This window comes from Teleopsis dalmanni, chromosome 1 (genome assembly GCF_002237135.1).
Source record: "Teleopsis dalmanni isolate 2A chromosome 1, ASM223713v2, whole genome shotgun sequence".
Lineage (NCBI taxonomy): Eukaryota > Metazoa > Arthropoda > Insecta > Diptera > Diopsidae > Teleopsis > Teleopsis dalmanni.
Window position 1 is genome coordinate 230,143,880 of NC_051846.1, and position 62,676 is coordinate 230,206,555.

The following is a 62,676-nucleotide window of genomic DNA, read 5'->3' on the forward strand; positions in this document are numbered from 1 at the left end:
TTTTAAAATTCGAGAAACATTCAATGAGTTTGTAAAATTTGATAAATTATTCAATAATAACTCAGTCAATACTTGCTATAGAGTTTTTTAACTTCTGGAATTTGCTTCATATGTTTCTTTTTAACTTTATAGGAAGGTAATGATAGAAGTAATTATGACATATTTGGTTGTCTGTCGGATGTTGGATAATTTATGATACGATTGAAAAATTTAACAAAATTTTCCATTCGATACGATTGATGACCAGAGGCTTCAACTCTCCTCCGCTTTTCCGGATGTGTAACATTTTCATGACAATTTGCCTTCTCCAGAAGCGAGCGGATTCTTCACTGTTCGTCATAAATATTACCATTTATTCGCATCTCACATTGCCTATTTAGATATGTAATACAGCTATATATTACTTAATCTATTATATTATAATATGTTTTACTAAATCCTCTATTATGTTATAATAGAAGACAATTATTTACTTATTGTTTTAGTTTTTTATTTACTGTTACAAAAAAAAAATTATTTTTAAAAACGTGAGTATCTAATAAATCAATTGCCGTAAGACTTACGGTAAATACCTATACGTATGAGAGGGTTTCAATACTAGTTGTAGATAATATAGCTTAATAATATTATTATTTATTCAAGCTTTACTCGATGTCAAGTGATTTTTCCATCGTCTTTTTTGCAAAGCGATTTCACTGATCTCACTTATACGATTGTAATTTCTATTGCTGTTCTGCGAGTTCATCTTATTTAAGGTGTAAGGCGTTCATGTAGTTTTAAATCGTCTTCAACGTCTACTATCTTGCGGATTGCATTGCATGGCCATATTTGCGACGTCGCCTAACGGCTTTTGAAGTATGTGGTCAATCCAAAGGAATTTTCGTCTTCAAATCTCGATGCTTAATAATAAGCATTTAATAAAAATATATTATTAAATAATTTAAATAAATAAATATTAATTAAGTATAATTCAGAATTCTATAACAATCTAAAATCTGTTGAACCTATCTATCTAAATCCATTAAATTCATGAAAATTATTGCCTTTGGTTAAATTAAAATTCTAAGTTAAAAAAATCCAATTCAAAAGTGTGATTGTTTCTTCGTTCTCACAAACTAAACGAACAGTAAATAAACAAATAGATGAAGTTTTTATCTAAATGTTATTTATTCAGTTAAACGATGTTTTGCTTCGCATTTATCACGTCCTGCCAGATGGGCAGATTTTTCTAACTGTTTTGATGTGGAAAAACACACTCTCGAATTGTTTAAATACAAACTGCAAAATCATTCCTCTATTTCGAATGGTATTTTTTCACAATTCAAGTCACATGTGATGGAATATTAATCAACCACATGTGGAGCATGAATTGTGGCACTGTCAAGTGACAGCCATTCGCAGAGAAAGTCATCGGATTCAAAGCCATGTTTGTGGGTGGCGAATGGTCAAAATACTTCCGTCAACAAGCCCCCTTGTGTCAATGTGAGGCCACTTTAATGCCTCACAATTCCGTAATTTTATGCTTTTCTGTGATGTTGTCAATTTCTGTCAGAAATTCACCAATGTCTTTATTATACAACACTGGAAATAATTGCTTTGTAATAAATAATGGGAGTTTTGTATTTTATTTATTATAATATTATAAATATATTTATTGTAAGTATTGTATTTCATTATTGAGTATTTTCTATTTAAAAACAAAATTTTTTTTTTAATTTTGCAATCTAATCTAAGTAAGAAATATTTTTAAAGTTAGTGTAACTCAAAAAAAAATACCATTATTTAAATAATATAACAAATCTGCTCTCAAACTATGAAAAAACTTATTTTTTATTTATTGCAACTTAAGTTAAAGTAAATAAGTTATGTGGAATTCAACTTACCAACTAAAATATAAAACTTATTAAATAAGTTTAATTAATTTAATTAAAGTTATTCTTCTTTTCTCATGACATTATATGGTGTTGTGAAACTAACACCATCTCCTTCTAGTTCACTAGATTCTCAAAGAATCTTTAATAGTTTTGGATATCCATTGTTCTCAATATTCTTTCTTAAGCATCGATCTCTTATCTCTTCAGTCTATTAAAGTTTCTTTTATCTATTGTGCAACCAACTTTTAATAAGTCTTCGATGGTTTAGGATTGAAATTTTTTTAATTTCTTCAAAACATAGATTTATTACCATTCACATCAACTCTACAATTAACATTTTCACCTTCAATTGACTCCCTAGTTCATTATTACACCACTTTCTGTAGTTTTCATCATCTTTCGCTTTCATAAATAATATTCTTGAATTCTTACTTTTAAATATAGCAAACTTGATTGAATATATCTGCTTCTAACTTCGATGCTTCAACTTCGACCATATGTTGCAACTCACCTTATCAAAGTCTTTTATTATTGAACAGCTGTTTTATAAATAATTAAACTGAAAGCATTGTAATATTTAAAAGTCTTCCGTTCTACTTGGAAATCGAATTAATATATTTAATTTAATCTACACTCTCATACATATAAGCCAATGTACACTCCCCACTTTCTTTTGGATTATGAGGTGAGTCGAATCGTTCAATTTTTCGCAGTCCTCACGAGCATTCATTCGCCATCGAGCATTGCCTTGAAGCGTTGTATTTTCCTTTTGGTATAATTAATATAATGTTCTTCTCATATATGTTAGAGTTTCTGACATTACAGAGGAGTTCGGGATATCATCCTTAAGATGATATTTTCGAGTATCAGAATTTCAATGTAGTTGCCTCAGTGCAGATGAAAGAACCATAAAGCAATGATTAGTTGATGACTTGCTTACAGAGAAGCATTCCATTTTTCTGGCTTAATTAGTCATCTTCCGAAGATGACTTAAACTGATTAAGAGTTAGTGTTATAATAGTTTTAATACCACATACTTATCAGACTGAAGCTTTTCTTAGCATCACTCTAGGTACTGCCGAATATCTTGACAGTTTATGCTCTAGATTCAGATTATGCTTACGATTGATAAGAATCGGTTTTGATTGGATTTTTACTTAAACGTTTGAAATTAAATTTTCATTTCTGAAAATAGTTAATAGTTCTCAAAATTCAGCCGTATTGAGTAAGAAATTTTAGTTGCATCTACAACTGACTACAATATTCATGTGCATACAAGGACAATAAAATAGGTGAATTTTCGACACATTCAAGTCCTTGAAGTTGAAATGCAAAATGTTGGTTGGACATTTTAGTAACTAAACTTACATGCCAAATGTAAAATGTTTCATATAGACACTCAAATCTCCAACAGTTTTATATCTGAAGGAGGTTTGTTACCTCTACCATGTTATCAATTTTTTTTCTAAGTAATTAGGCTTCCTCTGCTATAAATTATATCATTCTAGTTTCTTTCAAAGTTTTGAAAAATTTTAAAACTTATGTAACTTAAAACTATCAAAAAATAGTAAATCCCTTTAGTTTAAAAACTTAACAAGTATTCGATGAGGAAAAAATATGCAACTTTTTAAATATTTTAATAAACAAAATTTCGCACCAATTACTGGCCAAACTTTGTTCAAAAATTTTATGCAACTTTGTAACAATCCTTAAAGTTTTTGGGAAAAAAAGAGAAAATAAAATGCCAAGCTTGGAAACTCAAAACTGTTCGCTCCATATAAAAAAATTGTATCTGCAATAAAATATATCCTCTTGAAAGTATTAAAAATAAATTTTAACACTTCATATTTTATGGTTTTAAACTGTTTCTTACTTCAAAGGCATCGATTTAATCGAACTTCCTTGAATTTGAATGCTGCAAGGAAGTTGATGCAGAGTAGAGACGAAGCGTATTAACGAAAATACCACATATCCTTGCAGGCTATTATTACAGGCCCAACTTAATCTACTCTGCAGCTTATATTGCTACAGAGTGAAGTGTTAGTTTAGCAATCGTAAGCACTTCCAGCAACGAACTAATTGCATTAACAACTTTACTTATCTTGTGCCGTGCGGTTCTATGGCAATTGCCATTACTACAAATTAAATTCTTGCTGCACTCACGTTCAACACACAGAGCAAATCCATCGAAAAATTACAAAGTGCAGTGCAGGATGTGCGAATGGTTGTTCGCTTCTTCCAAACTTGCAACCATTTCCTGATTATTTGCATAGGTCTTTGGCAATGCAGTTTCCTGGTAATTCATAATTTGTTAGTAAGCTGCATTATGACGTTGCTGGAATGATATGGGTTGCACACTTCAATTTCATACGGTTCAATATTTGAGTGGATTTCCAAATATTCTGTTGAAGTATTAAGCCTAGAACTTTTAAGCATATATGCGGAACATCTTTATAAATGTAAAGGTCATATATTCATAACGAACTAAAATGTAATGAAAAGATATATTAATTTAAAAAGCATAACTATTGTAACATTTCAATTAAAATAATAAAGTCCTATAGAGTTTTAATGTGCAACTGCATCCTGAACATTTTATATATATGAAAATATGCCATAAGGAAACTAATGTAGTTATGATATGTTTAATTAAAAGTTTTGCTGAGGTCTGTCATTATAAAATCATTGTTTAATAAGTACACATACGACCAGATTATCTAATCTAACACACCACAGTTAGGTGTGCTATATGTGAGTTAGGATAAAGATAGAGAAGCAGTGATTGATTGTTTATGTTATTACTATCCAGATCTATATAGATAGTCAGTTTGCTCCTTAGAAATTTTGATGAATAAAAATGAATAATTAAGCATTTAAATTTGGTTTCCAAAGTCAATTATGGCGAAAGCAACCATGTTTCGTAGTAGAAATTACTGTTTCAATAGAGAGGTTTTTTGAATAATTGTGATTTACAACAACAAAATTTTATTATTCATTAATTAGTTGAATTAGTAATTAGTTGGCTATTCATATAGATTTTTTAGTACTGTCAAACAATTGCTATTTTCTAACAATCAAAAATAACTATAATTAATCAATGCGATTAGTCTTTGTCTGATTTAACATATGATTGCGTTCTAATTTAACACAACAAATATATTTGTTAATAAAACTTTCACAGTAAATTAACAAAACTCTAAGATAGATCATACAAGTCAAATACCGCTTTGATTCAGTTAACACTAACTCTGAACTTCAATTTTGGCAGGGCAGGTGGTCAGTCTCAAAAAATTATTTAGAAAAAATTAAATGCAAGAAATGTTTCCAAGACCATTGATGATAGATATTTTGCAATACTTTAATTTTATTCATATAATGAAAAATAAATGAATAAATTTATTAATAAATAATGAATAAATAAATAAATAATAAAATTATAAATAAATAATAAAATATTATTGTTGTAATTCACAACTATTCAAAATATATCTTAATTAAATATTTATTTTTATTTTAATTACAATAAAGTTTGTTATACCATTAACTATTTCGTTTCTATTTTAATTTTAATAATATTTTTTCACATTTTTTTAAATAACTAAGACTCTTATTTCTTTTATAATTATTTCTAACTTGTAAGAAGTGTAAATCAACAACACCTTCCTATCAAATTTTAAGCTGTAGTATTAAAAAAGGTATTCAACATTTTCTTCAATAATTAATTGACTTATCTACTTCGACATACGTTGTTGTAAGACATGATTGCGATGTGAAATTATTCATTATACAAATTTGGTCGAGATCCACGTATATGGGCTTAGATGTCTTAACACACATATGTCATAATATTGCCAAATATCAATCAAGATGATGAATTCATTGCATGAATCTACTTAGAAAGTATGGTACTGCTAAGAGTCCTTAGGGAAATATCAAATGAACATTGCATGCATGCTGTGATAGGAAACACCAAATGCGAATGCATTTATCTGTAAATTCGACAAACTAAGATTGAAATTTACGTACATATTTCATAGAAGCTTTACCATTCAGTCAAATTTAAGACAGATTCACAGTAATCAAGATTCAAATGAAGTAATTTTGGATTGGACTAAAGGACGATTAAAAACTTAGTAGTCAGCATAGATAATAGTTGGAATAAGAAAGTCTATGTCTTTTGTTATATTGCGCATTTAAAATTAAGTTAATTTTTTTTTTAAGTTTTATTTGTTAATGTTGAATATCTAATTAAGACATAGAAAGAGTTATATCATATATAAAATACATGCCAATATTTTAATAGTCAAATCAATAGAAGTATCTTAAACGCTTAATTATCAGACACTTATGATATGATAATAGCGGTTCAGTGATGATAAGATACAAAATGGAAATAAAAACACAAAATTTGAACTCTAATAAAAAGTAATAAAAATATGGTTGAGTGTACAGTCAGATAACAATATTAAGTTAATATTTTTTATACTGAGCATAGAATAAGAATTAAAAAGTCGAAGACTATATCGACAACTTTTTTGAATCGTATGAAGTTATTTTAACTGCTGACAAGACAAAAATACTCGATGGTATTACTATTATTATCTTGAGAGATTTTGTACTGCAACATTTAAACCTATTGCGCCTCCTTTTTGAATTTAAAGTATGCGGTAAGTGTGGTATTGAACCTACACTGTCGACTCTTATGTTTTCATCCGTTATGATGTGCCCATGTAATTAGTTCTTTCACTTTTACATCAAGGCTATCCAATCTGATGCACTTGCTTTGAAGTCTTACTCTTCTCTTGGCAAAACCCACAAGTTACCGTAGAGTAAGTTCGTAGTTTTGTGTGGTGATCGTTTAACCTCTTTGTCTCTGCACCAGTTCCTGAAATGATTCTTAAAGTATGTTTACTTAGTTGCCGATTTTTTTGATCACAATGGGCCAATAGGCCTAAGTGGATCCACTGGGGATCATCGGTATAACTTAGTTGCCGATTTGAGCATCGCCTATGGTGGAACTTTCTACGAGTGGTTTTAGTTGATATACATTTACTGGGTTATTCCAGTTTTAACCTTGTAGTATAAACTAGAAAAATATATTTTTAGTTAATATACATGAACATAAATATTGGTAGGCCACCTACGACATGTTAAAGTTCATGTAATATTATTTTCAGCACACTTTTTTTTGAACTTATGGATTTTGCACAGATTTTCTAGATTCTAGATTTTGCACAGAGCTTAACTTACACGGCTCGATTACCAGTACGAAATAAATTTTGAAGAATTGTGGTGATATAGCATTGTCCTCAACGACTTTTCATCCAAAATATATTGTTGTAGAATTTTTTTTGTTTGTATAATGATTATAATAGTCACTACTCTCAGTTAGGTATTCCTTTTCTTTTTCTACAATATTTAATGCGGCTCACTATCGATAATTTGATCATTGATAGTCTAACGATCATTTCATTGTTGATAGTCCTATGATAATTTCATCGTCGATAGTCTAACGATAATGAAATTAGCAAAAGTCTAACGATTTCATTAGCGATAGTTCGACGATAATTTCATCATCGATAGCCTAACGATAATTTCATCATAGATAGTCTAACGATAATTTCGCGAAATTTTTGTCCACTTTTGATGGCCGAGATTATCAAGTTCATATTTATACATTTTTAAGTCTGCATTTTTATTCATCCAGCTCTTGTTTTCTTATCCTATGTACTATTCCTGTTTAATATCCGATTAATAATACCTTTTTATAGAATTACGCTATAAACTGGATTCCATGAGCTGATCATTAATTTAGTCTAAATTATTGTATGATGTAATTATATTAGACCTACGAAGAACAATTCAAGAATAATTTTTAATTAAACTTGAGTTTTTATAGCGACTACAAGTATTATTTTTGTTTTAATCAATCTTTATTGAACATTTGTGAATATATTACTTATATATAACAAATTTCTTATTTTAAATTTGCAATTCTATTTTTTCGTCTATTAAAAATGTTCATAAATTTTTATTTACTTGAAAAGATACTTGTCTGGTAATAAATTTTTCTTTATATGAAAAGATGCGAATGCTTGTCTGTCTTCATATCTTTAATAAACCATTTAAGTTAGAAAAAGAAATCAGTAAGGCAGAAATAATTTTTGATCAAAATCCTTGAAATGACAGCCTTAATTTGTATTATATACATTAAGACTGAAAAGTTTTCGGAAATTCTCATTTAAAATTCGCGCGCTGTATATTTTTCGATATTTTAAGTTTATGTAGTTTGGCAGCACTGTCCTTAATTACTATGCCAAAAATGAGCTCGATCTGTCAGACAGTTCGTTTACGGCAGCTGTTGAAACCAGTTCACCTCAGTAGTGCGTTGCGAAATGTCTTCGACGGTCGTACGACCGTCCTGGAAGGCTTTGTACCACTCATAAACTTGAGTTTTCGATAAAACTGATTCCCCATAAGCCTTTTGTAGCATTCGCAACGATTCTGCACACGAAATTTCGTTCGAAACACAAAATTTGATGCAAACTCTTTGTTCAATATTTTTTTCCATTGTTTTTTTCGCAACGCCCTACTGAGGTGAACTGGTTTCAACAGCTGCCGTAAACGAACTGTCTGACAGATCGCGCTCATTTTTGGCATAGTAATTAAGGACAGTGCTGCCAAACTACATAAACTTAAAATATCGGAAAATATACAGCGCGCGAATTTTAAATGAGAATTTCCGAAAACTTTTCGGTCTTAATGTATGCGAGCAAATTTAATATGTAAATTACCAAAGGTTCCCATGGCACACCAAAGCTGAGGCAGAAGCTGAAAATGACACCAGGTAACGCGATGCTCACTAAAGTCAAAGACAATTTACACTTGAAAGAAGAAATTATAAAGGAAATAACTGAGGAGTCTTTCGTGTGTAGTAGACGGAATGGCATACTCGGCTTACACATGTCCTTTGTTAACAGCGTAAGGATATCTTCTATGAGAAAATTGTAAGGTGATAAGAACAAAATATTTGGCAGTAGTGATGATATCTTCCGAAAATGTACTGTTTAAAGAAAATATTAAAACATTTTTAATTATTTCTGTATATAAAGTTTTTATATATTTTTAAATTTTCTTGAGAATTATTTTTCTAACAAACTATGAATATTTTCTTCTTTACTTTACTTAACATTTATGAAAACAACTCTACTGTGATGTGAAAGTGAATAGGATTTACACAGATTCGAATACTGAAAATGTATTCATTGCAAGTAGAAATCAAGTCACCAGGAACTGATTCCAAATCTTGTGCTATGTAATGTCATGATTCTAATTAAATGTCTTCCGTTGTGATATGTAAATTGAGATTGAATATTTGTTCGTTGTAACCCATAAAACACACTGGGAAACTATGACTTTTATTAATCACAGAAGCAATATGTCAACATTGCTGATGTTTCGTAATGAAAACACGTAAAAAATTGGTGTCGTTTCTTTCTGATGCCACAACAAGTAAATATCCTGCAAGCTACACAAATGTGATGGACTGATTTTCTTATGAACATTTTTTGAGAGTCCATGTACGTGAATTTCGATTCCACATACGGAGAAGATAAGAAGTTGTACGAATTGAAATTAGAAGATAAACAAAACTAAATCTGTGACATCTTTAATTAGAAATATATTTTTAGTTTGTGAGTACATTGTTTTTAAACAATAATATTAATTATATTAAGCAGATAAAAATTAAGAATAAAATAATAATTATTATTTTATTAAAACAATAAAAAATATATTGCACCCTATAATAAATCCAACATATCTTGCTATTATATATAATACGTTATACTCATTCATTTGGTAGAAAAAATAAATCTAATGGTGCGGTGGTATACTATGACTAATGTATAATAGATAGAATATTTCAAGAAATATTGAAAGAAGTATTTTGATAAAAATGTATTTAATAAGGATGCAAAAACGTCAACTTCAGGCCAATAAAATTACATACCGAACATTAAAAATATTACATTCCACTGATGATATCATTCTGTTGGTAAAAAATTTAGAAATTTCTAGAAATTCCACTATTAATATGATTCAAAATATTAATATTATCTTTTACGTATTAGTCGAGGCGCTGGTGAGTATGCACAGAGCAGAATCTAAAAGAAAAAGACACCTTTTGCTTTATTATTAGGAGAAAAAAAACAAGAACGTATCTTTCTAGCAGTAAAAATTTGATGCGACTAACTATCATTATCAATAATTCTATGGCACTGATCGTTAATACTTTCTGCTACCTATTGATGATGCACAGGGCAAGATCCAAAAAGTACGAATCGCTTCTACACACTTGAGTAAGATATAAGTTAGAGCGCAATAGATTAAGCTGGTCTTAAGCTGGTATTCTTAAGTGCCTCAAAAAATCTCCTTCATCTACTATTGTTCTTTGCTGCTGCCCATCAGTTGTTGGTGACTATTCCTCAATAATTTGTTACATTATCCGTACACTTTGCTAGTAGTCTTCCTCAGGTACTTGTTCCTCAAGGTTGTGTCATTGTTAGCACTTAAAAATATTAATTTGGTAATGTATGTTTTAACTTGTAGAGTTGCACTTATAAAATTAATAAAATAAGTACTATAATACGTATTTAATTATTAATGAAGCATTTTATGGGCAGAAAGTATGTTAAAGACTATGATATATAGTACTCTAATTTAGGCACAATTATGAAAAAATTAAAATCTAAATATAAATAAATTATTATATTTTAATATAATATTAATAATAATATAATATTAAAAATAATTTATTTTAATATATAATAATAATATATAATATAATATATTAGAAAATAATTTTTTTGCAGTAAATAAATAGATAAATTGAATTTTATTCTCTTATTTCTCATCCTTCTGGTCCACCACTGTGTGTAATTTCGCTTAAAAAAGTCAATTTTGACTCAAATTCAAAATTTCTCTATTATATCCCTGTATTTGCAATTAACTTCTATAATAATTTTTCTCGCACTAATGAAACATTTTTAAGTTGTCATAGTAAATAAGGTATACAAAAGTTTTCTATTAAAATTTAATTATCATTCGGTTAATTTTCTCAAAATTATAGTAATAAAAGTTTCTTTTAGAAAATATTCGTATTTATTTTATTTTATGACAAAATTAATAACTAAAAGCTAAGAAAACTTAATTATAAGCAAACTAAGAGTATTTGTGTGTGCGTAGTACTTAGTATTGTTAATAAATTATGGCATAATTAATTGATTTATACCTCAAGCAAAATTGTTGAACCAAACTATCATAAAAGACAAAACAATAAAAAATTGAGGAAAATATTTCCATCAAAGTTTTTCGAAATTCCATTCAGGACTAAAGTTGACTCGGTACACCATATTGTCATCGCGGTTAATTTATTTTGTTTATAATAGGAATTCCATGAAATCTAAGAGATATTGTCAAAAATACTGAATATAGTTAGAAAACTGCAACTTAACTTTTGCTTCACAGAAAACATGTTAAAGTAAATATGTTATAGTAATTTTAGCAGTGAAATGTAATCGTTATATATACGTATATACCCAGTTATGCATTTGATGTGTTTTATTATTTAAAAATGTATTATTTACAAAGTTTCTTACAAACAAACAATAATCTAAAATATTCTTAGCATTCCAATTAACGCTGTTAATATATTAACAGTTTACTGTTAAGTTATGCATGCAACATAATCAGTGCTATGTATGTAACAGTGCTGGGTTTGTAGAGAAATTGTTTACATTGAGTTTTCACCTAATGTAGTGATGCTGATAAAACAAAAATGCTTTTAATGTAAATTGTAATTTTACTCATGCAAAAGAAATATTTGGTTTTGTTTATAATAAAAGTATTTGAAAAAGAACTGCAGTCCATTCTGTATACAATTTTTTCAATTATTTTTTATAAAATAAATTTCACTTGTAAATTAGATTTTCATATAATAAGACATGTTAACAAAGATATGGTATCAAATTCTCCTTCTTAATAAAAATTTGTGAAAATTTCAATGGAAATTAAATAGGACGAATCTTTTGGTTAAGATTAGATACTAAACTGTTATGACAAAATAATTCACTATAAAAATAAATAAAGCTGTAAAATATTTTTTAAAATATGTGTTCCCATTATTTTATTGAAATTTTGAACAATGTCAAGAGTTTACTTAAAAGTCTGTGTTATTTTAAGGGTAACTAAATTTTAAACTCGGCTGCTCAATATTTACGTTTAACAGAACCCAGAAACTCTTGCAGTAAATAAATTTTAAATAATTCAATAAAATTAATAATATAATAGCAGTATTTAATACATACCGTGTATCATACTACAGGTTCTATAGAATCTACAAGGATTCTATTTTTATAATTTAATAAAATTTGAACTTAACATTTTAATATATATAAAAAGATTAACCATATATACCATATATATATATATTTATTATACATGTCACATATGTAATAAATAAAATTAAAGATGAATCAGCATAATTTGTATCTTAATATATTCAAAGCATGTAAATATATTATATTTATATTTTATACATATATTTTTATATATATTTAATAATCTCTGCACTACATTTATTATTCTTGGAAAACAAATTTTCTTACTCCATAAACTTGTTGATTTCATTACACAAGAAATCATTTCAAATTCTGTTGATTTTCCTTTGGTTAGTTTTTTTTTCTTTTTCTGTATGGTATGTCTTATACCTACTGTCAATATTATTCATACCACCAAATATAGTGTATCTGCATATTATAATATTAAATTTCATTGTTGAAATTTTCCGACTATGCAACTGTTATTTAGCAGAAATATAATCAACATATCTGTAAAAAGTCCATATATGTTAAATCCTTTACTATTTTCACCATTACCACTAATTTAAATGGTGAATATGAAAATATTTTCTCTCATTCGTAAAACGCTTCGTCCTAGGACTAACAACAAAAAATTGTGGCAAGCTTCATATAAGATTTTAGGGTTAGAGCAGCATCCAAATAGCAGAATAGTTTCAGTAATTTATTTAATGCGTTTAGTGCCGGATGTTGAAACGTAGGAAAATCATTCATAGGAAGGAGTATATTTATTATGATGCCTTAGATACGTATTTGTTTGTAAAAAATTAAATGTTAAATTCTTTGGATCAATATAATATGCAATTGAATAATATTTCGCAGGAGTGATTATATTCAGAATATTCCTATATTTTTTTCTTGCAATTATCAGGATATATAACTTTAAAAGTATGTACTTGTAGAGATTAAATGAACTTAGAAGGAGAGTTATACCCGTATATTGAAAATGGATAGTAGAAATAATAATATTTTAATTGATTAATAAGTTTTATTTAATGAAAATTTAATTCAAACAAAGTTAATTCCATGATATAAAATTAAAAATGAACCTACATTAATATTCCAAAAATATTAAATTAATCTTACTTTAGTTCTGCCTTTTATAATAACATTTTGCCATGGGTCCTGCCCTAATATAAATGTAGTAGTGTAGATTATATTTTACTGTATATATATTTGTTTATAATTTAAGAAAATTTATACACTATTGCTAATAATCAAAATGTAACATTCCAAACATTTATATTTATGCTCTTGTAAAGATATATACCCCGAACCATTCTGCAGAGTTAGTAGTTGTTCAAGAGCAACTGTATTTCGTGTACGGGAGGGAAGAAAGTAACAAAGAATGTAATAAACGCTAAACAAATTAAAGTTGAATGCTAAGATTATTGTGATTAATTAAAAAAATGTACTTTTGACATTTAAATCTATATAGTTTACTTGGATACAATACTCACTTATCAGAACTTAAGAACCGCTTCACCAGTTAATAGAAACTTAAGTATTTATTTAGGGTTAACAATATAGGTTCTTTGCTGGGGTCCAAGTGGAATTTTTTATTTGTATCGTACACATTGTATTCTAAAGTAAATGGAATTTCTTTTTAGTAGACATGTGAGGCCATCACATGGCAGTCAAATATGTTAGTTGGGCTTATCCTTTCCTAATGTATGGTTTTAATATTATTTGGAGAAACATAAATTGAGTTATTGCATCTAAAGTGAGAGTATATCTGTATTATTAGTAGGAAAATGGGCGCCAAAGAAATATCTGATATTTAGTTTTGATTACCAGATATAATGCTGAAACAAGTTTACCGTGGTGATTATGCATCCCATTCCTGAATTTTTAAGTGGTATGCTTTCACTATTCACTTTATACTTCAATTAACGCAATATAAAATTTTAAAGTAAACTGATAACAAGTCAAAGATATGTTTTGATGGTAGTCCTTATTAAGCCTTTATCAGTATTTCCCAAGCTGATGATACTATACTCTAGTTAAGACTTTTAGATATTTCTATAGCAGTCTTTGTAACATATACAAGAATCAAAAGATATATATCATATTACGAAATACGTCTAACAATGAACAATCCCTTTTCCTGAACAATCCCTTAATTCTATTAAAACTTAAAGTTAATATTTCTTTATGTCTAAAATCTCTTTTATTTTTATTTAACTTATAATACTTTCAGAACACTTTCATATATTTAACACTGATGTATTTCAACGTTAATATTTAATAAGAAAAAATACTGTCACACTCGTCCTGTTAACAGAAATGTATATATGAGACACAAATAAATTTCGTCCTTGAATAATTTTTTAATATTTTAGCAGACAGACAGAAAAAGTTTTGAACCTAAACAAAGCAGAACACAATGGAACATTGGATGTGGTGAAGTATGGGGAAAGCATCGGCGCAGTCATTATTTCAAAATGACATTAAACTGACATTAAAAAAATATCTTATATGTGCAATCATGTGCGTGTGCCGACTGTCTACGGACTGATATACATAAGTCATGTCTGTTCATTTCTCTAAGTAGCTGAAAGTCCTTCAGTACTTATAATGATTGTCTGGAATTGTATATTTTTGCTATTAAACAATCAAAACATCATTGAATTTATACAATCAAATAAAAATTAAATAAATCAAATAAGTAGTAGTGATGGAGTAAGAAGGTAGTGAGCTGTGAGAAAAATTGTTGATCCATCGTATTAGTAAAATAAATTTATAATAACTGCATAAAATCCGAAAGATATAAGTAAGAGTATTGGAAGATTAGAGAAGATAAGCTTTTCTCACATAGCAGTCTTATATATAACATAGGTTTGTATATTAACATTAAAAATGTACGTTTAGATATACATAACTCCAAATTTTTTGCATTAAAGTTGAAAACAGAAAATTGTGATAAGTGAACCAAAACGATCAATAGGTAATATTAATCTGCTAATCAGGTAATAACACCCTGCTAGTTCTCAACTATTACCTGTGATAATGGCTTTAAGATTGTTGCTATACTGTATATGTAGATTAGTGAGTAGCGCTATGCTGATCAACTTTCTATTTCAAAGTTAATAAGTTTTATACGGAAAGTAAATAAATTTTACCTTAACCACTCAAGACGTTCAGTATAAGTCAACAGTATAAAAATTATGACTGTGTACCTCTTGATAGAAGAGTTAAGAGAGTGGTGTAGTTTTCTCAGTACTTATAAGTACGTGAGGTATGACTAAGGGTACTTCGATTATTATAAGCTTTACTCACAATAGAGGATTTGTTTCCAATAATAGATATACGAATTTAAGTTACACTTTTAAAAGCTTTATTCACGATAGAGATTTATGTAGTTGTGTCAACAGATATAAGTATGTGAATTATAACTAAGAAGGTCTTTACTTTTTGAAGCTTTCATCTAATAAATTAGTCAAATAAAGGACACTGCTGTTGAAAATTAAAATAATATTGGTAAGTTTCAAAAATATTAAACACCAAGCGAAATTAAGCATGACGGCTTAGATGCAGTTTTCTGTAAGTTTGCAGAAGGCAGATAGTCAGTTAGGGAGTTTGAGGGGATGAAACCCACATAATAATAATAATAAGTATAAGAGGACTATATTTATACAATCGTATAAATTCATGTCATGATTTTTTAATAAGATAAATCTTTATTTTACTTACCCTATTGCCCCTCCAACAGTAAATTGCGCGAAACAAGCCCAAAAGATGTTTTGTTTTCCGTGGGATTTACTTGTTAATAAATTCTTTATATTTATGAGAGAGTAAGAATAGCCGATTTGAATTGAAAGGCTTGAAACTCTGAGAGCACGTACACAAGGCAATGTAGCAAATTTTATTAAATGCCAGACTCAACTCTCTATGTTGTCGCACAATCTTTATTTGGCAAACCCTGATAAATTACCTGACACTCGCTGGGTTTTGAATTAAAAGTGCATATAACGAGTTCTATTTCTAAGAGTTTAAGTTGAGGTTATGCACAGGGATCGTCATTCTTCATTTAAAATTAGTGCCAGTGAAGAAAGAAAGGATGTCTTAGAATTCGAACATACATGACCTCCGCAAATGACCAAAAGACTCTGATTTATGGATATTCGTCTTGTACAACTTAATGTATTTTCAGTTCATTAAAATTTATTGTTTAATATATTGTTTATAGTTATAATACTATACGTTACTTTATAATATTATACTTTAGTTTTGATAGAATCAATATACAAAATCCTCTATACCAATCATATTAAAAGTTTTACCTTTTATAACAATGGAAATATTGTGTCTCTGCTTGGCTATAAGTAAACCTGAAACTATGTACTGAACTCATTCCACTATTTAATAGCTAGCTTAGTCCCAAGTAGATATTTTGTAGTAATTTTTACTACTCAATGGTTTATAAAATAGAAACTACCCATTATTGTTGGTTTTTTTAAAGTAAATCTAATCCGTTGAATGAATGTATTCAATATTGAAAAAATGCAAACTATTAATTTTTCAAGATTAAGAATGTCTTAACAAAACAGCCGCTATTTGCCTATTTTTATAAATTCGCTTCCTTTGTGCTTTTATTCAAACTCGAACTCACTTCCATTGTATGAGAAGTAAAAGTGGAACAGAATAAGATGCAATGCAAATAAATCTTCCCTCTTTATTATGCAGTGATTCGAGAATGCTGCTCGTTCCGGGGCACTATAAATACATTTCATTATTGTTATATTTTGCATGAAACGCTTCTATAGAACCGATTTAGTCAGGACGAAGTCAAATAAGAGTAACTTTTGAAATGCACTGCGGCTACGCAGATTGCGCTGACGAGAAAATTGAAATGGCGAAGGAGAAGCAAACTGAAGGAGTTGTAGCTTCTGTTGGCAAAATCTAATGAATGCTTCGTGGTCTGGTCTGTCGTTACATCTGCAGCACCACTGAAGCTATGCTTTGAATAAACTTTGCTGATTGTTTCCGTTTTCTGTATTTTTCTGTAGTCACTGCATCCTACATTCAGGGCAACATTGCGGTTTCTTACCACTGCTTCTAGTGGCGTTGATAGTTTCGTGCTTGCAACTTCTGAACATTTTTTACTGCGCTTGATGGATTTAATTTAAGACGAGATGCATTTATTTTTATAAAAAATTCAACAAAATAATAGTCAGATACAAGGATAATATAATACAGTTAATTCTGGAAATAATGCCCCGTAAGAGCAATTTTATAAGATTCATGACCTCAATATAAACGAAAATTTAATTGTAAAAATCACGAAGAAGCTTTAGAGAGAGAAACTTTATATAAAATTTATAAAAAATTTGGTACAATAAAATGAGAAGAAGTAGAAATAAAATAATCATTTTTCATAATTATACTTTATCACAATTTGAAAATAGAAAAAAAAATATACAATTTAAACGATATTTTTTTAAAGTCCTATTTTGATGTATTGATCATCGAATCATCTAATAAGTCTTTGACTCTCCTGTTAAAAATAATAGTCAAGTAATATTCATTGTCAGTAATACTTATTATGTTGATTAAATGTAGATTTGATAAGCTAAATTGATTCCTTCAAAAAGAAACTGTTATCTTGACATCATAAGATACTATCTCTTTTAGGAAAGCATCAGTTCAATTCGTCCAATAACATTAAAATGCATACATACTTATTCAGAGAACTTCTCTTTATTTTGCAGTGAATGAAAGCAATAAAGTTTATATGCCAAACTGCCTTAAAGTGCTTCGTTTAAGTTTCACAAAATAATTTTATTCAATTTTATTTTAAACTTGGAACGAAATCTACGAATATCAAAAAAAATATATTACACTTTATCTTCTCCCACTGCGGCTTTTAGCACTTTTTTAAGTTGGCCAATTTTTAGGTTTCAGTGGTTACTTTTATGGGCGGTTTCACCACGTTCATTGAGGTTTATCAAACTACTGCAACAGGTTGATTGCAATTTGCCAAATTTAATTGATACTGTTACATTTCGAATATTAAACTACATTATTGGATTTTAGCCAATAATGAAAGAATATATAAAAACTATTGTAACTATTGCTACGAAAGAAGATAGTTCCCTTTAAAATATTGTCATTGTCATATAATATGATAATAAAAATATAATCATATAATTAAAATGTTATTATAAAACATTTTAAATAAGCAAAAATGTATAATAAATTAAAATTATAAGATTTTTTTTCTTCGACTTACACATTATAAAAATAAAAATTCGCTGCATTTATTTCTAACTACTCTGCTTAAATTATTGACCACAAAATATTCCATCAGATTAATTTTCAAAGAAGTCCATTCTTTGCTAAATAAAAACTTCATAAAGTCGTAATTTTCTATTCAAACCCAAGCCTTGCATGCGAAAGTAAATTGCCGTACACACAAACGATAAGCGACCACTAACATCCCAGGCTGGCGATAGATTAAACCAAATAAATGGCCGGAGTACCAAAGGAGAATTATTTTTGCTGTCAATTTCTTAAAGCGGTTAACAGTCTTTCCCCATGAAAATCGCTACCAAGAAGAAGCGCGACTTTCCACTCCACAAATCTCATATTCCCAGCATTACTGCAACAACAGCAGCAACAGCAACAACAACACAGCTGATAAAAGCAACAAAGCAGTCAAGCACACAAACTGCAACAAAATGTATAAGCACTGCAGAGCAAAGCCATCAACTTTGCGAGTATGTGCAATATTTTATATTTCACTCATGCATGCATCAGCTAAAAACTTTGCTTTTCAATGGGATTTTTTATGCTTTTCAGCAAGCAAATAGCTACAATGACAGCAGCATTTACTGGCACTGCAACAACAGCAACAATAACAATAACAGCAGCCAGCAACAGCGACTTTGCCAGTGTCAGCAACATAAGCAGCTGCAGATACTCATGTGTTACCGACAGTGTGCAAGTGGCTGCTGCGAGGAGGCACTGGCTCGTACGTAATAAATGCACTTGAACTCTGCAGTGCTGCCAGCTTATTTTTATACAAGAAAATTTATTTTCAACATAATTTTTTTTCCTCCTCAAGCAACAAAAACAAACTGAGAACAAAAAAATTATAAAAAAAAATTGGGAGTTTCATGTGCGAGTGTAAATTGTTTGTAAATGACATCAAATTGTTATTACGCTGTCTCTGTCTCTGCCTCTGCCTCTGCTGCTGCTTATGCTTCTTCTTCTTCTTGTGCTGCTTGAGTTGGTTTCAGTGTGCTCAACTTTTGATTATTTTTCGGATTTTCAATTATATTTAATTTAAATTGCAAATATTATCTGTCAAAGCGTAAATTATGTTTGCACAGAACAGTGTCACTATCACTTAAATACACAAAGGCAATAGAAATTGTATTTGATGGGTACAACAGTGCGTATGAGTAACGATTTTACGCTGTAAGTGAATTCTGGTAAAGTCGTTATAAAACAATAAAACTGGTGTCATGTTTCAGTTAAAATTTCTTTTAAGTGTTTAAAAGTTGCACTAGATTTCATATAAAATTTACAGTGGGAACTTTTATAACACCTAATGTACACTATATATGACTGCAAGATGATATACGCCACAACGTAGCAAAATAGCCAATTTGGGTCGTAAAATTAAATTGACTTGAGACTGTATATTAAGGAGAAATACATGAAACTTTTCGTGCAAGAGAATATAATGAAATTCCTCTTAATATAGTAATTAGTTCTTGTTTGTTTAGGAGTAGATAATTATGCGTTTTGTTATATAAGATATTATAAATGAACTTTGATATCTAAAAAAACCTTCAAGAAAAAGTTTTCATGTCATTAAAAATATTACAAGAAATATAAAAACTTCTCTTTAAAGGAGAAGAACATTGAGCAAATAAGATTTTCGTAGTGTGATTTTAAAAATGCTTTTATTACTTTGACTAATTTGGACCGTAGATGTATCATGGCAGAATGTTTTGCTAATTGAAGTTTTATTTTTCTTGATTTGGGAACATTCTTTTTTTCGTATGTACCAAAAACATTTCACCCATGTTTATTTTTACTTCAGTCCATTTTCTATATCTTATATACAGACTATAGACAACAAACATTTTGGTTTATTGTGATATATGTTCCATCTATTGTTACATCTTTAATGAAAAACGTTCTGTATTACTTTAAATTAGCCTCCAAGATCATCAATACATTGTCATCGTAGTCCACATTTAGAAGAAGCTTTCGTATTAGCAAATATTTATGCAATCTAGTAGTAATTCCTCATTTTGACAACCTTTAAGTAGTAGTTATCTCTTGGAACTATAAAGATATTTTTTCAAAAATTTTTGGAAGAGTAACCATAGCTCTTGTTCATTCAGAGTAAACATCATTACCGGTACATATAGATACATTCGTATTTAAGGTTAGAAAATCAACGAACTTAGTATAGCCATTATAAAATTTTTTAAATCGCGAATATTTATGTTGTCATATACCGAGTTAAAGCTTCGACTATTTTATATTATAATATACTGGTTTGGGTCAGAGAGTAAAACTGCCCATGCAAGCTGTCTATGTGTTCTTTGTATGTGAATTTCTTTTTTAAGAGTTACCTTAATTATTTAAAGCACTTTATTTTCTTTAAGAAGTTAGGGAGATTTCTATTCTCAAGAACATAATATATATAAAAATAATAACACATCGTCTGATGACAAAGTTGCAGTTAAATTAATTTATTTATACATAATATTTTAAAACGATTTTAGAAGTTAATTGTAAATAAATGAATTGACAGAAATGATACAGTTTATTTTACATTCATTGAGTTGAATTTTATGCACACCTCTTCAACTTTTAACTAAAAATAAATTACTTTCAGTTTTCAAAAATAAATACAATTTATTTACCTTGATTTGTAAATAAAAAGTTATTTAATAATTTTAAGTACAAACTTTGTAAAGTACTTATGAAAATTTTAAAATTTTACCACAAAAGGTATATTTGAATAAAGTTTAAATAGTGCTCTCTCTCTGCAATTTTTACAGCAATTTAATTCGAATAATAAAAATATAGAATAAAATGAATGGGTCAAAATTTTAAACTTTTTTTCAGCTTTTGCTCCCAGCAAATCCAAACATTGGAATTAAGCCCTTTCAGACTTTCAGATACTTTTCAATAACGCAATGGCTATTCAATTTTATACAAGGAGAATTAAATAAAATGGTGTGTTTATAAATGGAGATTAACTACACGATTTATTGTAGAACAGTAATAAGTAAACTGTGCTGTTGACTGACCACTGTAGGCTCAATGGACCTCCGAGCAAGATAAGCATTTCATCAAATCTTATATGCAGACTCTGCGATGAAGAAGAGATAAAAATGCTTTGAATCACATTGAATACTATATAGCAAAAGTCACCACCATTAACCTTCTTCAACTCAAGGCCAGTTAAGATTTTATAGAGTATTTTTCTTCTGAAAGTATATAGCACAATAGATTTTCCGGTACTCGCAGTGCTTTATGTATCTGATATCCGTTTTGCATTGCCTGTAATTAAGCATGACTGAGAATTTGAATTAGTTGGCAGTTTTAAATTCGTTCATGTTCTCATCATCTCTAAATTTTTTGTTGCTTTATAGTTTTTTCGCTTAAACATAAACTTTTATAAAATATTTCATGTATTTGTTTATGTTGTTTATTATGTATCTTGTTTCTTTATCTTATTGTATGAAGTATGTAACATCATTTTCTCACCCAGTAATTACTGCCACTAAACTTTCGGTACACCAAAAGTAATTTGTCAACTTTTTTCTGGTTTTCGCCTGTTCTCAGAGCGACAAAAAGGTGTAAAGTTTTTACCATTTCAGCAAGTATGGCAACGTGCTTCATGTTGAAAACATTTACGTGATGTCTTTTCATTTGGAGTTGCACTTTGTCCTGTGATAAAAATTGTTCAGCTAAGTGTCATTGCTCCAAAATGTGCAACAGAGCAACATCCTGACGGGCCAAAGTGTGACTTTGGGAGCTGCTGCCGTTGAAATGCAATTGGAAAATATCGCACCTGAGTTGAACACCTCTTGGAATGACACACAGAGGCACATAAAAAATTCATAGACTTTCCAGTTAAAAGAACAGAACATGTTTCAATTAATCCACTTCAAGTACATAAGTAATAGTTTGAATATATGTTAGTTAAGTAAATATGGTATGTTATTGATTTAAACTTTTTTGACTATTTCATACTTTCTAACTAAGTAACATTAGAGGTTCATTCATAGTAAGAGCTTATTTTAGTCTCTACTATTTTCCTTACGATTAATTGATTTAATAATTTCGGAAATTCGTGATACTTAGGCACGCTTGTAACGTGTCCAACCATCGTATCCGTGGTCATCGTCCTGCAGTAGAACCAACTTAATAGCATACAAAGTTTCATTTGAATGTGGTAAGATTTACCGCTTTTCCAATTTTATCATTTTTGGAGAATGCTTATCCCAAAAGGTACAAAGCATCATGTACAACAACAATAGGTTTCTCAAATCCAAATTGATCTTAATTCAGTTAAATTACTGGTTTTTTAACTGCTGGAATTACATGATACCAGTAGAATTCGTAAAATACATAGTAAATCTCTTACCGGGAAACAAGGTCTGTACCTCCATTTGGCTTTTATACAACCCAATGAAGTGTAGAATTTCATGTCAAGAAAGATTATGTTAATCAGTTGTCTTAAAATTTGGAGTTTTACTTAGAAATGTTTTTCCAAGAATAGCATAATATATCTTATTGGTCTTAATATAGTTTTGCCCCTTTTACTAGTATCAAAAATATGCTACCATTCGGTTAATGATGATGACGTTATCTTATACCTTGTGCTTTGACAAAATGAATTATAGTTTCGTTGCTTCACAGTTGCCTTATTGCAGAGTTATAATAAATTTTGAAGGTGATATCTTCGAGTGGTTCACTGATTTTCTTATATATTTGTCGTTTAAAAATTGCAAGTTCCTTGAAGTCATGAGGCATCTTGCTTGGGTGAGTCTTGAGTGTTAATGCGTTTAGAAATGGTCGTTTTCAATACCTTAATTTACATACATTGGTTATATATATCATACCCATTATCAACATATGTTAGATACGTGTTTATAAATTTAATGTGTGTCGTTTCGTAAATGTATGGTACGCTTATGATTATGAGTTCTTTGATAGTAAAGGATGAGTCCCATGCATTAAAGTATATGACGCCTAAATACATGGATTTCTGTAATCGTTCGAAAGTGCATGTGCAGTCGTTTACTTTAATTTATCATATTAAGTTTTCATATATCAGTGGAATTATACTTTTAACAAGCTGATATATCTTTAAAAAAATTTATATAGTATTGCTGCCGAAAATTGTTATATTATGCAGCTATGTTTAAATTTGTGTCGATTCACATCTTATTAATTTAAGTTATATTAAAATATATTGAAGTAACCCTGCTAAAGTTGAACCATTAATAGGACACGTGGAGTTACTCACAAAATTTTAAATCTGATTTATAAATATCTTCCTCCTTGACAACAAATATTTTAAAAACCATTAAAAAATGTGACTTTCATTTAAAACAAAACATAAATAACATCAAAATAAAGTAATGAGATATTTTTAAATATAATTTATTTTGTTGATTCCAAGAATTCTACAAATTAGCAACTCTAAAACATCATCAAAATGATTAAATTTGAAGAGAGACATTCACGTACCTCAACACGTAAAATAATAAAGCTTAAAATATTTTGAATGTATCAAATAACATTCATAAATTGCGAATCTAAAATTACATTAGCATTTTAGCATTTTTGTTTTGGAATTTTTATTTTATACCGCAGAGTTGAGTACGTTAATCCCCGGGATAAGTTTCGTTCGAACGCATAAAAAGTAAGTCAATTTTATCGCTTAAATTTTTACGACTGCTGTCGCGCAGCATACAAATGTGAAAAATATCTCAAAAAAGCTACAAATAAAATGCATAATGCCATCAATCAGGAGGAAATGACTTACGTGAAAACGAAAAAAAAACAATTTTTATTTTGAAGGAAGAGAAATCCCGATTTTTTTGCATTCGTGCGCGAAGAAAATTATGACAAATCACACAATACAATTTTTAAATTTTGGCAATATTTTTTAAAAAATCTTATTTTATGGCTTTTCTATGCTTTGGACTGTGAAGTGTATCAAATTCCTTTCTATTCTTATTTTGGTTTATTTTTTCTCTTTGGTTCTTTTATGTTCTCTTCAAAATATAACAAATTAAAACATTTGCTTAAACCCTAGCATTGTTCTACATCAAATAGATAGCGATTCCCTTTATTGTCTATTGTAGATGTTGTGAATTAGAAAAAAAACGGAAAATATTCCTCATCCAGCTTTCTATATAAAGCGTAAATCCATTATTTGTAATTACTTCTTCAAATATCAATTTTGCATTAAAATAACATGCATTTAGTGTAAGGAACAAAAAGAGATTACTCGAAGTCTGATCTGTTGAAAATGGTGGTTGGACAATGTTCTACTGAATCCAAATCTGGTCACAATGATTGCTTTCTATGAAGATGACTTATAGTCACGTTTAATATATGAGTTGTCTCCTCTTGTTGCGTTTTGTATTCTATCACAGAGTAGTCCCTATTGGACTTTATCAATTTTATTTTTATTCTGTTAATACTTTTACGACATTATTGCTGACAAATTGTATTGTGCATAACTTGACAAGAGAAACCTTTGAATAACTACATTCCGCATATCTGATTTTTCATCATTTTCAATAATTTTGATTCGTATCTCACAAATAGAATAGTTAACGTTGGATTAAAAGGGTGTTATCCAAAAAAAAATTTGAAGTAAACCTACAGAAAGTAGCCCAGCAGGTGGCGGAATCCAGTGGTGCTTACTAGATTTACATATCCGGTCAAGTGTCGCAAGTGTTTCTCATTCACACTCCAAACAGTGTCGGAATGTCGCCGGGATTTTAGTTACCACTTACGACAGGAATGCCTTACTTTGGGAATAATTTAGCCGATTCATCGCAGGGGCAAGATCGTGGTGGTAAGTATAGGGCAGTTACTGAAGAGAGTATTAACATTAAATTCTTATAAGTATAAGTCCATGGTTGCTCTAGAAGTATGGTATGTAGCAGCATATTGTTGAAACCAAACTCCCCCTAGAACATGTTCATCCACTTTTGTGGACAAGAAATCGTTCAACACAGTTATGTTAACGGTAACCTAATAAATCATAACAAACCATACCTATATATGCACATGGATTATTCTTGAATTTGCTTGCAAAAACATGTGGAAACTCTTTTAAAATTGAAGGTAATTTTTAGGTTTTAGTAAGTCTGTTCCGATAATGTCATCAACCCGCAAACTTCAATATAGACTACATTTTTCGGATTGCATTAGTAAGTGTGGATTATTATTAAATTTGCTTGGCAGAAAATATTCAAAGTTCTTCTAAAGCATATACGTGGTTTGATATCGAACGTTACTGAAATTGACTCTTTGCTTTTTATACAATAAATATAATTCAACGACTTAATCAACTCAGAAACTACAGTAACCAGCACATTTTAGAGGTGGAAATGAAAGTAAATGGGTTTAATGTAAAAGTGAGTGTAATCAGTGAATTAAATTTAACAATAAGTCTAAATGCTGATTGTGGAAATAAATTTGGTCGATTACTATGTACGTAAAGATGTTATCAACTCTTCCATTAACATTGAACTCCGAATTTTCTAAATAAAAAAACCAGGCTCTAAAAATATTTAATCCTATTAAAATTATTTCTTTCGATGTTACGTATGAGCTGTTTTAGAAGTGCATACTTAACAAATTTACCATAAAACTTCTTATTCCATTTAAAAGGAATATTTTAAGGTCTGCACCATGCATTTATCATAATCTTTGTAAAGGAATAGAAATACTCCGACTTCTTGGTCACAGTAATATTTTCATTCTGAGTCTATGTTAAATGTTGAAAGGTTACTTGGAGTTTTTTTTACTGAAACTATTCGAAAGTATTGTCCTGTTTTCCAAATGCACTTTATGTTTCCTTTTTAATTCTAATTCAACTTCCTCTTATTCTATCGCCTTTTCAGAACTAAAGAAGGACGTTCCTGAGACACGTTTTTCACTTGTTTGCTTGTTTCTGTTTACCAATAAAACCTTTTGGCAAGTGTTGAAATCATTTTCCGGCTCGATTGTTATTTTCTCAAGGATGATGATTTTATGTGCTTGTTTTGTTAAAAACTACGGGTATTGTTGAAGTAGAAGAGTTTGTTAAGGAGTCAGAAAATTATATGCTGAAAGTATACCAAAAAAGGAAAAAAATCACAGCCAAAAAGTTTTTCAACAATAAAATTAAATCGCTTTATTTGGACCCAACTTCTAAGGCAACCTAAAACATAACACACAAAGAAAAAATAAATTAGGATTTCTGTTGAACAAAATGTGGACTATATATATTATATATGTATATATATTTACATTTAAAAATAAAAAAAAAATTGTATTTGTATAAAATCAAAAGAAATAAACTTAGAAAGATTTTGCACTGAATTTAAACATTTTAATTCATTTTTAATTCATTTTATTTTTTAAGTGATTAGTGTGAATTAGAGCGAAATTAATTTATATTTAATCAAATATTCATCAATTTATTTCTAAAAATAAAATTGACTTAATCTTATATTTGTACTAATATCCACTTTTTTATTAATACTTTTTTTTTAATTAAATGCAAATAAAATAGGCGTCGCAGGTATTCATTTTTAAATATTTTACGGTCGTTAAGGCTTCAATGGCCACCACCGGACAGCTTTAACCTTCGCAAATGGTTTCGCTCATTACCATAGATATTAAAATTGTTGGATGTGTAATAGACATCGGTGAAGTTTCGCTTTCTGCATATAAAATTCACTTCTTCCTGCTTTTTTAGAGCATTTCAGAGAATAGGCGTTTTTATTTTCCCTTGGTAATGAATTCAGGAAGAAGTGCTGAGATAGAAAAAATTCGTTGGGAACATTAGTATGCAAATGATTTCAAATTAGAAAGTATATAACATTCATGTGCCTGTCCGGCAGTGCAAATTGCTGCTCACAGCTGTGAAAAAATAATAATTGAAGTCCTTCAAAGGCTTCAAATATTTTTGATGAGTTTCGTGTAAAAAATGTAAATAATCTCGATCACAGCAGAGAAACTGTGGAAAATGTAAGTAACATTTTTCACCATAAATAAGTTTTGTTTTTTGTTAATAATTTATGTTTAATTTTTAGTTAAGTACAGTTTGTTAATATTTTTAAATTAGATAATTACAGTACTAAGCTTTCTTTTAATTACACAATTAAATTTCAATGGGATTTTTAATCTTTTTTTATGATTTATTTATCGTTTTCCTTCACTTTGTGAATATCATTATTAACATTTTATTATCCTTTCAGCACAATACGTTCCTTTTTCCTTGACGGGAGTGTAAACATATTTGATACGCAGGAAAAAATATTAAGAATCATTCTTTTCTAGTAACATAGGTCGAGTAACAACACTTCTCTTTGTTTGCTCCTGAGGGAGTACACTACTGCTTGTAAGTAAAGTCACTACCCTTTTCTATTGTAGTTTTGCTTTACAAATATATTTTGAATATAATTTATTTACTCGCTGCATATAACTGCATTATTAGCTACTTTGTCTTCGTCATAAAATATATTTTCCAAATCAAATTTAATATATACTCTATGTATATATATATATACATCAACATACATACAATTCGCTTCCTTTATATACATATTTTGTAGTGATAAGCCACGTTTGACCTTTTACTCTTCCATAGCAGAACATCTTAAACAACTCTTATTGCATCCTTGAACTGCTGTAGCTCGGGTTGTTTGTACACTGCCATGGACTTCTCGTTGTGTTGATAAATTTTCTAAATATGTCTGTGGGTGAAATATGATTGCAGGGAGCATCATAAAACCAAAATGTCATTTTAGAGTTCAAAGCAAAATGCACAGTGAAAAGATGATTCTCGGGTCACATTCCTAAGTGCACTTTCTATATATATAAAATTTTTCAAATTTTTCTTAATACTTGGTTTTCTTCTTTCTCTTCTTTTTCTGAAATGTTAACCTATAAAGCAAGGTTTTATGATTGGAGCAGAACATCAACAACGATATTTTTCTCTATATTTAGTGTGCTATTTTTAAGTTATGAATAAAACGGACGAATTAACATGCTGTTGCCCTATTTAATATCAAAGATACAAATGAACTACGAGTATCTAAAATAAAAAGTTGTAAAATGTAAGATCAAATTGAGTGAATCCAATTGCAATTTATATAGTTCAACAAACGTTATCAACTGGTCTCAGTACGATGAATTTCTACTGAATTAAGTACAGTTACTTCTTTTCCATTTTGAACCGTTTTGCCTTGATTCCACTCTTCGAAGACAACAATGTTATTATTGAATATTCCTTATTATAATATTCCTTATTGAAGTTTTTTGCTTGGAATTCACACCCTTCACATTCCAAATCAAATCTGAGCGAAGAGGGTCATTCTAGGGATGATAAAGATAACATAGGCTTGAACAATTGTCTTTATAATAGATTTTATATTGTTGCAAAATAAGTTTTCAAAATTTAATGCCACGAGACATCATGAACACGAAGTTTCAAAACTGTACTAAGACGATAGACCAGAACATATTAGCAAGATTTACAGACAGTTCCTTCATTGAAAAAGACCCGAATCAAGTGTTTATGGACCGTGGCTAAAATACCTGGTAGCGCTAGATAAAACTACAACTATTTTTCAAGCAAATATGTACAATAAAGCTTGAATGCAAGTACGATAGCTATAGAATTACTATGTTAACTGATAGCCAGACGGCAAATAAAAGAGAATATTTCAAAGCAGATGAAGTCAAAACTGGTGGAGAAGCAGACAAACTTGTCAGAAAAGGTCAGCTTTGCTGCACTGGGTTCAGAACCATTTCGTAGCTTGGCAAAAGATAATTTATTTTGCACTACTTGGAAAGAAGAGAAGAAACAAAGAAAATTATACTGAGATTTTCTATCAGGGCTTTCAATTTCGAACTCGATTATAAGGACTTTCAACTTAACACGATTTGAAAACTGTTTGCCAGCTCTATATTCGTCCAGCTCTGATGCATAAATAATAGAAATTCTTATGTGGTCTTTTCATATGGGTTGAAGATATAAAACTGCTCAATGAAGGCTCAATACCACATCTTACAGAGGAAGTTGTGCTTGGAGAAATACTTTGAGTTCACAAAGAAAATTCAATGCATCTACAGGTAGGAGTGCGAATTCCGCAAATATAATAATAGTAATATGAATTCAATAAACACATCAGTTACCTTTTCCAAGTTCAGTTATTGGAGTACCTCAAACTGACGTGGAAAATAAGTTGTTTATATGATGACTCAATTGGTAGTGAAAGTTGAGCCTAATTTAAGTGAATGTAAAGTCAACTTGTCACTTCAGTAAGACGAAGTTCTAATTGATTAATGGCGCTGTTATGTTGCACATTCCCCACCCTACTCTTTTCCACGTTTTATATTTTCCATGAATGCATTCGTAATGAAAGTAATTTTACTAAGAAAATTGAGCATTCTATATATACTTTCAAGTGCGTACGATAAATTTTACTAAGAAAATTGAGCATTAAAATAAAAATAATTTTATAAATGATATTGTAATATATATATTTCTTATATATATATCTATATATATTGACAAATATATAACAAATCATTTACCACAAGTTATCTTCAAGTGTTCTTACACAAAATATTAATTGAGAAGTTTTAAACTCATTTTCCATAAGTAGTTATTATAATAATATATAATTTTAAAACCCAGTGCATCTTTAGTGGTATTATTTTTCTCTTTGCGGTTTATTATATAAATATATAAATTCTTATATTGAGTAAGGAGTCTAGCATACATACAAAACAACTTATGGTAAAAAAATTACTTTATATAAATATTAACAGATTTATTTTCTACTTTTTTATTCCACCACTGAAGAGTACGAACTGTAATCCTTCGTTTCATCTAAAAGAGAAAGATACAAAAAGTACACTAAGAATTCTATTACTGGTAAAACTTTTTCCCCTCTCAACATTATGTTACCAGTACATATTTATTTCGTTTTATTTAGTAAATATTTTCGAATGACAACTTACAGCAATTAGTGAAGAATGGCTTTTACTACATTTAATTGCCTACACTCAACTTCCTTTTTTGCTTGATTCAATAGTTTTGTTGCTTTTCTGTGCATTCAACAGTCGCCATACTAAATGCAATTAAAGAAGCCCTTTCAATATGAAAACTGCAATCTGAAAACTCGTAGAAGAAGAAGCATTAAAATTTAGTTGCATTTAAAGCCACTCCGGCGTATAATTGTCTGTTGCTATTTTGCCATTCTTGCTCAGGACACTGGTCCTCATTATTGTTATTTTTTTAATGTAGTGTGAGATAAGTTGCTAATTACTTCCTTCAAGAACCAAAGTCATTTAAGTGAATCTGTGATGTAGAAAATTTTCATGGAAATGACAGCAATTATTGCCCTTATTAAATATTTCTATCTTTTCTTTATATGCTACATATATACGCATCTAAACCCGTATTATATATGACATTAGAATACATACATTTAACATAATTCAGTAAATAATGTTGACCTTTATTCAACATTTCTTTTGTGCAATTTATCTTACAGTTCGATTTCAGAATCAGTTTTTCCAAAAAAATTTGCAGGATTGATATCTTCTCATTGTATTATTTAATTTTAAGTTTTATATTGGAAAGTGTATTTATCATAGATATTTCAAAAATTTCGTAAGCTAATGAGGCCCCAATTATTGATTAACCTCGATGAGGGTGGAAATGTAGATGTGGAGATAACTTACAGATATAAATCTGCAGACAGTAAACCTTATCTGAAATGATATTAACAAAAATACTAAACATGATTAAATATATGTTAGTCTGTCGTAACACTTCGATTGAAAGCTTTAGATAATAAACGAAAATTTTATTATGAGTATAGAGTACTGTCCCGTAGAAGTTGTATGACACACCTACCATCAGAGTCGATCGACGCATTATCTTGGTGCGTGTGCTGAGAACACCATGGTGTTGAGTCTTTACGACAGATAATCACATAAATCCCTGCACATAATTAGTGAACGATTTATTATTTTAGAGGTTATGAAATATGGAAATATTACGGCAATTCAAAGCACTTAATATCATATGAAATGTTCGGGTATTTATCAGCGTTAATTCCAAAATGGAATATTCATTGTTTCAAGAATATACCATATATTTGTTGGGACCAGAATTGTGCTATCAACTATGAGTTGCTAAAATTGATGAAACCATCACGTGCTACAAATAGAAAAGACAATTGATGGAATTGAGTCGTCGGGTGAAGAAGGAAAGGGTGAAATACTTCCAAAATTATTTCATAATATGATAATTCTCAACTGTACATCGCAAAATCGGTGAAACATACTTAAAAACACTCAAATGTGAAGTCTCACCACATTCGCCGCATTCTTTGGTCACTGCTCTGCGGACTACCATTTGTTCCGATCGATCAGCAATTTCGTTCTTTCAATGAAGTCAACAAATGCGTTGATTCGGGGGTTGACTGAAGAGAAGAAGGGCTTTCAACACGGATGCTGATGCTGATTCAGAAAATTTATCTGAAAGCTCAATTATAAGTATGTTTTATATAATTATGAATGTGTTTTATATATATATCTGAACTCACAGTGTGGAAAACACTGTACATTACACAAAGGGATATAATTTTATGGGTAGAACAGTCTAGGTATCCGATCAAAGCATCTGTTGTTATTAAAAAAATAATTCTATGAACTGTGTCATTATAAGTATATATTATATATTAATACTAAATATTTCTAATTAGTTTGAAATAGTTAATTAGTTATCAAAAACTTATCATCATAGCCAAAATATTGAATTTTTCTTTTAAGTCATCATTATATTGATTGCAAGTAGAAAAATTACCTATTTTCCATTAAAAATTATTTCATTGATGGTCAAATACATTACCATATCCTCATAGAAGCAAATTAAAGCCAGAAGAAAAAAAGCAATTCTCAATCAATGAAAATTCCTGATATCGATTTAACTTTACCAGTATTGCAGAGCACATTGTTGCTGCATACTTGCACTTTGCACAATTATTCATGTAAATAGACAGACACAAAGATGGTAAAATTGCAAAGCCAATTTTGAAGTTTATTTCGTGAGCTCTTTCAAATTTTTCGGAAAACATTTGAAAACTAAAAAACCGAACTTTAAAATTAAGTCCTTGAGAGTGCAACGAAACGCACAAGTGCAGCTGATGTGGTTGCAGTTTGTGCTCGGTACTGTGCACGGTAAAAATGCACTCATTGAAGCTTAAATTTAGGACAAGTGCTTGTTTGTGTGTAAATACTTGAGTTCGTATATTTTGTGTACCAGCATTTAACTCTGAAGTATTGTATATTTCAAATTAATTTAGCTCCTCTTCGAAAAGGAATGTCTGTTGATATGCCTTTGAAATTTTTTTTTCATTTTGCACCAAAAACTAAACTCTTAATTAAAGCAGGAGGTAAAATATTTTTTTCTTAAAACAAAGAGAAATACTGCATATCATGACTGTAGGATAAATGTTCATTAAGCATAATTAACAAATGAGAAACAAACGCAGTGCAAGTTATATAAAGAAACTGAAGACTACTATCAAAAGATTGGTACCATCAGCATTGTCATGAATATTAATGAGAGAAATCCATCTGTATGTAGCTTTCATTTCAATTATTCAATTATTCAAATTTTCAAAACTAAAATTTCGACATCTTATTCATAAGTTTACTATTTCTTTGACAATTTTAATTTTTTAGGTTTTAGTATTTGGCAACCCTTTTCAAGCTTCTTGCTGATTTGCTCAACATGATGAGATTCGTGGATAGAGTTCACTAGTTTCTATTATGTGTCCTGTTCATCTTAACGTACTTGATTGTATACTTGTCAATATACTGTGGTATTTACACAGTTGTTATACCTAACATTATCTCCAGTCTTTTTCTATATGCTTTTAAAGAATTTTCGTATCACCTCCAGTTGCTATATTTTCAACTTTTTTTGGTTTTCGAAGGTGTCCCTATTGCTATTGAACTTTAAATACCGTACTGTAAGTGTGTAAAAGCAAGAAAAGACACACTTCTACAGAAGAAGTTGGACTCGTAGCATTTAATAACCAAATACAATCAGTAACTAAGATCCGTTTAAGAATTGCAATATAGAACCACTGCTGGATATAATCACCAGCTGCAGATGAAGATGGATCGAACGCACCCTAATAAAGTCCACTTATGAAACTTACAAAACGTATCTAACTGGAATTCATAGAAGAAGAGAAAGGCCTTAAACCAGTTAACAGCGTACTGTATGGACAAAGGTGAAAAAATTGAGGTGTATTAGAATTAATCATACTATTGATGTGGTTACATGATACTTTTACGTATTTTTATTGGCCCTGTGATCATTAAGAAGTTATAATTGCTGATGATAACGATAATATGTAGGTGAAAATTTGACGGGAGCTGTGTTTCTAAGATAAAATAGTAGTATAAAAAATTATTTAACGATAAGTCATCGCTTCTAATTTGACAGGCACGAGTTCTAAACCTGGCATTTGCAGTCCAAACAAATTATGTACGGACTATGATCTAATTATAAAATTCGAATATACCTATGACCACTGATGATGAGTACTTGGCAATACTACAAACAGCGTTGTATGGTCAGTCAAATTTTAATAGATTAAATATAGTTTTTGTCCTTGTCTTTTCTTTGCTATTCGAATCCGATAAACTTTTAAATAGTTTCATTTCGTCATAAGACGCATCATTCTCGGCATGAAAAAATTAACATTATTTTAATTTTCATAATTAAAATTAATATTCTATTGCTTTAGTTTAAAAATTTTCAGTAATAATAAATTAATGTTAAAATAAATTATTAAAAATTCAAAACAAAAATTATGTTCATTTATATATTTCAATATAATCTGTATAACTCAAAGATACTCAGTGAAATCATAAAATGTTTTTTATTTGAGGTGATTTTCACGAATAAATATACAATGGAAAAACTCATCGATATGACAACTGCTTAACCCGATTATCTGCATCCTGAAATGATTGTTCATATATATATACTTCGCAAGTACTTGTAAAGATTGTCATATGAGTTGAAAACGATTTTCTGTTATGAACTCACCTCAATGCTCTCAATTTGAAATATAGAAATATTTTCTTACTAAAATGGCAAAATTCGTGAATTCAAATTTTATTGCATAAATTTTCATAAATTTGCTATTTTCATTTCGTAAAAGAAGTGGTTCTGTCGTCTTAGCTTCTGCCTGAACAGATTTATAACGAAACCACGTTCGGATTACTGGCATTACTCGCACTTCATTGTGTTTGCATTTTATGTACTCCACCTAGGAAATCATCATTTGTTCGTGCTTCTTGGCAGGTGCTGGTAATGTTGGAACAGGCTGTACTACAGTACTTCAGTACATTTGCATGTAGTAACAATAATCATGAAAAGAGCAGCTAACACCGAAAAAGTAAAATGAAATACCAGCAGATTTTTATGGTAAAAATAAGTGCTATTTTGAAATATGCTGAAATATTTATCACTTTACTTAGAATAAAAGAATTTTTGGAAAATTTTAGTATTTTAATTTTTATAATAAAACAATTATTTCTTAACTAAAAAAATTATTATTCTTCGATCGTCTCATTAAATTCAGACTTCTCAAATGACCACTGGTACTAAATATATGACCGAACGTGGTATGATGGCCATGGTTTCAGTTCAGCTCATCCAATCAATTTCTTTTCACATCTAATGGCAGTATAGTCTGGAAAAGGTGAGTAACCTAGGTAACCAATCTTTGTGAATTTCTTTGTGGATTTCAACTGTTTTGCATCACGTGGCTAGCTACATAAATTGGTTCTTCTAAACTATTCTCCTGACAATATAGACTTTTATCAGTGCTTCTTGCAGGCTAATGCATTGTATCTGAAGATTAGTTCACAATACAAAGCTTTACTAGATGGAAAAAGAAACTTTCTTCATATTTGTTTACAAGAGACTTAATCATCGACGTCCGATTGTGAATTCCCGTCTTCAGTATATAACCACTAAAATAAATGATAGTCTTGAAATCAAAGGCATAGAGCCATTTAACTTACGATTGCTAGCAAATGATGAGAATGCCAGCATAGGTCTCAAGACAGATCTCATTTACATTCACTCTGAAGATAGGCTTTCATAGATACATTTATGCAGACAAATTTCATTGATTTAGACTGCAATATCTGTAAGTCCTGAAATCTATGAAATCTATAAACCTATATTGAATTGGTCTCACCGGATCTCTCTCTTATTTAAGCCAAGACCAAGAGATCCACAAAGGTTCATTACTAAGTCTCTTTTTAGGTAGTATTTTGAATACGTCGAACTCTTTCTACATGCTCAGTACTTTTCGCTTGCACCTGGAACACAATTCCATTCAATCAAAACAATACGGTCAAGAGAGTAATTCAGGTTTAAGCTTGGTAAGAGCTGTAGCCATTTATTGCTGATGATTAAATGCATTATTAAGATTAATTAAATTTATTAAACATAATTTCGTTTCTTTTTTTCGTTTAAGCTCATCTCATTCAAACTGAAATAAATCATCTAAGAGTACATAGTGAGAAATTTAATAAAAAAAAAAATTCTATTACAGTAAAAGATATTATCATTTGTAATATTGTATTATTTCTTGTATATTCTATGTTGTATCATTTTATTGTTTTTTAAATTTCTAAAATACATTTTCTTAGAAAAACACCCTTTTAGAGGCGAAATAAATTAAATTGTGAAAACAGAAACCTCGCAATGTTTCGTATTAAACGTTTATGGGTTAAGCACGGTGTTAAGCGTTCTTAAATATCCTTTAATTATCAGCTTTTTCCACGTTACCCTTTGTAATTCAATTAAGAAATTCATTATTTATTTAACGTTCATCTTGTAACGCCTTGTTATGAGCTTAAAATTTATTTTGCTTAAAACGAAAACGGCTTACAGAGTTGGGAGAAGCATTGTTTTTTCTTAATCCCTAGATCCTTTGCGAAAAACAAAATATATACACGTTTGTACCTGAACATTTTTAAGGAAAGCCATTTTATAAAAGTTTACAATTTCATTAAGCAAAAAGATTTACTCACAAAATTTAACATGATTTAACCAGCAATTAGCAGTATTAAAAATTTATGCTTGTAGAAGGGAAGGGAGAAGGAAGGTAATACTGAAACTTATTGCAAATGAAAGTTATTTGTGAACGAAAAAAATATTATGTACTTTGAAAATATTTAAAAATTTTTTAAATAAAAAAGTATATTTTAAAAAAATATTATAAAGGTTCAAAGTTTCATTAAAACATTCGCTTAAAGTTTTAACAATTTAATTTAGTTTTCAAAGTACTTTGATAGATTCATGGAAAACTTTAAAAGTAACTTCAACTTCAACGATGAGTATGATTTACTATACAAAGTGCTTTCATATAAATGTGCACATAATCAATAAATCAGTTCATTTAATACTATGTTCAAATACACCTTAATTTCGCAAAAATCTTAATTTCATCTTCGTTTCAACGAAATTAAGTTGTTTTTCGATACAAAATTCAGTTTTTCAGTTTTGAGGTTAGAACGAAATTAAGGAAAGTGGTCTTAACTTTCTTGAATCAAACGCTGAAATTAAGGGACATTTCAAATACAACTACGCGTAAGATAAATTTTAAGCAAAAGCAAAACTAGAAACTAGAATAAGAAATATAATAAATAGAGTAGACACCAAGAAAACGCGGTGGAAAGTAGTGGTCTGGACGCAGATCAAAATTCACAAGAGCGTGGCTTGAAATGCCAACATAAGAGATCCTCGTCAAAGTAATGCGAAAGCGGTTCCGAGGGAGAATAAGTCTCGCTGGAAAAGGGATGCTTTAGTCCGTATACTACATATTAATGTTTGGAAGTCGGGCACACTATTCCGACCACGGCTGGGTTGACAGTGAATAAAGCATTCCACTTCCTCACAAAAAAAAAAAAATATAGAGAAAAAACTGTTACTGTAACTTGAAATCCACTACAGCTAATAAAACTACTGAATGCCATCCTTTATAATTATAACAATCAACTTTTAAATTTTCGTATTCGTATTTTAAACGTTCGATTTGTAAACAAAAGACATATGATTTTCTTAATTTGGGGCAGTATGAACACTTTCCAAAATTAACTTAATTTCATTTTAATGAAATTAAGGAAATTTGGCTGTCTGAACATAGTATAAGGAAATTTGGCCCCACCGTCCAACAAGTGGCCCCACTGAAGTGAAGGATTAGCTGAAGTTGACCACGAAATTACTTGCGGCGTTTTTCGTCCTTCTATTCTCGGATCTCGTTATTAAGTGAAAGCTGTTGAGCGTATGAACCGAAAAATGTCGAATGCAACTCTTAAAAATAACTTTCCCATAAGGGAAATTATTAGCATTTTTAATATGTGTCATATGATTTATATGTACAATATAAACAAAGGCACTGAGAAAGTGGGTATTTAATAAAATCTTAGTATATATTAATTCAATATATAACGGAGATATAAAATATATACATATAACTAATTTAAGATATCAAATATGTATTTAATTTTTTGTGTAATATATTATTGAGTTAAATTTTTCGAAACAAACAGAAATTTTTTTATAACTTTCAATGAACTTCCTGACACATAATAGCTCTTTCACATGCAATAAGTAACTTATGGCAGTGGAAATGACAAAATCTTAAACTTACTAAGTAACTTACTGAGTAAGCAGTAAAAACACATGTCGTTAAAGAACATCGTGAATGTAAATAAAAACTTCTTAGTTACACAACATAGCTGAAGTCTCTAAAAATAATTATTATTTAAAAACACTACTGTGCCAGTCTGTTTTTATTAAGTTTTCACTAAACAAATTTTTTTAAATATTTATTTGTTTTTTATTCACAAAATTTTCCACAAATATGTTATTCCTTCTAAGTAAGCAACTCAGTGTCACTTATCTCAAGTAATATTCTTATCTCAATCCTTACAAATAAGATTCTTAAGAATGCTTGAGTCTTTTTATGGTATATAAATTTTTTTTTTATATAATACAATTTAAATTATTTAAAATAAAACAAAACCGCCAATTAAATAGTTTTATGTTAAAAAATTGTATATACAAAAATCTTAAAAATTTTTTATGCATAAATATTTCGAAAATTTCAAGTTGAGTAATCAAAATTTTGCATTGAGTCTTCTTTGTGCTCTTAAAAATCCCACATTTGTGTTCGCCTGAAAGCTTTTGTGGCAAAAATTGCATTTTCATATAAATCTGCTTGCATTTATTGTGCAATATCCGCAATAATTGCTTTTGTACAAAAAATGCTTGCATAAAAAGATTTTATTGCTTCGCATACAATGTGCGAAAAGCATTTCCATACTCACCAGCACTGCAAGGATGCGTTGTGCTGTGGCATGTAGTCATCCATGAATTAAATTAAATATGATTTTTTTGTTCAAAATTCGAATGTAACGTTCTCCAGTTTACATAATGCACACATAACCACGCCCAATAAAGTGGGAAAACAATTAAGTTCTTGTTGTTTAATTAAAAAGATTTGACGTCAGCAGTGCCAAGAATTTGGAGAAACCACAATGGATGCCAGTAATTATACGAATCTATACAAATAAAATAATTGTTTAAATAAAAGAACATAAATCAGTTGAATCATATTCTGTTTGAATAAATGAATGGTTCCTTTAAGTCCTCAAAACTATGTAAGCAGTTTCGATTATATATAAGTAATTAAATTGACACTTTGTACTTTTGAATTGACCACCCCAGTCAGTCAATTACATTTCAATATAGTAATCTAAATGGTGTGATGTGCTTCTCTATAGCTTTTTATTAAACTCCCAATTTTTTCATCTTATATATTCCGAAGATTATAGACCCTATCGGGAGACCATGGGAGCGAGTACATAAAAGAATGTATCTGATTTGATTTATCTTATAAAATTTTTGCGCAATTCTTGCCGTACTTAATTCAAATTGTCACATAACTTCAACGTAGCATCCCTGAATAGTTACCTAGCATCCGATAGATAATGAACTAATAGTGCGTACAGCGAATGCTATTCTTAGAACTTTAATTTTAGGTAGTGCATAGGGTTTGGCATCAGTCACGTAAAATTGGAAAGACTTCATTTTTCACTGAACCTACCTATATTGTAAAAAGCTAATTTATCTATCTGTCATAAAATCGATTTGGATATATAGCATACAACTATGAAGCTGAACGCAACAAATCATACAGTGAAGCCAAAACAAATATTTGCAGATTATTACAAATGCAAATCGATATGTAAGAAACTAAGAAATACATAAGGACTTCAAAGGTATAAGGGTCAAAGAAACCATACAAGAAGTAGCTGCTAGACATGAAAAACGACTACTCAGACCAATGTAGAAGCTATTCAACTTCCTATTCAAGTTTTGGATATTATTAATGAACTGAGAAGACTAAAACGAACAGAACCTCATAAGGTAATATAAATAATATTATATTATAATATATATATATATATATTGTATATATATGTATATTATATATATTGTATATTCATATATTAATATATATATATATATATATAATGAGAGTCATAATCTCATTATTAAATTTATTACAGGCCATGAATCCATAAAACATGGATCTACAACTCTGAACTGCTTATAGGGTATACTTACGTCGCTTCCACTTTTCTTGAAGAAATACTTAATCTTTTAATTCGGCAACATTCTTTATTTTTATTCTTAGAGGCTGTAAAACGACATCCATATGGCGAACAAATATACAATACATTCATTAGTGTGTAGGGCTCTTATATACTAAGCAATTAATTTTACAATAAATAGAATATATTCTTTGCATTAAGACATTCTTCTCAATCAATTATTTCCTGGACTCACAATGTAACTTTAATTACATTTAATCATCTTGATTCATATTATCAAGATTTGTTAAAAGTCTCAATAATACGACATCTATAAAAATCAGATCATATAATGTTAAACTGATTGCTGGTTCTTATAACTACTGGCAAATACACAGGTAGGCTATATATATATTCAGATATATAGCATCTGTAACTCTATTGTTATGTGAAAACGCATTAGATAGATTTGTCAATATTCAAAATATCACTTTCAATTCTTAACCAGCAAATGTCACTATCTTGATGTGGACATTAAAGTGTTTCTATTGAAGAACCAACACCTAATACTGTTTAAAGAATCACTCCACATATGTATTCAAATGGTGCATTAATCAATGGAAGCAATGTTTTGCTACTTCGTTTGTTTTGTTTACATACCAATTGATATTCCATTTTTGATGTAAATTCGTGTAACTGAGGTCTAAAGCAATCAAGATCGACTATAAATGTTCGATGTTTTGTCGAGCTATTAGAAGCTGCTTAACCATATTTTTTAAATCAGACCACAATATCAAAATTGACTACATTTTCACGATAAGTAAGTTTTTCATAAACATAATATTGCCTACTTATATTATATCTTAATATACTTATTCTTGTGAGTAATTCTTTAAATAGGGATTGCCTTTATACTTGGAGACTTATCTCCCGTAAATTCATAACTTGCAAAGCAAATGTAAAACATTTTTAATTAAAATATTTTCAATATTCTGTAATATACTTTGGTTTGTACAATAAATAAATGAAAAAAACGAAAAGTTTTCAAAATGATTTGAAATTTGATTAAAATTAGTTATCCGATTTGTGTTGCCGAATTCAAATTGCAGTAATTTGAACTTAGCATGCAACAATAAAAACCTCAATTCAAGAGCAACGCGCTTTGATGTGCAATTAAAGCACTGCATTCGAATGTTTCACAGAATTCGGTATCTGCATTCTGGAATAGCGCATTCCGCGCTGCAATTCAATACTTAAAATAATGAAATTTATTTATGCATGTACAGCAGAGCCACTAAGCAGTGAAATTTATGCATTCCGCATGCGAGTGCATAGTCGAAGGACTCGGCAACAGAAACTCTACAGGACTCTGCAGTGTGCAAACATTAAGTGAGAAAGGCAACTGATTTTGGAAGTAAATATCGCTTCTGGCTGCGCTTGAAGGATGGAGCATATGAGTTTCCGCTATCGCTGCAGACTGCATATAAAAAAGATGGAATTTGAGATAAATAAATCAATTCGAACATCAAAGTAAAGTTCTGAAATTATTTGCCCCTTTTTTTATTATTTTTGCAGCAAAAAGGATTAAATGTAAATATATTTGCAGTTTGAAATCGAAGTAGCAACCAGAAAGAAACTTGCCAGTTTTGCTTTAAAATTTGTAATTTCATCATAAAAGCACGTTGTGAAAATTTTAATAACTTTTGACACTAAAAATTTATACCGCAACCTCTTCGAATTTGAATGCCAAATTACGTGTATGCGTTTCGGATCTTAGTCGGTTCAATGTAGGTATAGTAGATAATTGACTCCTGCAGCACGAAAATTGTAAAATTTCAGTTGTTCTAACAATCGACATCCGCCATTTCTTCCCGTGCAAAGTTCTTCCATATCAAAGATGAAAATGTTAATTTTCACAATTGCAACCTGAAAGTTTTAATGGCAATTTAAGCACAAATGTGCTAAACAGTTTAACATCAAAAACATACAAGATACTTCGACTTTGTGGAATAACAGCTCCTTGATTACAACTTACACGAAACTCCTTGATAATTACGCAATTAACATAAAACGTTCTAACTTTAAGTTCAACAAATAAAAAATAATATATATTAAAAAAAAAGTGCTATGAATTGCTGGTTGATAATAAGACACAAATTTTCCATTGTAAAACTTAATTTCTATGAATCTGTTGTACGCGATAATATGTGCTGTCATTAAATAATGCGAGTTTTAGATTTCTTAGTAAAAAGAATGAAAAATAAATTTCTTATTTTTATAATCCGTTATATCTCTACACAACTCAAAAAACTTTCAACTTAATCTCTTCTAAAAATATGAACACAATCCTTCAAAAACCATTCTTGAGCCTCATATAATCGTTTTCGAATTGATTTACTAACTTTTGATTGTACTCCCAAAACAGTAATCTAAACACATCACACTGCCTTGGAAAATGAACACTTTTTCTCAAGAACGTTTAAGTTAGCCCACAAGGTAACATCTACCACAAAACTGAACCCGGTTTTTGGTAGATGCATTACAGGAACTTATTACAGGAACTCGAAGTCAAGCTCCCAAATACAACATCATACCTCACTTTATTTGCATCGAAATCAAGACATCTGTATTCTAATTACAGGATCTCGAAGTAAAGTTCCTTAATACTACAATATACCTCATTTAATTTTCATCGAATCAACTTACCAGTTTTAGACTGCATTTTTATTGCAGTGATTTTTTATTAACTCTTTTAAAAAATAAAAGGACCAGAACTGAATGGATTCGTAAGGCTTATAGCTAAATGGATTGGACTTGATCAGTGCATTAATATATTCATGAAGTATACATAAATTTCAACATATCAGCTAAAGCGTCACAAACATTTTAATAAACATCAGGTCTAAGGCCTAAGGTCTGTTATCAACAAATTACTATTAAATAATAAATAAATTTTTATATTTTACGGGGAACTAAGACTACGTCACTTACGGGAAATAAATTAAAATTTATAAACTTTAAGTTCTGAATTATGAAAGGAATTAAATGTCATCACAAAAATAAATTTATCACTTTATTAATCTTTTTTTTTATTACTTTTGATTTCAAATATTCAGTAATTTAATAAGCATGTAGAATTTGGTTAAAAATTTTCTTTTCATCCTTACAATAAAAACGAAAAATGTCTGGAGAAGGCCTAAGTTACAGTAAGGAACCATCCAAAAAGATAGCACAAGAATTATACGATGTTTTCTTAAGGGATAATGAGTATAAATAAAATTGGAAAAACTGGATAAAAAGTGCTTTAGATGACCCGAAACAATGGGAGAGGATGGCCACTGTTAAAGACTATGTAATAGCAATGCAAGAATTAATCCGTGATCAAGCCAAAAATATTTCTACCTGTGTTATTGACTCAGATGGCTTTCCTGCAAAATGTGCACGTTATGTTCGAGATGCTTTTATGAACAATATGAGGGAATTGGGTTATTTTCAGTGTGAAAATAATATTCCGGGAAAGACACCTGAAGATATGTATGAAGAAGATAAAAATGAAAGCCGAAAACTTAAACAGGATATAAAAAAGCTTCGAAAAAAACAACAGCAAGTTAAGAGGAAAATAGATATGCAACAAAGAGGGAAAAATTGCAGTGCACCCACAGACAAAGAGGTTGAGAAAGAACTTAAAAAATTAAAAAAAACTTCCGAAAAAATTGAAAAAAGATTAAAAAAAAAAATGGAGAAATACAAAACGCCTACTAAGCATTCCAGACACGAAAAAACCGGTCCCGATGAACCTGAACAAGATAGCATGTGGACTAAGTTTTTAAATTATTTCTGCAGGAAAAGTAACAAAGAAGATAGAGATGGTGAATATATAAAAAATGAACACAAAAGTCATGGAGTTAAAAAAAATAAAAAGGATCAAGATGAATACGAATATGACTCCGAAGAAATTGAAGAAGACGGCATATGTTCGGGTTATAATACAAAACAACGACAAAGAAGATGTGGCGAAGATACTCAAAATGGTAGACGTTCAGGTTATAATACAATGAAAAGACATCTAGACTCTGACACAGATACAGAAAATGAAGATGAAATTGGAAAACACAGTACTAAAATAAAGAAACAAAATCAAACTAGGCGGAAAGAATATAAACGTTCAGGCTATAATACAATGAGCAGACATCTAGACTCTGACACAGATACTGAAAATGAAGACAAAATTGGAAAACACAGTACTAAAATAAGTAAACAAAATCAAGCTAGGCGGAAAGAATATAAACATAATAAGCATGGAGCTCAAAAAAATAAAAAGGAAGAAGATGAAGATGAATATGACTACGAAGAAATTGAAGGAAACAGTAGACGTTCAGGCTATAATACAATGAGCAGACATCTAGACTCTGACACAGATACTGAAAATGCAGACAGAATTGGAAAACATAGTACTAAAATAAGTAAACAAAATCAAACTAGACGAAAAGAACACAAACATAATAAACATAGAGCTCAAAAAAATAAAAAGGAAGAAGATGAAGATGAATATGACTACGAAGAAATTGAAGTAAACAGTAGACGTTCAGGCTATAATACAATGGGCAGACATCTAGACTCTGACACAGATACTGAAAATGCAGACAGAATTGGAAAACATAGTACTAAAATAAGTAAACAAAATCAAACTAGACGTAAAGAACACAAGCATAATAAACATGGAGCTCAAAAAAATAAAAAAGACAAAGATACTGAAAATGAAGACCAAATTGGAAAACATAGTACTAAAATAAGTAATCAAAACCAAACAAGGCGGAACGCATATAAACATAAAGAAACAGATGAAATAGATGAAGAGGAATATAATTTTTTCAAAAAGAAGCTAGACTAGAAAACATGAATGTTCTCAAGAAGAACACCAAATAGGAACACTGAATATTACGAAATATATAAAGGCAAGAGAATAACAGAAAAAACCTTATAACTTGAAGTGAATAATTTCTAATGGCACCACTTAAGCTTGATCTCTCGTTCATCTTAACCCAAAGCACTGTACACATAGATTATTACCAACTATCTCTTGTTTGTTCGAACTATTAGGTGTGAACGATGAATATATGGACGAAAATTTGTGAAATGCTTTCATATTTGCTGTTTTAAAAACATTGTCAGATGCTTAAAATTTCTCCAGACTTTTTTCAATATCAAATTACGTTTAGCAAAATTTTTTCATGCCTGAATAAATATCATTATTTTAAATACCTTCACAATTATACTTTCTCTTTATATATTTAAAATTATATACATTTATACCCAAAAGCCACAAATGTGATGAAAATATATAAATTACATTATAGTATCTATCAGGTGTTTTTTTTGGAGCGGAATTAATTTAATTTAATCGGAAGCGTTACTGATAGAATATATCAGAAAATACAATTTCTAACTTCAATATACTATAACATTATCGGTGTTTAAGACCCAATCTCACGAATAATATCCTCAATGTAAAAGTATTCATTAAAATTATGATTTAAACCATTTTAATTTATCTGCATAAAATAATCACTTTGTATGTACCAAAGGATAATAGCACTGTGATTTTGATCTCACGATATTAGAGATCAAACATTTCTTGGAATCGTCAATGATTTTGCTAACACTGCAACAAACCAAAGACGAGATACCTTACCATTGTGTTTTTATACATCATATAATAATTTATATCTGGTTTTTTCTTTATCTGCAGTTGATGTAAGTAGTACATATAAGTCGAAGATTTTATTTAATTAAAACCTTTGGTTTTGATAGTCTTTGGAATAAGTGACGCCTTAAAAACCAATTAGCCTTTAATCAGTTATAATCTTTCTCTCTAAAATAAAACTATTAATTGATATAAGTAACTTACAGAACTATCCGTACTGTAATGAAAAACTAAAAATACAGCCCATTAGTATATCTAGCTATCAAGCAAGCCTTTGATAAAATCTGCCATGGTGAAATACTGTATAAAATTAGAAAGGTACAACCTATATTATGTTGTTCTTAAGTTATATAATCAATTTGTTGTTAAAACAAATGAGTAATTGTTAATTTTATGTAACATCTATTCCAGCGTTCCACAAGGTAAGACCAATTTTTTATAATAGGTATGTACACCTGATTTGACCAATGCCACGGAAATATTTATTGTAACATTCGCCGACGATACAGTTATCATGTATAGATACTTCAACCCAACAATTACTTGGTAGTGCCCGAATGTTTTAGCTCCAGCACTTTTCAATCCATCTCAACAACCGCAACGACTAATAAGGTTCCAATAAACAAGATTAGCTGTGACCTTAAAAAACATTACTGGACTCATACAATACATTAAGCAACAGAGATGTAGCACTCGCTGCATCCTCTTTTGTAAACGAAAATTTTAACCTTATTTAATAAATTTTGTAATAAACTATAAATATTTTCCTGAATAATATATCCATGATATATTTCGTATAAAGAAATCGAGATAAAAAAGTTTATTGGAAATGAAAAAAAATTGGGGACGTGACATAATTCATTAATATTTGCATGAAAGGAATGAAGTGGTACGGATATTCCCACTTTAACTCTGTTACTGAACTTTGTTAGTCGTTGAAGAAAAGTGATGGCTGGTACTCGAGTGCAGATTATAATGTTAGATCTATATATAGATGATATGCTACCGTAGATAAAGTAGTTATTATGGTTCGTGTGGCATCAAGAATATTAAGAATAATATTGGCATAATCGAATTTCGCGTAGTCGAGTAACTTGACAAACCACACTTTTCTCAATAGTATGATTAGTCGTGTTGTATGTTTGCACTAACAGGCAAGAAAAATAATTTATGACGTATCGAATTGATATGACACCACATATCGAATGATTTTGCAATATCATTTCTATATACAAACAATACAAACAAATATTGCATGATTAAGTAATAATCACGGACTATAATAGCTGGTGACTCTCAGTAGAGTCTAAATACATTTGCTTAACTCTATTTTTAACATTTGTAGACATTTTTAGGTAATGAATCTATATTTTTATATATATTATATCATTTTGACTGGATAGATACGTACGTAACTGTGTAGTTTCGACGACATCCAAACTTATGACTTCAAATAGAGTTAAAGATATTTTGCTTAATAATGGCATGGATATTAGCCCTTTACAAAGTATGTTATAAGTTTTGACATCATGTTTTTAATGTCTGTCGTGGTCTGCTATTTCTATATTATTAATAGAATGTCGTCACATGTCAAAATATACTTATCAAAAATATATCCTCCTCTACAGCTATAAACTATAATGACAAGAAATCTGTGTATCTAAGTGTACCATCAATCTTTCTAGCTATGTTCAACATAAAGGTATATATATTAGTTAGTTAGTGATATACTTAAAATCAATTATGTATACTAAAAAACGACTACTCGTGACTTCAAATTGAAGAGTGAAGGTAACAAAACTTCTTAAAATTTTCTATGAATTTATTTTTGTAAATCACGCATAATTATGTTTTAAAAATACTTTTTTAATTAATTTCGCAAAAATAAATTTTTTTTCCACATTTCTTAAATTGACAATTTATAAGATTTTCATTAAATATTTCCGAGGTACCGAGGCAGGCGTGAGAGTGAAAAAATTAATTAGAAACTGCATATTTCAATTGTTGTTATAAATTTGCGGTGACATATGGCAGAGCATACAAATTAGATTGTAAAGAATGTGGATACGTGAAATTATTATAGGTACTAAGGAGATGTGGAAGAGGAAGAAGCTGAAGAAGAAGGAGCCGTATTTTCATTTAAACCACAAAACGTTTGCCTTAAAATTCCTGAGATTGCAAGTATTCCGATGGAATTGTGGTCGTGTCGGAATTCGTGTGTGGGTGACAAAGTTGTAGTGGCGGCGTTGGTTGTACAGATTTTCTCATTGTGGTCCATTACGTGCACGGAACAAATTTACAACTTTAATAATATTTCCTTTCTGGAAAAGCTTTTAACATATTTTTAATGTTTGTGGTATAAACATTTTTACTTAAATTTTTTTTAAAAAAAAAACTCTGAATGGTGATTTTTTTTTTTTCGTTAAATAACTATTTCGAAATAAATATATGTAACATGTGGTTACTTATGAGTAATAACAAAAATAATATCGTGATAATTAATCTATACGAAAAAAAAATGTATTAAAAATAATTTCACATTCTAAGTCTTAACGTTTTGGCTATGTACTCCTACACATATACAATTTATGTGACTTTTTTGTGATTAGAAAAAAAAAACCAAGCTAGACCATAGAATTTGTTGAATAGAAAACTCGACCTTTGTCCAAGTTCACCTTTGCTTTTACTATGAAACTGCGATAGAAGCTGTCAGCATCACCTAGAAGCTGCCAATAATGTGTGACTACAAGAATAGGACCATGTAGCCATCCCATATGGTGAAATTGTTTATAACTTTAAAACTTTCATTTACTCTTATACATCTCTATCATATCTTTAAGAGCGCTCTCTTTCTATACAACACATATATGCCAATATTTTTTAAGTCCTGTGGGCAATTGCTAAAGTAAGTTTTCAAAATAACCTTCAAAACATGCAGTGATTCGGTTTTATTCTTTCAATCGGACTATTCCCGCTTGAGCTTAGGGAATAGTTCTTACCCACATGACACTAAATAGTGAATTTCACTTATATGTGAAACGTTAGTTTCTTAAGATTATTGAATAGCAGCGTACCAAGTAGAGGTACTATCTTCTCCCAAGAGCAGGGCAATAACACAGTAAATAAGAAATAGTTTTCGTGTTTTTCTTCTTATTTGATTATAATAGTAACAGTAAATAGTGTTATGGATTCCCCATTAGGTCTGCCTATTCCGCTAAAAACCAGTATTTACTGCCGCTAGAAAGTTATTTTCTATTTCTCTTTATTATTCATTTGAAATTGTAATCCGGCCATAGTGTTATATTAGTCTCACATGTTGTAAGATGTTACTGTACAAAATTCGCTATTTGAATATATGTGGTGTGAGTGTCTCGTTTAATTGAGTTGAGCTGTATGAGTATTAGTCCTGTAATTTCTTGCATGAGAGATTTTTTCTTTGCTAGTTGGTCGGTTATTTTAGATCCGTCTTTATATCCAGACCTCTGGCACAATTAGGACTTAGATTTAGATAAGTTATACCGTTTGCTTAAAATGGTTAGATTTCCTTCATTATATTTTACTAGAAAAGAGGTCGTGCCGGCTGAACTTAAAGCTTAAATTGCAGCTTTATTACCGGACAATATGGAGGGACTAACCAAAGTCCACTAAGTTCTCAAAGCGTAGTAAATTTCAAATATTTAAATCAATAAACATTTTTTATAAAGAGAGTGGAAAAAGTCCACTGATTCGCAAAAAGATATCAAGTTTGCCATTTTTTACTAATTTCTGCAAAATCTTCAGCCCGTGCAAATAATTATTGGATGCCAAACAGTATATGAAAAAAATGTACTATGGCTTATAATCGTTTCGAAGTGGTTTTGAAGATTCTATACCGTGAGATCAAATCTCACGGAAGTTGCCAAAAATTATGGAAGACACTATAAGAGAGAAGAAGGCGCAGAAGCTTTTTAGTGTTTCATCTCTTAGAGTATACACCTGCATTGAAAACTTTTACGAAGATCCCGTTGTAGGTTACTTGGTCAAGAGTCTATATTTATCAAACAAAAATGAGCCTTCATACATTTATATAGTAATATATATATATACAATTTTAATACGTTTAACAATTGTTAAACTATCCTTAATGTGAAATATTTAACTTTATATTAATCGCATGATGTCTTAGATAAATGTTCTGTTTGGCATCTAGGATTGGTAGTGTTTGATACTGAAGTAATTACTTTCAAATTAAGACCACGAAATTGATAATCGTCTGTTAATTATATTTAGATATTGGCATAAACTTTGTAGTTTGCTCTAGTACCATATTATCCATGATATTTATATATATAATTAACTAATCAAAAAGAATAATAACAATGTATGTAGGCGTATGTTTATTTGAAGTATATGAGGATTCTTTAAGTTACAAACTTTGAATAGATGATTGAAGTTTTTAAATCTTGCAATTAGTATGTTTCAATTACAAAAAAATAAATGTTTTGCTAAACACAATTTAAAATGATAAAAGTTTTAAAAGAAAAAAGGAAATAGGAAATTAGACTGATTTATATAAACAATAGCAAATTATTTTAGGTAGTCGTAGAGACCAACTAAATGGTTTTATGTTTTCCTTGATAATAGTAGACCCGCATTTTTTTAGCATAATTTTTAGTTTCTCTTCGGTTTAATAAAATGTGGGTCTGAAACCATCACTATAAGTTTATGGTTATTAATTTAGCGAGAAAGTTGGACGCACAATCCAACCGTTAATATTCATATTCTGACTACGTGCAACAGCTTTTTGGGCATCCGATTTGTGTTTGAATTTGATAAAAGCGAAACCTCTAGAACGGGTTGTCTGCAATAAAACAGAAAAATACTCTATTCACTATATCTTTTAGTAAATAGAATTACTTACCAAACGGTCTTTGATGATTTTCACATATCTAATTTTACCGTATTGCTGAAAGAGTAAACGTAAGTTAAGCACTCCTGTAAGTGGACTCAGCCCGAACACAACGATACGTTTATTTGGCTTTGGGTTTTTCTAAATACAGAAAAAATTTATTATGAACCAAGTATAATCAAAGATATTCAAAAATTAGACTTATACTCACACGTGAATTTTTTCTTTTTGGATACCCTTTATTGGCGTGTTTGTACTGAGAAACATTATATTTACATAGTCTATTTCCATACCGTTTTAGGGATGTTGATGCTGGTCCACCATAATTTGCACATCTTTTACGACGTTGAGGGTGAACAGACTCATCTGTAGAACTTGAACTTTTAGAGCTAGAATAACTAACCATTTTGGATGTCGTTGAAGACAACGAATTACTAGAACTGTCAGTGCCGATTGAATAAGTACTTTTTAAACGGCGAGTACGTTTGGTTAGACGAATTATAGAGCGGCGAGCAGTTGTTCTACTGCCATCTTCAGAACCCGAAGTGGAAGAGTTACTTGCATTATTACAAGTATTGGAACTAGCATTACGGCTCATAGTAACTGTGCGGCGAATTTTATTTATTGAAATTTTTGAACGGCTTAGTATGGATTGAAAAGCAGAACGATTAGCTTCAGAGTCACAATTTTTAGGAGTAGTGGAACTAGGAGTACTATTTTTTGTAACTTGACCTAATGAAAATATTATGTGCGAAGATTAAATTCTGTTAAATTGTCAAAACTTACAAAAATTACCTGTTTCGATACTGGAATCGTCAGATGAACTGCTCTCTTCACTCAATTGACTGGCACTTGACGATTCTAAAGAATAATTTTTAACAACGTTAAAAAGAACTGGAGTGTTCTTAAATGGTTGAATTTATATTTTTTTGACTTACCAGAATTTGATGAATTACTTGTATTAGATGAACTACCAGATGAGTTTGATAAACTACCAGTTTCTGAGGTGGATGAACCACTTGAAACAGAAGATCGATGTGATGAATGTTTTCTTTTAGTTGATTTATTCTTTGAGACGTCTTCTTTAACAGAGTTACTAGAAGATTGGCTGTGCCTACCTGAGGTATTAACACTTGAATTTTTTTCATCGTCAGTTGAGAAGTGAGAACTTAAATCATAAAATAAAGTAATTTCAAAACATGATGTCATAGATCAATAATAAATTTTTAAATATTGATACTTAAGAGATATTAGATATTAGAAAAGAAATAGAATTGTCGATTCTAAAATGCTATTCTACAATTTTACAATTGCGAGACAAATCCCGCAATGTTTATAGGTTATGTTGAACTAGTCGCTCCGATATCAATTAAGTACAGCCACTCACTATTATGGTTTTAGTCTATATTAGTTCATTCAGTATATACACATATACCTAAAAACCAATAATCTGAACATATTTGTGCTTACCTGATACATCTCTTCAATTTCAGTGCTTTAATCCGCTTTGCAACTTTTCGTTGCGTAGCTGGTGACATAAGACTTTTGCGCTTTCCAATATCCATATTTTCAGAATGAGTTTCTTAAGTTAAACTATAGGCTGAAAGTTTATAATGGAGAACTTGAATTATTTTAGTAAATTGAAATTTTAATTTCACAATATATTTTCCTCAGAAATGTCATGCAAAACTATTTCTATAATATTAATTGTGAAAATATTTAAGCTTGAAGGGTTGCATTTACAGAAGTACTTTTTTCAATTGTGATTCTATTAACCAATCTTATAATAGTAAAATTTAGACTTGTAATTAGTGGGTGTAATTTTCAGAAACGTCACATTGTAATAAAAATGATATCGAATCTCGAAAAAAAGTTTTTTCTACCACATGCTCATATATATGTATAGCTTTTAAGTAGATACAATATAAGTTTAGTAATATTTTAAAAATTGATATGTCTACACGGCCACACTGACATAAGAACAGAACTCTTTTTAACGTCAATTCGATGATACGACAAATTTCTGATAGTTGCGATTAGGGCTTCGAACCGAAATTTTTTGCGTTCCGATTCAAAATAAAAAAAATATGTCGGTTCGCTTCCGATTTTTTTTGATTTTTTGGACACCAAGAAATTTATATTTTAATTCTTTCAAGATTTGAAAGGGTCCTCTTTACTTCAATGCTTAGCTCAAATTTGATGTCTTAGAAGATCTTTTTCTCATATTCCACTGCGAGAGGGATTAGTGTTGGAGCATCATTGGAGAAATTATATTAAATTAAGATAAGATGAAGTTTAGTACGTTTACCTTTATATTAAACGTGTTGAACACTTTTCGTGTCGTGTTAAACATATTGATATGATCTTGTTATGATCCACTATCATATATACATATAAATATATTCTTATTAATATTATTTCTAATTATGATCAAAAGTTTAACAGCTCAAAAGCAGTTGTGCAAGGATTTTGTTTGAAGCAAAAATTTAAAAATCGCATCAATTCCTGAAGCATTTTTGTGTCAAATTCGTATGGCCATATTATCAAACGATAATTTTTATAATAGAATTGTGAAAACTTTTTTAATATTTTAAAAACACAATCAGTTTGAGTAGCAGAAATCGTTACTACCATTATTTATGAGTAAAATTTGCCTGCATATGAAATTGCACCTAAGCGGAATTTCGTTTAACAATTTATTGCTTTGCGTTACATACACTACCAGAAGGAAATAAATTTATAAACTTTTTATTTTATGAATAAAACTCTTCAGATATTTTGTACCAAAGTTATCATAATTCTACTTTTACTGCACTGAGTTTTATTAAATTTCAGCCATCAGCAAAATCAATTACAGCCAACGTTTTGAACAACCGTAGGCGTTTCAGTACAAAGCAATTTCCAAAGTATCTTTCATTTTTTCGCCATCTTCTGCCGATGCTGAGCGGAGCTGAACGGTGCTGAGAAATTTTTCGAAAAGTTTAAAAAAACAGTTTCGGTTGCTTCCTTTCAGTAACAACTCAGTTGGAAATGTAAAACGTAAAAGGTGAAAGGTTTTCACTTTGAATTCATTTTGGCCTGGGCTTTGTTTCACTTCGTTCTGCTTCTCCGTTTGCCTCAAAGAAATCAAAAGTTATTTTTTATTAGCAGAAAAGTTTTTTAATAATTTTCATGGTTGTAAAAATACATCACAGGAATAATTTTATTTTTTGCAAAGTATCTGCAAAAAATGCCTCCGAAATCATTTTTTTTTTCTTGGCTTCTCATATAAAATAGTTTAGAAAATCATAAAAGTAATATAGTTCACAAAAACTATGTAATATCTTAACAAGTATAATTTGATTCTAGAAATCTGTAATTATCTCTAATTGCTCATTAACAGCAATTTGTAACAACTCGCAGCATTACTTTTTTCTTCAGGTCAGCCTCATTTGGACGACACTGGAAGCAAGAACATGGTGTCGGAGAATCTCCTTTCTTTGTTTCAAGTAGCATCAAATCTGCCCTCTGTTACTGAAATTCTTAATAGCGGAGGTAACGAATTGTTGGAACAACCAGATATTTTCCTAAATTGCTTAGACGACCTAACAATGATGCACTTGGTAACGATGACAATAATATTCTTTGTACTCGTATGCCAGAGTTTTTTAATACAAGGGAGTTTTGAATATGTACTTAGGGTAATTTTTTCTGGATTTCGTGAATTCAGTCGACTTACTGAGGCGATAAAACCATTCAGTTAAAATGACCTAAAAGTTTGCGTATAGGAAAGCATACTATTGTTTTGGTTTAAGTATTTGCCTGTGAAGAGGGATTTTAACTAGCTCTGTAATTAATGTGGTGATATATAACTAAAACTTTTATTAACTCTTATTATAAAGAGTTACACATATTTATATGGCAGTACAGTTTCAATAACATACTTGTATGTCAAACATAATTGCTAACTAAGGCAACATATGTTTAGTTTAAGTCATCAACTGCAATTTAACAATATGCACCGTTTAACAACCGCTGAACGTAATGTAACTATAAAAACTTATTAGAAAAATGTTGAATATGCTTCATATAGAAATTTTTTCAGTAAAGACGCTTATATTTTGTTAGCTGGATATAACTTGGATAGTTGACATCCACAAGTAATTATCGAAAGGTCATTGCATCCACAAAAAATTAATAATAGGTATGGTTTTTGGTTACAATGTGTGATAGGCCAACAAATTTTTAAAAATGATGAAAGAGTAATACAAACAATCTATTTTGATCACTACAGTCACATGATCATTATTTTTTGGCGTGATTTTGAACATTTAAATTTGAAGCATATGTGGCATAAATAGGACGATATTGTTTGGACTTCATTGAAGAGAAATTTCTGGGTTGTGTGATTTCACGTATTGATGAAATATATTGACCATTAAAATTTTATGTGAGAAAATCAATGTAAATGAATGCTTTACAAAACTAAACTTTCGTAATTCAGAATCTAGTACAAGTTAAGCATATGTATTTATATCCTTTTTCTTTAAATAATCTTGTAAATAATTTGGTTGAAGAAAATCGATTTAACAAAAATGAATTAATATCTTAATTTTATTGCTCTAAATTCTATTTGATTAATATGCCAATATAGTGATTATATTTATGTTCAAAATATCCTTAGTGCCACAATAATGCAGTCATATCCTCCTGACCTCCTGCAAACCAATACGGGATAATTATGCAAATTAGCACATGTGATAATTGCGGTTACAACCCTACAGTTTATTGATTTTAATTGAAATTGTACCTGACTTATAATATATATACTTGGTTATGAATGGCTACATTCAATTAGAGCAAATTCTCCATAATTTGCATTACTATTGGTTAAATTTCAATTGCATAAACAATGGAATCCGTAGACTATGAATAATATTTGGCTGAGGTTTCTTAATTTACCGTTGCCCGTATTTCACATATATAAAAAATTGTAAATAAATTTAAAATATTTTTGATTAGATTATAAGTTGCTTAAATTATTTAATTCGAAACGTACGTACCAACAGATGCGATGAGATACGTTCCACCAATAGATGCAGTACATTATGATAAGGCATTCTTAATATTTCATGTATTTTGGTTAATAAAATATTACAATTTCGCTGATTTAATCAGACATAATATTTATGTCTTTGCCGTATTCATGACCGCTCTTTCGGCGCAACTACAACTTCTTAGATGTCAATGAAGAATCAGCTATTCGAAGAAAATTTTTACACCTGATAATATCTACATCGACATAGCTTGAATTTTGATATAGGTGCCTTTAAAACTTTTAATTTCAAATTGAAACTCATTAATCTGTATTAAAACTTTGGGTGCCTATTGCCGCTAGATGGCGTGGTTAATTTTGTTTGTATAATCGATCCGAAACTAAATATGCATTTCTAACTGTATCGGTATATACTGTAGGGGAAAGAGTTGCTCAGTATTATCACTTCGCAGGGGTGTTTTTTTTAAATAAAATGCCTTTTTTGGTTTAATCTATTGTAATCAAATATTTATCAATGCAATAGCAGTTTTACTTAATAGCAGTAAAACTGAAACTTAAACAGAGTACATTAAAATAGTTCTGAAGTTATATTTTTGTAACTTGATTTTATTACAATCCCTTATATTGTATCTCACTAATATATTAGTAACCTCTATACTCCTCGAGTATAGAGGTTATTATCCGTAGTTTATTTTACTTTACTTTGCATTTGAATGTCAGTATGTCAACCTTGAAGATAAATAAATATAACTCTTACTCGTATCAATTGCACCAATTATTGTGCCAAAAATTGAGAGAACTGATAGTACTTATTGGTATTAAAAAAATCTCGTAGTTTACAACCAATGGAAAAACTGGAAACGAAAATTGAAGGATTTTTTGGTACGCTTGCAGTCCAGTCCACACCATCGTTTGCATTGGCCAGCGTTTTTTCCTTTGTTTTGCAATCACCCAACACGTGTGGTTTGCGGTTGTGCCTCGTGCAACAGTCGCTTCTGTCATGCTTCTTTCCTTCACTATATATGGAGAGCCGTGGTTTTTATTGCAAACAGGTTAATTGGATTTCCACAATTGAAAATTTAATAAAATCATTAGTTAAATTTTTAAAAAGAATAATGCAACGAGTTTTGTTTTTTAGCAATTTTATTTTAATTAGACAAAAATCTTGTAAGAATTGAAAAAATAGGATGTAGATAATTATACAGAACATAATAATTATAAATAAAATTTTGTTCAGATTAATTTCATTTATATTTATTAATGACAACATATTTTTCTATTTTCAGAACAGTTAAATATATAGTAGACACCATTTACCAATTTTGTTGAGAAACAAACGAACTTTAACAAGCATTAGACATGGGGACACTGGTGGATCCCTAGTCGAGTTATTGCAATTGAACAACAACAACAACAAATTACCAGAATGGTTTGATGTGAAATAATAAAACCGAGAAAAGCTACATACCATAAGAACTAGAAATGAAATCGAAAGTCCCATGAGTAGAATGGTATATAAAAGAAAGCGAATATTGAAGTGAAGATCACTTTGCCGTGGCATTTGCAATGAATGACAGTTGCAGAAGATCCACGATCGACCACATCACCAACACAAGGTTTGACAAGGTATATATTATAGTTTTCAATGTACACCAAATCGGTAACGTTGAAGTCCTTCTTCTAATTTAAGGATTTTTATTTTATTATTTCTTTGTAATTTAATTTTTCTTTTAGTATAGGTTAACTTCAAAAGGAAAAATGAACACTTCGATCTATAATATCTATGTTCAAATATAATCTTCTAAGGCACTTTATGTATCTAATAATATATCTTGGTTCAAAAGTTCACACCTTAGTCATATACTGTCCACACTATTTCACCAACTATTATTATAAACCGAAAGGAACTATAAGTTCCAACTCCAAAAATAGTCTTTAAATGCGATTAATTTATGTTATATTTTTTGAATCAAAATCTCGAACCACATATGGTTATTGCGTACACTGCAGCGGCAACAGATTTTATTTAGATAACGCTCATTTAACAATCATTATTATTGTTAGATGGTAACATTAGAAGTTTAATTATTTTCTTCAGAGAATATCGATAATCTTAACACATCTATTTGTTCTTAAACACAGACCATATTTGAATCACTTAAATTCAAATGGATATACTAGACTGGTATCAGAGTAAGCATAAGACACTGGCAAATAAGATGAGTAGAAGTTACCCTCTGCATTTTACAGAACCAAACCCCTCATCTTGTAAAGATAGGACTAATAGACCTATTATTCAAATATGTTCAAAATCATAAAAATAACATCAGAATAACTATTTGGTATAGAAATGTTCTACTTCTGTCATACAAACTTCCAAAACTTTATAGGTATGTTTCCTATATTCTATATTACGTGTATTTTTTTTTTTTATATTAGAGGAGTTCATAAATCAATGTCGCCAAATCAGAGATGAATAGAATAGGCCATATTCTCTTATCTACAAACAGTGAAAATGTAAATATAATCTGCTCTATTTGAAAACATGAAGTATGTTTTTGGTTACTTGACGTTTTATGTATGTTTCATATCAAAGAAATTTGAATTTCTACATGCATAAAATGTAAATATTTGCCGTCAAAAGCATACATCGCAGTTTATCAGTTGCTTAAGCAAAGCGTTGTTGGCCACTTAAAAGGCCACCCAAATCTTTCGGTTTTAGTGATGTCAAATAAAATCATCAAGAATTAAGTCGAAATTAGTTAATCTCTTTTAACTAACCAGATTTGTGTACATCTGGCAGCGAAGATAACCGCAATCTCAGCAAACAAATTTCGAGAAACTTTGCAAATGTAAACAACAACGTAAAAGGGTTCATCGATATGTGAACATGGATGGCTTCATGTAAGATACAACGTAAATTAAGATAAATACGAGCTATGTGTGTTAACCAGTGCGAGCTTAAACGTCTAAAGGTAAAAAGAGTATTCAAGCTGAAAGTTATCTTAAATGTTGCGGCTATTTACTTTGTGGGTTAAACCCACAACCATGCAAATTTCTTATAGCTTTTTGTTACTTGATTCAATATTAGTAATATATAGTAAGTATATTAATAAATATCTTTATATTCTTTTTCAAAAAAGAATATTTTGCTTTAAAACAATCAAGAACACTGTTTTTCACACTTTTTAAACTGGTAGTAGGTATATCTTAAATTGATATCAGATATCTCTTGCATTTCTGAAGTGTGTAGCTTAAAAACATTAATTTTTTACTGAAAAAATGCTTTATCTAGAATATTATTGAGGGAACATGTCATTTAAGCTGTGACGTAACGTCGATGGGGAGTTGTCGGATTAGAAAATATAAAACTCTATCCTTCATTGACAATATAATCTACAAGAGATTTTCTTCTCAAGCACTGCAAAGATATATTTTCCCCCTCCCTTAGGACAATTCTAGCAATGCCACTGCATAGCGTTCAGGTATAATCCATTGAACGCTAAGACATTTCTTCAACTTGCTGATAATTTGTGGGTTCTTTGCAAAAGAAAAGGGTTGTCTTTAGACATCAAAATGAAGTGAGCTGAAACTTAATGCCTCAGATGGAAGACACCTAAACATACACCTATAACATATGCGTAATACTCGCAATATCATTTCATATTATTAGGTTGATTAGTTTTGATAGAACAACTTTTTTTTTATTAACTAAAATTGTAAAATAACTGAGTCAAATCATTATTGTTATTACTGTTATATTAGTAAAGAAGTAATGTTGTACGTTTATAGTGTCTTTAACTAATATATGACCTGAATAATATATGCTCAAATTCAGATAGTTTTACTCTTTTTAAATTTAGTTTAATTTCAAATACTTTTTTTATTGTATTGTATTTAAAGAAAGGCATTTAAAGACAGTTTTAAATGGGAAAAGATTGTAATTTTATTTGCAGACACAACACAATACCAAGACATTTCCAATAAATTTAAAATCTAATTACGCGCACCATTTAATAACGAATTTAGTACGTGAGCAATTTCCTATTCCGATTGCATTAAGAGAAACAAAATGAAAATAAAGCTGAGGAATGTAAAAGACTTCATTAGAAAAAATAATATTAGAAAAACTAGGAAAAATAAAATAAAATATGATAATTGCATAAACTGAAAAAATAATGTTTGCTCGTTTTAAACAATTTTTCTCCTTTAAGGAATGGTTTTTTTATAGAAAAACCTATGCAGAGATAAAAATGTAATACTGAATGATATATATGAAGATATAGCTAATGATATACATTTGTCAAAAATATTAAATTGAAGGTCTAATATGAATACTGAATCATGTTTAAGATGCAATCAAAAATAAATATCAATAGAAGATTAAACATCATTATGTTGAGGCTAGTTGAGTCAGTGCACTTGAGCACTTTTACTCTCTATTAACTGCGAGGTTTCTTCATAACCCCTCTCTACACCTTGACTGGATTATTGTGTATCACTTTAGCTGACTAAGCAATAACTGACCTCAGATCTGCATACCACCCCGAGGAGCCTCTAACCGTTCTGAGATTCGATAACGCGGTGCTGGTAAGCCTGTCAGTTTTCGTAAATAATTTCAAGGCTCTATACTTTATGTATTTTTTGATCAGATCATTTTTGAGGTCCTTGAGGATGTCATTCGTCTTGAAAAGTCTTCTCAGAGCCAGATTTTTTGTAATTTGTACCAAAAGAATAGTAGTGTTTGAGACCTTGCTGAACGCTACATATCCATATAGAAGTAACCGTCGAATTATTGAATTATTTGGTTATATATCAGCTTCCTGATATATTACATTTGGACGTACACAAGGGAAGTTATTTAATGTGGCAATTTGACCCTTTCTAATGTGGGTCAAAATCTTTTGAATAACTTCAACATTCGATGTTTTAATAGGCAAATATTGATAAGTTTTCATATTTTTTCTGAAAAACTGGAATAAAACTGTCTCACTACCAAAAATTATTTTTAAAAGGTTCAAGTCCTGTTTGTTTGTAAATTCTTACAAAATTCTCATCCGACTCTCATTCGATTAGATTAGATTAATCAAAAGTTAAAATGGCCGTATAGAATAAATACACACTTTATTTTTAGAGATAAGATAATCCTTAAGCATTCCGAGATATATGGTATTTAAAAAATGTTCAAATTCCTAAACTATACAAGAAGCTGAAAAAATAATCTTTTTTTTTAAGTTTTTACAAATTTTCTAAAAGTCTATTACTTGTCATCCATTCCGTACGTTATAATAATATTCCATATGTGTAAAACCAATATCTTCTACTCGCATATTGGTGTGAGTATGTGGTATATATGTAATATGTACTATATACATACAAAATATTTATAAAAAAATACTTTTTTAAAGAATGTATAAAATTTATAAATTAATTACTAATAGTTCGCATCTCTACTGATATCACTTTGTATTCTCTGCCCTCCCTAATGTAATAGTTGTGAAGTGTGTGAATCTATAATACATAATTTTTGTGTTTTTTTGTAGTATAGAATTTTTGTTGGAAAACTAATTCAAAGTCAATGTGAAAGCCAGCTTAAGTACGTGACAATGGGAACTGAAAATGTGAAAAGAAAAAAAATTATAAAATGAAAAAATAGTGGAAAATTGTTTGCAATTTTGAAAAGCGCTTTACATAGAATTTTCCATGTTAATGGCTTATGCAAGTCAACGTGTCTGCTCCTTTAGTGCAGTGTGGGGCCACAGACTCCTCTGACTGCACATTATGCACATTAAACGAGGCCACTTGTGTGCACGTGACAAATAGGTTTTATTGAGTTTTATGTACCATCGGGCTTAAAGTAATTTATATATTTAAATCCAATAAATTTGTAACCAGAAGTCTTTTGGTTATACGAAAATTTTGTAATACCATGGAATTCATGGCAAAATATGTAACATAAAATGAATGTGTACAAATTAACTTCAAATATTTTGTAAAAATAATAAAAAATGTTATAAATTAACCGTTATCAACTTTACAGGATAATAATGAGAATGATATGTCTTAAAAAGCAGCATTATGTATTTATATGTATATATATATAGCATGGTTATTAGCTACATAAAACGGTGAGGAAAGTTTATGTATTGCTGTTTTCTAAACTTAATTACCGAGTTTCGACCGAGTTTCGAAACTCGGTTACCTGACGCAGCATGCCTTCCTAAACGCCTCTGCTGCATGCACGCCTACTCCAGTCTCGTACATCAAGTCCGATTAGTGCTCCTTCAACTTCTTCACGTCATCGGATAGACGATCTACGTCATCGGTAGTTGTCGCCAATGGTTAGAGGACCCAAGATCTTACGAAAAACTTTTCTTACGATAAAAGTATATCAAAAATATTATATATGGCCTTGTGCTAATGAACGACTGGTTGTCCCAATCATAAATCGATGATTAAATGTCTAGAATATATACAAAGAATAAACCCCAACTCAAGTAGTAAAACAACCATTCACACGGACAGAGAATTAAAAAAAAAAATAGAAGCATTTTATATTAAATACATAAATAGAAAACAACTATACTTGCCATCTAATGGTAACCAGTATATGCAATTGTTAGAAGGTTGTTTAAGAAGTAGTTTCATATATTGTTCATAATGAAAGATTATTTTATTATAGTAAATGAATATTTTATTGAAACATATCATTTTCATTCAGTTTCACTGATTCACTAAGGAACACTGATTCCTCATTTTATTGTCTAAAATTTAGAAACAGGAATAAATAATAATCAGAATGGTACAGATGTGAAGAATATGATGGG

At 29.7% G+C, this 62,676-nt stretch overlaps 2 protein-coding genes across 3 annotated transcripts; one reads left to right on the forward strand and one right to left on the reverse strand.

The window, feature by feature from the left end:
- Positions 1-43,311: 43,311 nt before the first annotated feature.
- LOC119672603 (sarcoplasmic reticulum histidine-rich calcium-binding protein-like) lies at positions 43,312-45,199 on the forward strand. Of its 2 annotated transcripts, none has more exons than XM_038083703.1 (2): positions 43,312-44,379; positions 44,506-45,199. In XM_038083703.1, exons 1-2 carry the CDS (start codon positions 43,554-43,556, stop codon positions 45,111-45,113), a joined length of 1,434 nt encoding a protein of 477 aa, XP_037939631.1. In that variant the 5' UTR covers positions 43,312-43,553; the 3' UTR covers positions 45,114-45,199. The 2 variants fall into 2 exon arrangements, with proteins under 2 accessions (XP_037939631.1, XP_037939632.1); XM_038083704.1 differs by having other exon boundaries at positions 43,312-44,368; positions 44,495-45,199.
- A 5,088-nt stretch (positions 45,200-50,287) lies between these two features.
- Positions 50,288-52,460, reverse strand: LOC119672604 (protein gar2-like). The gene is made up of 6 exons (XM_038083705.1): positions 52,285-52,460; positions 51,753-51,982; positions 51,610-51,675; positions 51,026-51,546; positions 50,827-50,955; positions 50,288-50,766 (listed from the first exon to the last, which is right to left on the reverse strand). The coding sequence occupies exons 1-6, from the start codon at positions 52,377-52,379 to the stop codon at positions 50,638-50,640; spliced, it is 1,170 nt and encodes a 389-aa protein (XP_037939633.1). The 5' UTR covers positions 52,380-52,460; the 3' UTR covers positions 50,288-50,637.
- Between the last annotated feature and the right edge of the window lie 10,216 nt (positions 52,461-62,676).

Coding starts and splice junctions, on each gene's coding strand:
- LOC119672603 (XM_038083703.1), top strand. CDS start 43,554: ATGGCCACTGTTAAAGACTATGTAATAGCAATGCAAGAATTAATCCGT. Junction 44,380..44,505: donor TCAAACTAGGCGGAAAGAAT/ATAAACGTTCAG, acceptor GGCGGAAAGAAT/ATAAACATAATAAGCATGGA.
- LOC119672604 (XM_038083705.1), bottom strand. CDS start 52,379: ATGGATATTGGAAAGCGCAAAAGTCTTATGTCACCAGCTACGCAACGA. Junction 51,676..51,752: donor AAGTAATTCATCAAATTCTG/GTAAGTCAAAAA, acceptor ATTATTCTTTAG/AATCGTCAAGTGCCAGTCAA. Junction 50,767..50,826: donor AAATCATCAAAGACCGTTTG/GTAAGTAATTCT, acceptor GTTTTATTGCAG/ACAACCCGTTCTAGAGGTTT.